A 56,404-nucleotide genomic window follows, 5' to 3' on the forward strand; every position below is an offset into this window, starting at 1 on the left:
CAGATGCCAGCCTAGGTAGGCAAGTCCTTCAGGCGGCAGTGGCCCACCTGTAGGACGGAGCCGTTACGGCTCTATTATGAGGTATTATTTACCCACCCAGGGACTGCTTTTGGACGTCCCAATTGTCTGGGTCTCCCAATGGAGCGCCAAAGAAGAAGGGAATTTTGTTTACTTACCGTAAATTCCTTTTCTTCTAGCTCCAATTGGGAGACCCAGCACCCGCCCCTGTTTTTGTATACACATGTTGTTCATGTTAAATGGTTTCAGTTCTCCGATATTCCTTCGGATTGAATTTACTTTAAACCAGTTATAATTTTTCCTCCTTCTGGCTTTTGCACCAAAACTGATGAGCCCGTAGCAGCACGGGGGGTGTATAGGCTGAAGGGGAGGGGCTTTACACTTTTAGTGTAATACTTTGTGTGGCCTCCGGAGGCATAGCTATACACCCAATTGTCTGGGTCTCCCAATTGGAGCTAGAAGAAAAGGAATTTACGGTAAGTAAACAAAATTCCCTTCTTTGCCGTTTGGAATTTTTTTGCCACTACGCCGTTTACCAATCAGATTAATTGATTTTATATTTTGATAGATCGGGCATTTCTGAACGCGGCGATACCAAATATGTGTATATTTATTTATTTTTTAACCCTTTAATTTTCAATGGGGGGAAAGGGGGGTGATTTGAACTTTTAGGTTTTTGTTTTTTTTTTAATTTTTTAAAACTTTTTTTTTACTTTTTTTTATTTTATTTTACTAGTCCCCCTAGGGGGCTATAGCGATCAGCAATCCGATTGCTGATCGCTATCTGCTGATTACAGCTATACCGCTGTAAACAGCAGAAATAGTCACTTTCTTTCTTCCTCTGCTCCGTGCCGAGGAAGAAAGTGAAACTTCGTAGCACCAGGCGTCATCACATGACCCTGTGCTACGATGGCAACCACCGAACGTCACGTGATCACTCACGTGACGTCCGGAGGGGGCGGCGGTAAGTAAAAAAGATGGCCGCGCGCATATAGATCTCGCTGCCAGACTTTGGCAGCGAGATCTAAGGGGTTAATGTTCCGGGTGGAATGCGATTCCACTCGGAACATGTAGGCACACATGTCAGCTGTTGAAAACAGCTGATGTGTGTGCCGATCCACGCCGGCTGCCCGCGGCAGGGGGCGGGGCTTACTGGGACACGATCCATGACGGATATATCCGTCCATGGTCGTGAAGGGGTTAAAAACCACACCTAAACCGCATCCGGTTTTTGACACCTTTGTTTACCACAACGTGCAGATTTGGTGCAGAAATTTTCTGCAGCGCGTGCCGTGCACATAGCCAAAAGCTGCCACCATAAATATATGTGAATAATCAGAAAAAATATCTATGTTCCATTGCTTTGATTTATATAGTGTGTCCACCCATATCCTGTCCACCGCCATTAACTTGAGAACGGCGGCAGCTATAGGCATAGAAGTGGTGTCTAGGTATAGTAAAGTAGCCATGCGCTGCGCAATGAAACCACTTATAGCGCCACCTGCTGGAAAACAACGGAGTTAGCATTTTTATCTCAAAAACGGAACGAGATAGAGAAAAAAAGTGAATTACAAAGTTGTAGGGCATCATCAATTCAATACGAATCGACACCTTGCATACAGAAATGCTATGATTAGAACGTGTAAAACTCACAAGGCTGCGGACATGAAGCGATACCTCATGGAGACCTTCCTACAAGTCATTGGGTATGGTGGCTGTGTGGAGTGGCCTCCACTCACCTGACCTGACCCCTTTGGACTTCTTTCTGTGAGGTCACATCAAACAGCAGGTGTATGTGACCCCTCCACCAACACTGCAGGACCTATGACCACGTATCACAGATGCTTGTGCAAACGTGTCCCCTACCATATTGCACAACGTGCAGCAAGATACAGTATGCTGTGCAGAGGCCAGATGTGCATTGCAGCTGACGGGGGACACTTTGAGCATCAAAGTTAGATGAGCGCCATATGCGTGACCAGCATTCAATGTTTTGGGGGGGTCATAGGCATCATATCTTAGCATTTCTATATGCAAGGTGTCGATTCGTATTGAATTGATGATACCCTACAATTTTTTAATTCAGTTTTTTTCTCTCTCGTTCCATTTTCGCGATAAAAATGCTAACTCCGTTATTTTCCACCAGGTGGCGCTATAGGTAGTTTCATTGCATAGCGCATAGCTACTTTACTATACCTAGACACCACTTCTATGCCTATAGCTGCCGCCGTTCTCAAGTTAATGGCGGTAGACAGGATATGGGTGGACATACTGTATAAGCTTTTGACTGTCTGGCTTCATTCATTTCAAGGCAGAGCAAGTTAGAACTTTTAACTATGGCCATTTTACCATGTTCCTACTGTCAGCAACTAGATGATAAAATGATTCCAATATCTAAACAAAATGATAAACTGGTTTGGGTGGCATTAGAGGAATCTTGCCAGTTAAAGTCAGGTGATTACAGCAGCCTCTGCACTGATATTATTATTTTTTTTTTTTTTTTTTTTTTTACAGCAGGTGAGCTCTGCTGTGTGATCACAAAAGGTCACTAATAGAGAAAGCAATGTGAGCCTGTAGAAACAGTGACTGAGCCATAACAACAATTTTTATGTAGCAGATTAGAGTAGTGACTTTATTGAATTAGGTCAGGGTTTTTTTAAGTAAAATAGATAACGTAGTTGCTCTAAATGTGACATTTGTATATTCTCTGACTTTTACATTTTATACAGCAAATAATTACACAAACCCGTTCAGTGGAAAAACAATAATTCATTCTTCAGCTAAAGCAATTTTGCGAGTTTTAACTTTTTGCTCATTTTACTGTACATGACACTGAACAAAATAATTCCTGAAGCGGCGGTGATGAGAAGAGCAAACTCCACGTACAAAGCGATCATCGCGTCTGACGTCGAGATCTGAAGTCCGAGGAAGGAGACGCTTTCAGATACTGGGTCGGCAGCCGGGGTTCTTGGCTTAGTCGTGGCAGCCGGGGTTCTTGGCTTAGTCGTGGCAGCCGTTGGCTTAGTCGTGGTTCCTGTATTAGTAGATATATTTGCATTTATTTTAAAGAGATAAAATTAGAAGAGCAGGCTTTACTTCTTACAGCTGGGGGTTTGTCACAGGTGTGTCCAATCTACTAGGTAAGAAGTGCTGCGCTTACAAGCTTTATTTAAGGCCTCTTTCACAAGTCAGTGAAAAACATATTTTTCACTGACGTGTTGAAGATGCTTTTGGCCCTCTGTGTGCCGTGGTTTTGGCACACGTGTGTTCTCCGTGTGCTGTCGCGGATAGCACACGGAGATCAGGCACTCCTAGACTCATCTGTCCCCGGCGCTGCTCTCTGTGGTGCTGATGTCTCCTCTCTGCTGTTACTTCTGGGTCACGGACCAGTGAATATTCATGAGCATAATGAGTGTGCCTGAAAGCCGGAGACAGCAGCGCTGGAGACAGGCGAGTATAGAAAATCATTTTTTTCAAATATACGTGTTTTCTCTGGTACGTGTGCCACACATCACTGTGTGGTCCTTGTGACATCAGTGCTGCCAGAGAAGAACAGACTCGTCTCTGTGCGGAACACATGGACACGCGTGTACGCCGCATGGAAACACTGTTAGTGAGAAATCACTAATTGTGCGCAGACCCATTGATGTTAATGGATCTGTGTATGTCTGTGATTCCGGTATGTATAAAAACAGCAACGTATGTACCAGAATCACTGACTTGTAAGGCTATGTGTCCACGCTGCGGAAAATGCGCGGATTTTGCCGCGGATTTCTCGCAGAAAAGCAGCGGATTTCACGAAAATCTGCAGCTCAGGCACTTCCCAGTCATTTCAATGGCATTTTGGAAATGCTGTGCCCATGCTGCGGATTTTTCCGCAGCGGATTTCGTGCGGATTTTGATCCGGAAAAATCTGCAACATGTCAATTATTGTTGCGGATTTTCATCCGGATTTTGGCTTTAAAATTGGAAAAAAAAAAAAATCCGCATCAAATCCGCACCTTTGAAAAGGTGCGGATTTTGCGGGAAAGCCGCGGATTTTGATGCAGAAAAATTCGCAGCTACATTCTCCCATGGACACATAGCCTAAAGGGGGCCTATGTGCCCATGGGACTCTGTATCTGCAGATTTTTCTGCATCAAAATCCGCACCTTTCCCCTGGAATCCGCACCTTTTCATAGGTGCGGATTTTGTGCGGATTTGACGCGGATTTTGTTGCGGATTTTGCAATTTTTTTTAATTCAATTGAATAGGCAAAATCCGCACGAAAATCCGCAACAATAATTGACATGCTGCAGATTTTTCCGCACAAAAATCCGCACGATTTCCGCTGCGGAAAAATCCGCAGCGTGGGCACAGCATTTCCCAAATGCCATAGAAATGGCTGGGGAGTAGCTGTGCTGCAGATTTCTGGAAAATCTGCGGCTTTTCCGCGAGAAATCCGCGGCAAAAACCGCGCATTTTCCGCAGCGTGGGTACATAGCCTTAGAGTGCAGCTCTGAACCGGCCTGGATTGCTACATCCAATGTAGCAGAGACAAAGTTACCACGGCTTACAGCAACAGAGAGCCCAGGATTCGGGGCAGTTGGGCAGCAATACTGGTATGAACTGTCAATCATTCAGTAATGTACTGCCACTGGCGAGCGCTGACCCGAGGAAGGTGTTTTCCACAAGACAAGTTAAAAAAAAATTCTTTTAACACTAGAAGTCCCAGAGAGGGGTGATTTGACATTTCTACCATTGGAACCCTATGGAGCTCGAAATTCCTGGGACTTCTAGTGTTAAGGCAGTTGTGCAGGATTCGACAAATCTGTCTTCTTTCTTTTAGAGCCAGCAGTGCTCCAGCACCAATCCTGCCAAGGGCATTGTCTGGCCCCGTGCTATGTTTTTCTAATCCTGAATAATCATTTTAAAGCGTTTTGTTTCCTGGGTGCACAGATAAAGCATTGTAAAACCTATCAGAAATGAAGTTTACTAGCTATTTTATTTTGACTGTCACATACGGTGGCCTCTTCCATTCAGAGCAGAGAATACAGGGATTTTCGGTCTGTGCTTTGACTCCGCCACTTCTGAATGGTGATGCCAGGATAACAGGCCCTCTACCCCCATAACAAGTGTACAGTGAGTGGGGATGGGTGCAGGGAGGGAGAGCACAGAAGCTGTGCAGGCTCCACGCAGAACAAGCCCTTTTATAAACCTCTCACTTTAGGCTGCTTTCACACTATGTTTTTTTAACATGCGTCATGAACGTTTTTTTGCTGTAAAAGTGAGTCCTGTTTTTACAAAGAAAAACGCATGTGTTATTTTGCAAGATCCTGCCACTTAAAGTTTATGGGCGGGCATTGAAGTCATGTGATCAGGAGTGAGGGGAACTGAACGTGATAGACTGGGAGCCGGCATCTGACAGCTGCAGACGCTGGTAACCAAGGTAAACATCGGGTAACTAAGCGAAGTGCTTTGCTTGGATACTCAATATTTACCTTGGTTACGAGCGTCCGTAGCTGCTAGGAGCCGGGCTGCCTGCACACGTAACCAAGGTAAACATCGGCTAACTAAGCGAAGCGCTTTGCTTGGTTACCTGATATTTACCTTGGTTACAAGCATCCGCCGCTCTCAGGTGGGGGAGAGAGAGACTGATCACATCTGGGCATGCTCAGTAGAGTAAGCAGGATCCTGTCTATCAGCATGCCAGCGTTCACATGTGTTTGCGTGCAGTATAGTCAGGATCCAGTGAAAAACAGTATTTGGACGCAGCTCAAAAACGCTACAAGTAGCGTTTTTGAAAAAAGTTAAAAAACTGCAAGTCGCTGGATCCTCACTATAACGCACGGAAACGCAGGTGAACGCATGTTGACACGAGTCCATTGCAAATGCATTGAAATGAAAACGCATTTGCACTGGATCCGTTTTTGCGTTAAAAAAACGTTCATGACGGATGTTAAAAAAAACGTAGTGTGAAAGCCGCCTTAGCCAGAGGGGAAGGTTTTGGGAGTCCCGGAGGGCTGCATTACAGGATAATAAATGAACATTGTTTGACTCATAGCTCCCCTGGAGTCCATTGAGCCAGTGTGGTGCCGGTGTAAGGCTCAGTTCACATGTCCTGTAAACATCAGCTAGAAAGGATATTGCAGAGATTTATTGGGAACCTGATTTCTGCTGGATCCATTTTTTTTTTTTTTTAAAACATTGGATTCTACGGAGGACGGATCTGTTAACGGAAGGCTATTTGTCTTCAAATTGTAACAGATCCATTACAAAAATTAAGAATAATAGATGGCTAAAATAGCATCCATTAACGGATCAGTCCTCCATAGACTCATGTTTAAAATCGGATCCGGCAGAAATGCATTATTTAACAATGGACAAATAAGTTGTGTTTGCCGAACTTTTTTGCCAACGGATCTCTGCAGGATCCATTCTAACGGATGTCTACAGCCAGGACGTGCGCTCAGCCTAAGCCTGGCACATTACTGACTGCAGGGGCGTCTCAGGATAGCATATACTAAGTGATGGAGGAGGAGTGTAAGGCTATATGTCCACGAGAGAATGTAGCTGCGGATTTTTCTGCATCAAAATCTGCGGCTTTCCCACAAAATCCGCACCTTTTCAAAGGTGCGGATTTGCCGCTGATTTACCGCGGATTTGATGCGGATTTTTTTTTTTTCTTCCCCAATTTTAAAGCCAAAATCCGGATGAAAATCTGCAACAATAATTGACATGTTGCAGATTTTTCCGGATCAAAATCCGCACGAAATCCGCTGCGGAAAAATCCGCAGCATGGGCACAGCATTTCCAAAATGCCATAGAAATGGCTGGGAAGTGCCTGAGCTGCAGATTTTCGGGAAATCCGCGGCTTTTCCGCGGGAAATCCGCGGCAAAATCCGCGCATTTTCCGCAGCGTGGACACATAGCCTTAAGGAGAAACTGTGGTCAGCCACTTATCCGTCATGAGACTGTATAGGAGTCTCAGGATGGTGCTTTGTAAGAATTAGGAATGCGTGGGAACAAATGTTGGGAGTGAGAAAGCTGTGGAAAAAAATATAGTTTTGCATCTAGGGGCTAAATATGAAAATAAAGGTAATAGTGTTTTGGGGTTTCCATACAGGGACAGTCACAGCGTTGTGTTTTTTTTTTTTTTCTTTCATGCCGTTCTGCAGAGTCTGCACTGGGTTTGCGAACTTTGCATATAATGGAGGGAACAGCATTATATATGCAATATAAAAGGGAGCGGTGCTACTATGAACCCACCAAAAAGAAAAACCCCATTCTGATTGATAATTATGGGACATTTAGAATTCTACTTGCAATGATCTCACCTTCGGGTTCTGGCTCCAGGCATGGGTGAGGGCCGGTTTCGGGGTCCGGGAATCCATTGCACCGCATGAGTTGCTTGTAATACTTGGTGGACTGTTTAGGGATTCGCGTCAGATTGGGATCTGTATAATTGGTGTAATACAAGCCGAACCGCTCTGCGTAACCCATCGACCATTCAAAATTATCCATTAAGCACCAAGCTGAGTAACTGCGGAGATCCACACCATCGTACTTCACGGCTGTTAAGAAGAAATAATACCGTATTAAATCTTGTGTTTTAGTTGGAATATAACATTTTGTGTTAAACGATTGGTTCCATGAACATTAATGTATCAAATCTGCAGGTTTATTTAAAACTAGCTGTACTACCCGGCTTTGCCCGGGTAAATAACTGCTGTTAACAAAATAGAATGTATTAACAAAAATGTATTCTGCACACAAAAGCCACAAAACAAATAGATAGAAATGTAATTATTAAAAGGCAAAAACTAAGCTAATAGAAGCATTTCACAACATATATTTCAACACCACAGATATTCCGCACAGATTTAACCAAATTGTCCAAGTAATGTGCTCCGTCTGTCTCTTTCCAGGTCTTTCTCTTTCCAGGTCTGTCTCTTTCCCCGTCTGCCTGTCTCTGTGTCTCTCTTTTTTTTTTTTTGTCTGTCTCTAGCTCTCTGTTTCTTTCCCCATCTGTCTCTTTCCCAGGTCTGTCTCTTTCCCCGTATGACTCTCCTTTTTGTCTGTGTCTGTTCCTGTCTGTCTGTTTCCCCATCTGTCTCTATTTCTCTGTCTCTTTCCCCATCTGTCTCTATCAAGGTCGGTGTCTTTCCCCATCTATCTTTGTCTGTCTCTCTGGCTGTCTCCTCCTTCCCTGTCTGCCTGACTCTGTCCCTGTCTGCATGTCTGTCTGTCTCTTTCACCGTCTGTCTCTCACTGTCTATCTCTTTCTATCCGTCTCCCCACCAACATCTTATTACCTCACATATAAGCTTCTTATACTATGAATGTCTTTTGTTCCTATAGCAACCAATCACAGCTCCTACTAATAACCCATAGTTCCAGGCTCCATTTACTTTAATGGAGGCAGGTTTTTTGGAGAGTAACTGTAAAGCGCGGGGTTCCATTTTCCTGTCAAAACATAGTCTACGACGTTCCCTGGCCTATGACGCTCTCGGGGTCCAGACGTGTGAGTGGGCAAAATGTTGTGGCTGTAGCTGCGACGGTGCGGATGCCAATCACGGACACACACACACACACACACACACACACACACACACACACACACACACACACACACACACACACACACACACACACACACACACACACACACACACACACACACACACACACACACACACACACACACACACACACACACACACACACACACACACACACACACACACACACACACACACACACACACACACACACACACACCTTCCTTTATATATTAGATTATGGTAATTTATTGCAATAATTAAAGTGACCGCACACAAAAACTCCAGCGCCGTTATTGTATTGTAAATTGGGAAAATCCCTACGGACCAGAATGCTCCAAATTTCATTGGTAGGTAACTTTGCACATAGTCTTGATTCAAGATATCCTGCCGTTTTGTGTATACAGCTGCTATGCTAACTGATGTTGCTCCCCTCCCTTCCATTATCTATAGGTTAGTATGAAGATGCAGCCCTCCCTTCCATTATCTATAGGTTAGTATGAAGATGCAGCCCTCCCTTCCATTATCTATAGGTTAGTATGAAGATGCAGCCCTCCCTTCCATTATCTATAGGTTAGCATGAAGATGCAGAAGAGATAGTAATAAATGACTGCAGGATCAGACTACACACAGGCTTTACATGTATTCTGTAACGCTGGAGACCTATAGGTCTGAATAGGAGCTGTGTACACAAAACGGTAGGTTGTAATCTGCTTAACATTGAAATTCAATGAAGCAAACCACAAAGCGCTGCAGAAGTATATAAAAACCCTTTCCATTTTGGTTTCTTCTTTCGGTTTTGAAACTACAACTCCCAGCCAGTGCCCGTCAAGACATGCTGGGAGTTGTAGTTTTGCAACAGCTGAAGAGTCACAGGGTGAAGACCACTGTTGCTGATCACACGCACGCACGCACGCAATACCTACTAACCCCATCATCCTACCCAACCCTGATAAAATATTTCTCAAGCAAACACCTCTTACCCTTTAGAGCCTCATTCACATATTGCTTGTAGTAATGTTCCCTCCACTCGTCGTTCAGATTTGTCCCCCGCTCAGAAATCCCATTCTCCGTCACGTATATGGGAGGATTGTTAAATTCCTCTTTTATGAAGTTCAATATCCTCCGGAAACCAAAAGGAGTCACTTTCAACCAAATAGATCCTGATCCAAGCCAGCTGCGGTCAGTCATTGATGCTACACCCCTGCATTGAGTAAATGGTTTTGTTAGTTTTAACATGCCCAGTTATTAAGAGGTGACCAACCAGGCATGCCGGTGCTAATTAGTTGGCAATTCTGGCTCCCTGTATACGAATATACACTGAACTCATTAATAAAATGGTACGCAATGAGCTCCCCCTAGTGGTGGCTGCAATAATAAAGTGTGCAGTGAGCTCCCCCTAGTGGTGGCTGCAATAATTCAACAGTATGCAATGAACTCCCTCTAGTGGTGGCTGTAATAAAATGTGTGCAGTGAGCTCCCCCTAGTGGTAGCTACAATAATACAACAGTATGCAATGAACTTCCTCTAGTGGTGGCTGTAATAAAATGTGTGCAGTGAGCTCCCCCTAGTGGTAGCTACAATAATACAACAGTATGCAATGAACTCCCTCTAGTGGTGGCTGTAATAAAATGTGTGCAGTGAGCTCCCCCTAGTGGTAGCTACAATAATACAACAGTATGCAATGAACTCCCTCTAGTGGTGGCTGTAATAAAATGTGTGCAGTGAGCTCCCCCTAGTGGTAGCTACAATAATACAACAGTATGCAATGAACTTCCTCTAGTGGTGGCTGTAATAAAATGTGTGCAATGAGCTCCCCCTAGTGGTAGCTACAATAATACAACAGTATGCAATGAGCTCCCTCTAGTGGTGGCTGTAATAAAATGTGTGCAATGAGCTCCTCCTAGTGGTGGCTACAATAATACAACAGTATGCAATGAGCGCCCCCTAGTGGTGTTTGCAATAATAAAACTGTGTGCATTGAGCTCCCCGTAGTGGTGGCTGCAGTAATACAATAGTATGCAATGAGCTCCCCCTAGTTGTGGCTGCAGTAATAAAACTGTGTGCAGTGAGCTACCCTGTTGGCGGCTAAAATAATACAACAGTATGCAATGAGCTCCCCCTAGTGGTGGCTGCAATAATAAAACTGTGCAGTGAGCTCCCCGTAGTGGTGGCTGCAATAATAAAACAGTATGTAGTGAGCTCCCCCTATTGCTGGTTGCAGTAGTAAATAATTGTGCAGTGAGCTCCCCCTAGTGATGGCTGCAGTAGTAAATAATTGTGCAGTGAGCTCCCCCTAGTGATGGCTGCAGTAGTAAATAATTGTGCAGTGAGCTCCCCCTAGTGATGGCTGCAGTAGTAAATAATTGTGCAGTGAGCTCCCCCTAGTGATGGCTGCAGTAGTAAATAATTGTTCAGTGAGCTCTCCCTAGTAGTGGCTGCAATACTAAATTGGTGTGCAGTGAGCTCCCTCTAGTGGTGGCTGTAATAGTAAATCAGTGTGTAGTGAGCTACTCCTAGTGGTGGCGAAATAATAAAACTATGGAGTCAGCATATCCTAGTGGTGGCTGCAATAATAAAAGGGTATACAATGAGCTCCCCCTAGTGGTGGCTGCAAGAAGCCATAATTCTATAATCCATCCCAATGTTTATGCAGAGGATTTGAAGTTCTGGATCAGAAAAACTAAGCACTGATTGCTATATAGATATATATTTTTAATATTTTTTTTCCCATGCAGAATATTGAATTGTTCATCAGTAATGTGATAATCTGGCAGAGGGTAGCGGTTGTGTGACGCCCTGGACAAGCCAGGGGTCACAGGTAATGACATCACCACACCCTACACCCCGGTTAGGCACATCAAAGCTAGACCCAAAAATCCTTGTTGCCTTCCTCCAGGGACTGATGTTCACACCAGGGGGTGGGCCAGGCGGTTGGTCCCGCCCACCGAGGAGTTCACAGTCCTGGAGGCGGGAAAACCAGGCAGAACAGTTTGGAGAGGAGAGAGAGCAGTTGTGTAGTGACAGTGGAAAGAGAAAAGTGACAGCTTAGGAGCCTGAGAGCGTCCGGGTGTGTGCCCCGGACGGAGACAGCAAGGTTAGCAGACGGCGGTGACCGTCTGCAGGAGTGGCCTATCGGAGGTGCCGTAAGGACCGTGGACGGGTGGTGGCCCGGCGGTACCGAACCGGTACACAAGGAGAAGCCAGCACCATTGGCAGGGGCCTTTCGGATCCCGGCAGGGCTTGGAGTCGCCGTGAATTTGCCAAATCCGTCAGTGAAGGGGACCTCCGGGTTTCCAAACAACTAAGTCCCGATTGAAGGCAACAGTCCAACCGTATGAGAGAGACACCGCCACCGCCAAGGCACCAGTTTCTCAGGGCCAGCGCCTGCGGGCAAAGAGGGGCTCCTCCGGCCCATATCCAAGTCGGGGAGCGGGTTACCGGTGGGAACCCATCGCAACCAACAGAAGTACTAGGTGCAGGGAAAGAGACAGTCACCGTTAACTACCGGGGAAAAGCAACAGCAACCGTCCGTGGGAACCGTCTTTCCAGCCGTGTGTTTTACCGAGAACTGTGTCATCGTCTCAGGCTGAGTGAGTACCACCGTGCCGTACGGCACAGCGCTGCCCCCGCGACCCTGCACCTCACCAGGCCCCGCACCCGGCCTGCCATCCACTCCTACCCCATCACCGGGCCCCGGGACAACCAACCCCCTACCCACGGAGGGGAGAAATAACAACAAAGCTGCTCCCTGTCACCGTTCCCGGGATCCCCGTCCAGAGCAGCGGTGGTGTCCACACAATCACCACAACCGTGGGTGGCGTCACGGACAATATCCCCAAAACCACCCCTTTTCACTCACGGGCGAGGAGCGCCGCTCGAGTCCCCGGGATCCGGCCCATCGCTCGAGCCACCGAGCAGCAGCGGCCGCAGCAGCGACAGCAGCCGGACCCAAGCAGTGGGAGAGCGCAGCGTCCCCTCCTCCGCCCGCGACAGTTGTTTTGCTCAGGTTCTGCAAATGGTATTTGGCCCCATTCACTGCATAAGAATGGAAAGTGCCGGTTTGTTTTGCTTTCTAGCTATTTTTGGTAAAAAAATAAAAGAGCATATGGAAATCCCAAATCTTGTGATGTTAGCAGAAACTTAATTATTATTAATGAACTAAAATTCAAGGGCCTGGATACCTTTCTGGAAAAATATAATATTACAGGTTATGTGCAGTAGATTCTCTGCTGGAACTTTGATCCAGGGAACTCGTGTGACTGCCGTTTGTGGAGTCGGGAAGGAATTTGCCCCTAATTTGGCGAATACGGTCTGCCTCATGGGGTTTTTGCCTTCCTCTGGATCGACATATTAGGCTGTGAGTTGAATTTGATGGATTTAAGTCTACCTTCTATACTAGAAAACGATGAAAAGACAGCAATACCCACCTGTGACCACCAGGTGGCACAATACACCGATGCAGTTGATTAGCACAGTCTTATGATTGATCCAGGGTTCCCTCTGAGCCTTTGTCGGCAAGGACCCGAGTACTTTACCCACTAAGGAAAAGCTTTCGATGTATTTGCTGAATATATAAGTAAAGCCTATATCCAGAATATACCATAAGTGGATCCTTTTGCTAAGTGTTGAGGACTTATATGCCTGCGTACCCTCCCCCCCCCACTGTATGATATGGCATACAAGTCTGCAGTATTCCAAACACTGGCATACGTCCAGCCTGCCATGGTATATTCTACAGACCAAACATGCACCTTTAATAGGATGTGAACGCCGCCTAAGCCGCTCTCAATAAATATATATGTAAAGGGCTGTAATACAGAGGGGGCAAGTGCATATGCCAATATATGGCAGTAAAGGAGTTAATATGAGGATCCCTGATGGTCTAGGGCAGTGAAGAGGTTAATTTTCTGGATCACTTGTGTGTCAGAATACCTGCTTGTCTAGAGCAGTGATTGGGCTACAAGTATAATCCCTGGTGGTCCAAAGTAGTGAAGGAGTTAATGGTTAGTGATCTAGGGTAGGGAAGAATTTCCTTTTAGGATCCCTGGTGGGGGTCAGAAAAGGTGACCGTTCATCTCCAGGCTCTAAAGTTGTCTAGGACTGTTGTGTGACTACTGGGAGACCCTGCTGGAGCGACACCAGTCCAGGAGGTGAGTACGAGGGGCTGCTGATAAGTTTTTGGCTTTGTGATCTTTTTTTGTTTGTATGGTAATGAATGTTACATCACACGAAAGCCTTATGTGTCTAATATATGTTTTCAAAATTTTCTGTTTGTTGCTTATGGCAACAGTGTTCTACGCACGTGGGAAAACAATATGGTAGAGTCTAATGCGATATTCACAGCAACTGAGAGCAGAGGAGGGATAAAATTCTTGTTTCTGCAAGGAAAGTCCACGGAGGATATTCATGGTGATATGTCGCAGACATTGGGGGATCAATGCCCTTCATATTCCACAGTTAAGAACTGGGTTGCCAAATGTAAAACGGGCCACTTTAGCCCCAATGATGAGGAACGTCCTGGACGCCCGAGAGTGGTTGTTGTTCCGGAGAGCGTCGATGCTGTGCACAACCTCATACTGGAGAATCCACGTATTTCAGCTGAAGCAATAGCAGACTTCATGGGGATTTCCTGTGAATGTGTTTGCTTCCTCATGTCCAAATGTTCATGGATAACGACACAATCTGCAAAGTGGATCCCCAAATGTTTGACAACAGATCAGAGAAGCATGCGAGTGAAAACTTCCCGGTCCATTTGTCAGCATTTCCGGACTGATAAGAACTTCCTGGATCGACCGGTCACTATTGAGGAGACCTGGATTTATTTGTATCACCCTGAAAACAATGAGCAGTCAAAAGAGTGGAGGCACAGTGGTTCTCCTCATCCAAAGAAGATCAGGGTGCAAAAATCAGCCACTAAGGTGATGGCATCTGTGTTCTGGGATAAGGAGGGCGTGCTGCTAGTGGACTACCTTCAAAAGGGTTCCACCATCAATGCAAGGTATTACACTGAACTTTTGGACCAATTGAAGGCGAAAAGGCGCGGCAAGCTGTCCAAAGGAATCTTGTTCCTACAAGACAACGCCTTCGCTCACACTGCACAAGCGACCACGACAAAACTGGCAGAGCTGGGCTTCCAGCTGGTGACCACCTTATTCACCAGATTTAGCTCCCTCCGACTATCATCTGTTTCCAAACCTGAAAAAACACCTCAAGGGTACCAAAATTCACAACATTTCTGATGCCATGGCTGCTACGGATGCCTGGTTTGAGGCACAACCGAAATCCTTCTTTTTGCTAGACTTACAGAACTTGGAATACCGATGTAAGAAGTGTGACATCAGTGGAGAGTATGTAGAATAAATGGAAAGTTTAATCATCATATCTCATTTCTTTCTGGCTAAAGCCAAAGACTTATCAGCAGCCCCTCGTATGTGGGTTTTTTTTTTTTTTAATTACCTGGGTTATTTTAAAAGGAACTGGTCACATTATACATACAATATAAGGATAAGGCTGCACATCAAACTTAGATAATGGTATAATGCCTCAAGCATATGGAAAAATATTGGAAAATACAATGAAAAATGCTACTTGCTAACTTGAACATGTGAATAATGATTTGCATACCTGCCATGAATATGAGGAAAAAGGAGATATTTAGCAATCGCATTGATCAATGTAACTGAGCCCCAAAACCTCGTCAAGGTATATCTCTATATTGGGGTCCCTAGCTCTGTGACCCTGTGTGTCATCTCATTGCAATTAAAAACTGCTGTGGGTGGAGAGGGGTAACCAAGGGCTGTCTTATATAGGAGATGGAAAAAACATGGCCGAAAGGGGAGGAGCTGTGTTCACATTCAGAAAAAAAACTACATATAACTGAATAGGATAACTGAAGTGAGCACTAATATATATATTCTGAGTGCAACTCAGAATATATATATTAGTGCTCACTTCAGTTATCCTATTCAGTTACATTATACATACAGTCTGATCTGGGGTCAATATGATATAGAGAAGGAGATGCTGAGCAGAATGGTATATAGGTTTGCTGGAAAAGATTCAGTGTAACCTGTACTGTATTCATTGAATTCCCTGCTGGTTGTATACGGAGGAGTCCAGTGGGCGGTCCTAATAGTGACTGACAGCTATTCCTGCATACAGTCATACAGGGAATGCTCCAGTCACTGATAAGGACCACCCACCGGACTCATACATCCAAACACCAGGGAATTCAATGAATAAAAAAACACAAGCTTTACTGAAACGTTTCCCACAAAAATATCACTCTGATCAGCTCCTCCGGCTCTATACCATTCTGCTACACCTTGACAGGTTTAACAATTAAGAAGGGGTTGTCTCGTAATGGACCACTCCCATAACAGCAAATGATGCCTTTATGAAAGTTAGATTTTTTTTTTTTAAGGGATCCGAATTCTGTGATTTCTCTTTACGCATAAATGACAAAAATTCAGTCTACCTGCAGCCACCACTAGGGGGAGCAAACTACAGATAGCTGTATACAGCTCCCATTAAAAGCAAACCCCCGTCGGCAGTATTATAAAGAAATGCAAACTGATGCCAAGGTGTCGCTCAACATCTACCTCACTTTACACTGTCATCATTACTATCAACATTACAATGATTTACCCCCGAATTATGCCGCGTACTTCCCCTTTAAGATCATGCATTTGATTTGTTAGCTCCTACCTGTCTGAATCGTAGGACACTATCGATGGCCCGATTTGTAGGGGAGAGGCCAAGATTGTGGTGTAGTGATTGAAGCCAAAATAGTCGTACGTGCCTTTGATTCTTTTTTTCTCCTCTTCTGTGAATTCCGGAAGTCTGTAAAGGGTTAAATATGGTTGTAAATTCCCCCAAACCATAAATACCGTGGTGGGCGTGTGTGCGGTTTCCTCATTCTAATTTCAGTGAAGGCCGTGGCTCTATCCCACCAGTATCCCACCAGGGTGCATGGAAATATGGGGGCCAGTTGTGAATTTACCGGACCTATGTAAATACAGGAAAATGTATCAACCTGCCCCATTCAGTGGTCCTGTTTATTCCTCTTACCGCGATTTTGCTAGCCCTTGTGCCAGGCTCTTCTCCAGGATTCTTGACTTCATGATCTCGTTGTAATCTCCGTTGTTAAAAATTGGATTTGCAAACCATCCTCCATAGAACTATATAGGAAAGTAAGACTATGAAATGGAGCATTGCATTCAGCAGACTTACAATATATAAGAAGCCGTATATATATTTATACCATGACATATCTCCGTGCTGCTTCGATATCTTCTTGTTTGTATGGGTTCCTCGGTTCGGCCCAGTCAGAGTTAATGGTGATGGAAATGATCCCTCCTTGTGTTGCTCTGTAGGTGCTGTTGTACAGGTGCCAGGTCTCCGCATGTGCCTTAATGAGGTTATGCCCAACTTCATAGGGGGCACGCCCGGGCCTGCTGAGAATTCCTTAAAGGGATGATACAGAAAATGAAATGATACTTGATAAATGTATGTCATATACAGTATGAAACTAAGAAACTATGATCATCTCTGTCCCATTGCAAGGTATGCCGTTAAAGCCTTGCTGCATATGCAGTACATATACGGCGCTACTGTATGGAGCGGGCTCAGGAGCTGAGCCTGCAATGTACATGGCAGATGCTGCCTGTTTAACCACTTTCATGTGGCACTTAAATGGCGCGATCCATATGGGGTATTGAGTCCGGTGCCCATCAGCCGTTCTCTACCGCAACAGGTTCATGGATTGCCCACGGGTTGCAAAGGTAGTCAGGTTGGCTAAGTCCCACTGTCGCCGCCATCTTTGTACTGCTATGAAGCCTTAGCTTAATAGGAGATTAGAAACATATTCGATATTGCTAATCTGCTGAAGTCCAATCTATCAAGATAACATTACTTAACCCATATAGTAAATACTATAAAGCAAAAAATATTACATTGAAACTCCAGAATTGCCATTTCTGGGTAGCCAGTAGAGATCAGAGAGCAACAATGCTCGATACTCGAAACGAGCGGTTCCGATGCTCGGATGGGTTCGACCCAAATGCTGAGTATAATAGAAGATAATGGGGTAGTCGAGTATTTTTCCAGAAGAGCTACTGCATTGACTTCCATTATACTCGGTACATGAGTCATGCTGTCCAAGCGTCAGAACTGCTCGTTACGAGTACCAAGCACCCGAGCATGGTAGTGCTCACTCATTACTAGTTACCAGTACTGAGCACCCGAGCATGGTAGTGCCCGCTCATCACTAGTTACGAGTACCGAGCACCCGAGCATGGTAGTGCTCACTCATTACTAGTTACCAGTACTGAGCACCCGAGCATGGTAGTGCCCGCTCATCACTAGTTACCAGTACTGAGCACCCGAGCATAGTAGTGCTCACTCATTAATAGTTACGAGTATCAAGCACCTGAGCATGGCAGTGCCCACTCATCACTAGTTACGAGTACAGAGCACCCGATCATGATAGTGCTCACTCATCACTAGTTACGAGCACCCAAGCATGGTAGTGCTCGCTCATCACTAGTTACAAGTACTGAGCACCCGATCATGGTAGTGCCCGCTCATCACTAGTTACGAGTACTGAGCACCCGAGCATGGTAGTGCCCGCTCATCACTAGTTACGAGTACTAAGCACTGGAGCATGGTAGTGCCCGCTCATCACTAGTTACCAGTACTGAGCACCCGAGCATGGTAGTGCTCGCTCATCACTAGTTACGAGTACTAAGCACCCGAGCATGGTAGTGCCCGCTCATCACTAGTTACGAGACTGAGCACCTGAGCATGGTAGTGCCCGCTCATCACTAGTTACGAGACTGAGCACCTGAGCATGGTAGTGCCCGCTCATCACTAGTTACAAGTACTGAGCACCCGAGCATGGTAGTGCTCGCTCATCACTTGTTACGAGTACTGAGCACCTGAGCATGATAGTGCCCGCTCATCACTAGTTACGAGTACTGAGCACCCGAGCATGGTAGTGCTCACTCATCACTAGTTACCAGTACTGAGCACCCGAGCATGGTAGTGCCCGCTCATCACTAGTTACGAGTACTGAGCACCCGATCATGATAGTGCTCACTCATCACTAGTTACCAGTACTGAGCACCCGAGCATGGTAGTGCCCGCTCATCACTAGTTACGAGTACCGAGCACCCAAGCATAGTAGTGCTCACTCATTAATAGTTACGAGTACCAAGCACCCGAGCATGGCAGTGCCCACTCATCACTAGTTATGAGTACAGAGCACCCGATCATGATAGTGCTCACTCATCACTAGTTACGAGCACCCAAGCATGGTAGTGCTCGCTCATCACTAGTTACAAGTACTGAGCACCCGATCATGGTAGTGCTCACTCATCACTAGTTACCAGTACTGAGCACCCGAGCATGGTAGTGCCCACTCATCACTAGTTATGAGTACTGAGCACCCGAGCATGGTAGTGCCCGCTCATCACTAGTTACGAGTACTGAGCACCCGAGCATGGTAGTGCTCACTCATCACGAATGGCCCCAATTACCAACCTAACATTCAATTAAAAAATTATTAAAATAGTATATGTACCCAAAAACGTTACAGATGAAAATGATACGGCACCGCACAAAAAAATAAGCCCTAACCCACGACAGAAAATGATGACAAACTAAATTTTTCAAAATTCTGAATTAATTTTTTGTAACCACTAAAATGTCTGTGCATATAATATATAATGTGTGTGTGTTTGTATATGCATAAACTATACAAATTTGGTAGCACCATAATTGTACTTTCCTGCAGAATCTTGTTACCAGATCATTTTTATTACCCACTGAGTGCCATATACACAAAATTCAAAAATCAATGGCAAAATTGCAACTTTTTCCCCTTCCTAGGAATTATATGGTAAAATGAATGATGTTACTAAAATCTTCAGCTCGTCCTGCAAAAAAAAAAAGCCCTCATATGAATATGTAAACGGAATAATAAAAAATGTTATGGATTTTGGAACGGGAGGAATAATCGAAAAATGAAAATTGGCTGCATTTGGAAAGGCTTAATAATGAAGCAATCATGATCTGAGGGACTTTCTACTAGTGATGAGCGAGTATGCTTGTTACTACTCGGTACTCGCACGAGTATCAATGTACTCGGGCTACTCGGCGGGGACCGAGTAATCTCGCGATACTCGTGCTGTACTCGTGGTCTTCATGTTGGCGCTCTTTTTAGAGCCAGCCCTTATGCAGGGATTGGCTGGCAGACCAATGCAATGCCACAGCCCTGTTGTGGAATTGCAGTGATTGGCCGGCCCTCACAGCATGACCGTGCCTTTAGCCCGACACTTCCCCGCTCGGCTACGGCCCCTCCCGCACTCCACTCCGCGTGTATATATATATGCACGCTTACACACACACGTACGTTTTTTTATTTAATTTACAGTTTTATGGTTTCTACATGCTGCCGGTGGTCATTTCACAAAAATACTCGGGTCTCCCATAGGATAACATTGGGCTCGGTGCTCGGGCCGAGTACACGAGTATCTTGGGAGGCTCGGCCCGAGCTTCGAGCACCCGAGCTTTTTAGTACTCGCTCATCACTACTTTCTACATCTCGGCAGCAAGGAATCATTTCCCCTGCGGCGCCACCACAGGTGAGATGAAGCATTACATACACATCATAAATTCCATGTCCATTGAAATCAGTGGGAGGTCTGTATAGAGAATGGAAGCCAAGTGGTTGACTACCGTAGGGTTCCCATGTTCACACGTACCTGGAGCTGCCGAACCATAACCGTGCCCCAAATTAGCTACGATGTACGGCTCATTGATTGTGATCCAGAACTTCACCCTGTCCCCCAGTCTTTCGAAGAGAAGGTTGGCGTAATCTGTAAACCTTGCCACGATCGTCTCATTTTCCCATCCTCCTACGTCCTGTAGAGCTTGAGGAAGATCCCAGTGATAGATCGTCACCTACGGAAAAGAAAACAGTAGGCCTCAATTACCAAAACAGACCAAACGATAAGCCATTTGTGTTACCCATAGCAACCAATCACAGCATTGCTTTCATTTTACCAGAGAGATTTCACAAATGAAAGCTGCACTGTGATTGGTTGCTATGGACGGTTTTGATAAATGAGGCCTATTGTGTATGATAAAGCCTGAGGGCCTCGGTCCATACTGCCTTATTCGTACTTCTTTTCTCTTAGGTGCTAATTCAGATTAAAGAAAAGACTGCTGAACATGTTATTCAATGTGTGGGTTCATTTATTGTTTCTAGTGAGAGGGAAGGGGAAGACAAAATTGAAACCTACAGAAAATGTCTAAAACAAATATATAATTTAGCCGTCCGGATCAGCACCATCAGGGGTCCGGGGAACTAAGTAAATGGCTATCGGACCATCAGCTTGCAAAAAAAAACAAAAACAAAATGTAAAAAGGGACTATAATGTGCCTGTGTGCCATTTGTAAAAGAAAAAAAAAAGGCACACATACCTGAAACTCCGATGTGTGAACAGGCTCTTACAGCAGCATATTTTGGGTCCGTGTGCAAAACAGACCTCTCACACGGAAGGCAGACAGAGCAATAAAAGTCAATGAGAGAGTTCACATGAATGTAATCCGGATGTATGTAAAAATATTAGGGAGGAAAAATTACACAGTATTTTTTTGGGATGAAAAATTGCCAATTCGACATGTGATCCTCTGAACCTAGCCTTAGAGAACAGCAGCGATATGCGCTCCCCTCACAGTGATCGGCAGCTATCGCTGGATAGCACCTAGAATGGGGGTCCATTGAGGACCATAGTAAGGGCTACAAATTATTTTTTTAACTTAGAGGTATTCAAATCTCCAAGATCCTATGATATCCCAATATGTACCATGTTTTTCCAAAAATAAGACACTGTCTTATACTTTTTTCACTCCCCAAAAAAGCACTAGGGCTTATTTTAGGGGAGGGCTTATATTTAAGCCCTGCTCCGAAAATGCTGAAAATCCCTGCTAAGGCTTATTTTTTTAAAAACACGGTAGTAGGTATAATAATAATAGCAAATATCTCCAGTTAGAAATGTAGTATAGTTCTCCTGATATAGCCATGTCTCTTACCTCATGTGCAGGGCATTGCAGCTTAGGTATCCATGGATATATCCACAAGCAACTATCTAAGACGCCGTTCACATCAGCGGTATTTTGCCGCAGGGCCGGATCCGTTTCGGTTCATTTCCAATGGAGTCGTGGCGGGATGCGGTCACATGCGGTTGCGTGCATCACACATGGCCGCATCTTGCCGCAATTCCATTGGAGGTGAATTGAGCTGGAGCGCATCTGCAATAGATCTGTCCCTGCAGAAAATACTGCTAATGTGAGCAGCGCCTAACTCACTATGAGTGGCTATAACCATGGATACCTAAGCTGCAATGCCCTGCACATGAGGTGAGAGACATGGCTATATCAGGAGGGCTATACTACATTTCTAATTAGAGGTATTTGCTAATATTATTGTTATTATTATTATTTATATATTATTATTATACCTACTACATATTGGAAATGGCTCTTGGAGATTGGTATAACCCTTAAGTTAAAAATAATACCCCTTCAAGTTTCATTACAAACTTGCACCATTTGCTGTGTTACCCTGTTTATCACTGGCTGCAGCATGAGCTAACTGAGATCCATCAGTTGAACCTTTATGACAGTCTGATGGGGGAGTTGGTAACTCATTTATCCCTATCTTTCTGAGCTCCTCTAAGTGGATTTATGACCATAGACCACATCAAAGTTGAATGTGCAGGGAAACAAAGAGCCTGTAAGAGCCAAATGGTGCAAACATTTTTACTGAAACCCAATTGCAAAAATGATTTTTAGCTGCAAATGCATATATTTAGGTTAAAAAAACACACACACACACACACACAATCCCTTTAAAGCCACCATGTTTTTCTATCACACATTGATTGCAGCATGCATGGGGTTAAATGGTGGCGATCAAAGGCTGGTCTTCTGGCTGCAGAGTGAGATGGAAACTACATTTGGCAGATCTATTCCTTTTCCCGAGTATATGGGCACGGTATTTGTGGTCAGTGCGTTAATAAAATGTGCCTATGCAGTGGCATTGGGGACTTGCCACTTATTTATTTAAAGAGGGACTGGCCCTTAAGGCTATGTGTCCACGGGAAAATGTTGCTGCGGATTTTTCTGCATCAAAATCCGCACCTTTTCAAAGGTGCGGATTTGCCGCGGATTTACCGCGGAATTGCCGCGGATTTTGGTGCGGATTTTTTTTCCCCCCCCCAATTTTAAAGCCAAAATCCGGATCAAAATCCACAACAATAATTGACATGTTGCAGATTTTTCTGGATCAAAATCCGCACCAAATCCGCCGCGGAAAAATCCGCAGCATGGGCACAGCATTTCCAAAATGCCATAGAAATGGCTGGGAAGTGCCGCTGCTGCAGATTTTCGGAAAATCCGCGGCTTTTCTGCGAGAAATCCGTGGCAAAATCCGCGCATTTTCCGCAGCGTGGACACATAGCCTAAGATGTATTAGAAATGCCTTAAAGGTGGGTACTCCCATCTTTAGAACCTCTGCTGTCACTTCTTATGTGCATGAAGAATATGACGTCTGGGTTCTCCTTGTAAGAGATGGGACATCTATCTGGCATTTAGGGCGTATTCTGCGGCCATTATATACCACCTAACATTGTGATACCCCTTTGAGACCACCCTTATTACCTGAGGCTTAATATTGGCTGCCAACAGCATGTCAATCAGCTTGCTGTAGTAGGTGATGCCGGCTTCATTCACATTGCCCAGTGTTCCGTCAGGGAGGATCCGTGGCCAGGAGATAGAAAATCGGTAATGTGCGACTTTTAGATTTTTGAGAAGCTCCACATCCTTGTCCACTTTGTTGTAGCTGTCACAGGCCACATCACCATTTTCATCATTGGCGATTCTGCCCAGAGAATGTGCAAACTTGTCCCAGATACTCAGGCCTTTTCCATCGGCTCTCCATCCTCCTTCACTCTGAGGACCAAAAACAACATCACAGCCATTATCACTGCAAAAAGTTTTACAACTTTCTTATACACTTCATGTTTCTGTTCCTCAAATCCCTCAATGAATAGAAAATGTTGGGTTTATGGAAAAGGACTCGTCAGGCAAAAATCTGAGGTTTTGCTCTGGTTTCCTATTAAAGTCAATGGGCTCTGGGTAATATTCCATATTATTATAAAAAACTGTAGGAACTGGGACAATAATAGCTGGACTGCAAGAAGACTCCTACACACAAAATGGAATTTTGATATCTAAATTCTGCAATACAATGTCCACACAATACCGCCACTCAGTGCCGTTATAATACTACCACATACTGCATTAAGGGTGAATGTTTTTCTGGTCATTCTCAGGGATCATTTTGTTACCCCTGCAATCACCCCTGGTGCTGGCAATCACGCCACTATCATGTTAAGCACCAAATGCAAAGGGAATTCTTCTGCTGAAAAACAAACAAACCTGTGCCCACAGGACTTTTTTCCTGCTTTTTTCCTTGCTTTTTTAAAAAGGAAGGAAAATTCATCCCAGCAAAGTCTATGAGAATTGTGACGTGCTGTGCCCACAGTGCTTCTTTTTTTCCTTGCTTTTTTTGTTGCTAAAAAAAGAAGCGACATGTCAATTGTTTCTGCTTTTTTCCTGCTTTTTTTTCCCTATCTCAATATATAAGAAGCATGAAAAGAAGCATGAACGTATGAAAAAAGCAGCTTCTTTGTGCTGAAAAAAAGCACTGTGGGCACATAGCTGAAAGCATGAAAAAAGCATGAAAGTAAGTATGAAAAGAAGCAAGAAAAAAAAGCATGAAAAAAAGCATGAAAAAAACATGAAAAAAAACATGAAAAGAAGCAAATAAATCCCCCATCTTTTTTGTGCTGAAAAAAAGCACTGTGGGCACATTTGCTGCTATAATAAATAAATAAATAAATCCTGCTACAAAGAATATTATTTTTTAATTAAAAGAAAACAAAACATTTTTCTACACAAGAACTGTTGGTTTAGCATTTTTTCGCAGAAGATTAAACAGTTAATTCTCCAGGTTCTTTTCAATAAGGAGACAAAAGATTATGTATTTGCTTTTTTTTGAGGTCATCATCTAATAAATAGGCATTATCCAAAGTGGAGAGCCCCTTTAAGTATGTCAGTTATGTCTAACCTGATAAGCTGCGGATGCCACGCTCCAAGCAAAGTCCGGTCGAAACTCTCCGTATAGAAACTCTTCCTCTTTCTGTAACGGGATACCATTGTTGCGTACAACCTCAGAGTAATACATGGCAGATCGTTTCGCAGTCCTTGGACGGTTGGGATTTGTGAAATCCACATGGTGCAGCCCAAAACGCACAGTGTAACCCGAAGTCCATTCAAAGTTGTCCATAAGGCCCCAGGCTGTGTAACCATTAAGGTTTACCCCGTCTAGACTGTGAGCTGAAAGAAGGAAAGATATACACGTCACTACTCTCTCCTGAAATGCTCTGTGCTGTCATTAACAAAACACTTTTACTCATACCGCAAGTTTCATACCTTTCAATGCCTCGTCAATGTAAGTTTTATAGTAAAATATTCGTGCCGTATCATCAAAGTCATCTTTATCTGTTGAAACACCATTTTCGGTGATGTATATAGGGACATCTCCGTACTCTTCTTTCACCCAGTTGAGCAGTCTCCTAAGTCCCCAGGCTACTGGTCTGTGCTGGTCAATGGCTGACGTTGGCCAGTTGAAAGCATATTCTTCTGCAATGTCAATATCGGTTTGAAAATTTGGTGGATTGAGCACCTCCGTTCTATGACTAACTATTTTTGTGGCGTAGATGTTTATGGAAAAAGCATCGACTGTCCCTTGGATGTAGGTCTTCTCCACATCTGTAAAAGATGGAAGCCGAGACAATTGGAGACCTTGTAGCTCACTCTTAGTGGCTACTTGCCGTTTCATTATCTCAGGGTAGTCACCATTTTTTAATATAGGGTGGGCAAACCATCCTAAAGTAAATTGTAAGTAGCGATCAGCCGCTTCTACGTCCCTTGCATCGGTGTGGTCTTTCGGTTCCACCCATTCTGTGTTGAGACTTATTGATATGAGACCTCCTTGACTTGCTCTGTACTTCTCATCATAGGTATGGTAAACTCTAGCGTGGACTTTGATCAGATTATGTGCTACTCTGTATGGAGCTGAGCCAGGATCGTTCTTCATGCTAGGTGGAATAACACCAAGCCCATACCCAGCAGTTACTATTGAATGGGGTTGGTTAAAAGTCATCCAAAATTTGACTCTGTCTCCAAAAGTTGTAAAACAAAAGTCTGCATAGTTGTGAAAAGCCTCTAGAACTCTATCATCCTCCCAACCACCCAAGTCTTGGAGAGCCTGAGGAAGGTCAAAGTGGTAAAGGGTCACCATGGGTGAGATGTTGCTTGCCAGTAGGCCATCAATAAGCCTATTATAATACTCCACACCATTAGTATTGACCGTGCCCTGTCCAGTAGGGAAGATTCGAGACCATGAGATGGAGAAGCGGTAGCTGTTCACCCCCAGACTTCTCAACATGTACAAGTCTGCATCAAGCTGGTGGTAACTATCACAGGCAACATTCCCACTTGTACCGTCAGCAATATTGCTTCCAGTCTGTGTGAATACGTCCCAGGTACTTGGTCCTTTTCCATCAGCGTCCCATCCTCCTTCAATCTGATATGCTGAGGTGGACACTCCCCATTTAAAATCTTTGGGAAATGTTGAGTAATGGTACATGTCCCTTTCAAAGGCTGTTTGCCCTGAAAATTTTTCCCATACAACTTTCGAAGTGGAAGGCACTTCTGACGCTGGTAGAGGGGGCAACTTTCTTGAATGTAACCAACTCAAACTTGAAGAACCTAATTTCATTTGCTTTGTTTTTAGAAAACCATTATTTTCAATGATATTCGAGAATTGATAGGCTGATTCTTTGGGGGTCCTATGTCTGTTACCATCGTCAAAATTCACATAATGCAAACCATATCTTTGGTGGTATCCTTGAGGTCCTTCAAAGCTATCGAGCAAGGATCGGACAATATATGAATTTACTGCCACTTTGTCAGTCTGGACAGCTGCAAAGGTATAAAGCGACCAAGGTTAGGACTTAATGTCATTAATTACAAGTAAACAGAATATCTAGTGTCGATAACTAGTTAGCATGCATATTATATACAGGAACTCTATCTTATTACCTTTCAAGGCTTCATTGATGTAGGCCGTCAAATACTCCACTCGAGCTGTGTCATTGAACACCTCTCCGGTGTATGGTGTAGGGATACCATTTCCAGTTATATATATGGGAAGCCCTCCATTTCCATATTCTTCTTTGACAAAGTTCAAAAGCCTCCTGAGACCCCATGGTACCACGTAGATCCATGGAGATTCGGTGGTCGGCCATGAAGGATCCACATGGGAGGCAAATCCTCCAATATTATCATAATTAGCCTCACAACTCGGGCTTTCGGAGGCATTCACCAACCGGGAAGTATAGTGGGAGATGCCAAGGAAGTCTGCAGTGCCATTGACGTAGGCCTTCTCCTCCTCAGTAAATGTGGGCAGTTCTGCCACTGTGGCGACACATTGGGTATTTATGTCAAGGACCTGGGTCTTAAGAACTTCTGGGTAATCCCCATTGATAAGAATTGGATGGGCAAACCACCCGATCATAAACTGGAGGTATCGCTCAGCCGCGATCACGTCATCTGGATTATTAGGGTCTTTTGGTTCTGCCCAGTCTGAATTTAGAGAGATTCCCACCTGACCTTTCTGTACGGCCCGGTACTTGTCGTTGTAGACATGCCAGGCCTTAGCGTGAGCTTTCACAATATTATGTGACACCTACAAGATACAACGTACAAGACTTAATTAGAGAAATACCGATCTATTCCCCTACCCTCTATGTTGTGATAAGTCTGTAAGGATCTAATCATTTCTGCTGTTATATTATTCTGCATATCTCAGTAACCTACAGAAATAGCGAGACAGTACATCGACCGATAAGCATTTCCATGGTGACATTTCTACTCATAAAAAGTTAATGTTTTATACAATATTTATGCAACCAAATGACCTTCCATATATTTTTAAGGAAGTAAATATTTTCTATATTTTATAATTCCCTCTTTGTACCTTAAAAGAGGCAATTCCTGGGTCTTTGATCCCCGGTGCATGTTGTCCGGTGCCGTAACCAGCGTAACTGACCACCCAAGGTTCATGGAACGTTATCCATTGTTGAACTCTATCTCCAAAACTGTTGAAGCAGAAATCTGCATATTCCATGAATGCCTCGATGGTGGATTCATCCTGCCAGCCCCCGGACTCCTGCAGAGCCTGGGGCAGATCCCAGTGATATAAAGTTACTATCGGTTTGATATTTTCTTTGATTAACCTGTCGATTAATTTGTTATAATATTTCACGCCGGCGGAGTTGACTTTGGATTTCAGTCCTGTTGGGCATATTCTGGACCAGGAGATGGAGAAGTGATAGACCTTAGACTGTAGACCCTTCAGAAGATACACGTCATAGTCAATCTTATTGTAGCTGTCACAGGCCACATTGGCGGTTGCATTGTTATTGGCTTGGCCCTGTTGTCCAAAAACATCCCATATAGATTGTCCTTTACCCCCCTCGGACCAGCCCCCTTCTACTTTGAAGGCTGAAGATGAAGAGCCCATAAGGAAACCTTCAGGGAATGTATCATGTAAGAAGACGTCTCTCTCTGCTGGTGTCTGGACCCCAAATTTAGCCCATACAGTGGTGAACGCTGAGCGTGATGTTCCCATCGAATATTCCACACTAAAGTACAAAGATAACACAAAGAAAAAGTTACGAGAGTTCCCATCCAAAAGTGTAAATCACAACATATTCCACTAAGTCAAAGTTTGGCCATTACAATATGTTCTTGGAATCGCTTTCTTTAGCATGACCACAAGAAGAGCAGCCATATTACGGTAGCAGCCACCTATATTTTTGTTTCTCAGTAACCGATAGACCTTTATGGTTTCACCATTTATCAAGAAGAGACATATGAGTCAATGCTTTGTAAGGGTATTTAAGGTTACGTTACCAGAAAATGTACATGTTGTTTCGACGCCACAATACGTGGCGGAAACAGTTTTTACACTGACCTTTTGTCATTGGCATTTGACTCCGGCATAAATGGACTGACATCGTAACCTAAAAATCCTTCACCGGAGCCGCTCAATGCTGTAAAAAAAAACAAATAAATATGACACGATTTATTGTTTAGCTCTTCCTTTACACCGACGTTCCCATTGACCTCCATAGCCACATACCAGCATTGGCTGCTTTACAATGACGTATACAGTATTAGCCCATCGCCTCTAGAACCTATATTAACACTTAGAATAGTAACTCTATTGTTCTTTCTTCCTATATCGCCCGACCTCTTCTTCATAGTATGTAGCTTTAATAGCAGTGGGGATATCACTTAGTCACAGAGTCACCCGGCTTTTTACAAATGCATCGTCCCTTCCCTCCTCTCTACTTTTCATTCCTTTACTGTCGATATGGAATTTCAAGATTAAGGCTATGGGCGCACGCTACAGTTTTGTGCCTTCAGCGAAAAACGCACCCTCTGGTAGAAAAACGTAACTTTGGCCGAAAAACGCATCCAAAAAATACATGCATTTTTGCTTCGTTTTGGTGCGTTTTTAGTGCTTTTTGGCCCATGCGCTTTTTTTTTTTTTTTTTAACTGTTTTCAAAGGCAAAACACAGGTCAAAAATGCCCAAAGAAGTGACATGCTGCCTAATTTTCTGTACCCAAAACTGCAAGGGAAAAAAGAAGCACAGCCTTTCTAAAAAAAACGCAGCTGGCGCATATGGCCTTCCTGTAATTTTACAGAATGACAGATATTGGAAATCAGGGAGTTATACTTATAATCTATGAAAAAAAGCGCACCCTCTGGCAGAAAAACGCACCTCTGGTCGAAAGAAAAGCGCAAGTGTTTTTCACGTGTTTTTGGTGCGTTTTTACTTGTTTTGGTGCATTTTTTCCCATGCGTTTTTTCACTATATTCAATGGAAAAATGCAAAAAGAAGTGACACACTGCTTCTTTTTTTCTGCACCCAAAACAGCAGGCAAAAAAGAAGCAACGGGCGCACAGCCTTTCTGAATTCTCATAGACTTTGCTGGGGAAGGAAATGCAGCAGTTTAGGGCAACAAACTACCCAAAACTGCACTGTGCGCATGTGACGCCCTGGACTAGCCAGGTAGTCACAGACTTTGCAACATACACACCCCCTACCCTAGACAGTTACACCAGTCAGACAAAAACCCTTGTTGCCTCCCTCCAGGGTCTGATGTCCACACCAGGTGGGGCGGAGCCAGGCGGTTGGCCCCACCCACCAAGGAGTTCACAGGCCTGGAGGCGGGAAAAGGAGCAGATTAGTTCTGGAGGTGAAAGTGAGAGGACACAAACTGTGTGTGCCTGGGTAGGAGCCCAGGCACTGACAGCAAGGTTGGCAGATGGTGGTGGCCGTCTGCAGGAGTTAGCGGAACTCTGCAGAGCCGTAGGACCGGGGTCGGGCGTTGGCCCGCCGGTACCGAACCGGGGAGCGGAGTGAGGCTAAGCACACAGGCAGGGCCATCGGACCCCGACCAGGCTTGGAGCCGCCGACAATAGTCAAATCCGAGTGTGACAGGAACCCCAGGGCTTTCCCAACAACCAAGACCCGACAGAAGGCAACAGTCCACACCGAGAGGATATACAGCCACCGCCTCAGGCTAGAGATCCAAGGGCCCGCGCCTGCGGGCAAAACGGGCTCCTACAGCACCTACACACCAGGGAGCGGACTACCGGTGGGCAACCACAGGAGTCAGAACATTCTAAAAGGTGCAGGGAAAGACAGCCACCATCAGCCGTCCGGGGAGAGCACAACAACAACACTGCAGCCGGCTGCGGGACCCGTCCATCCGGCCGTTTGGTTTACCAGAGACTCTGTCATTGATTGTCTGAGTGAGTACACCAGTGCTGTCCGGCACCGCGCCGTGCTGTCCCTGCAACCCTGCTCCCCAGCCATCCAGCCTCTCCGTTACACCACCGGGCCCCGGGATCACCAACCCCTACCCACGGAGGGGCCAACATCTTCGCTGCTCCCTACCATCTCTCTCGGGATCCCCGTCACCAGCAGCGGTGGTGCCATCATCACCACGTCCTGTGGGTGGCGTCACGAACTCTCTCCCCAAACAAACTATCCCTTTTCACTCACGGGTGAGGAGCGCTGCTCGAGTCCCCGGGTCCGGCCCACCGCTCGAGCCACTGAGCATCAGAAGCCCCGGACCCGAGCGTGGCGAGCGCGTCCCCTCTGCCCGTGACACGCACAGGACCCAAGGCCGTATTCACACCTCATATTTTTTTTTTGCCTTTTACGTGAAAAATACTGTGTCCTGGACCCATTTTGGTCCATGTGTCAGTTTTTACAATTCTATTTGCATCTGTTTTTCTCATATGGAAAAAAAAAAAATCTTACATTCTCCCTCCATTAAACATTAAAATACGGACATCACTTGGATAACATCTGTGTGACATCAGCTTCTTTCATGAGGTTACTGACAAAATTTGATCTACAACATGGATCAAATGGCGGCATTCCCATTTTTTGTAAATAATCGATTCCAAAATGTACATGTGAGAAAGAAAATTCATTGTAATGAATGTAGCATCCTGTAGAATGTAGAATCCTGATGTAGCCTCAAAAATAGTGGAAAGCACACATACCCCCCAAAATACTGATGTGTGAAACAGGCCTGACTTAAAATGAATGTGAGGAAAAGATGGGAAACAGAAAAAAAGTGAATACGATTTGTGTCAGCCTACTCGGGGTTTGTTTGTAGTCTGTTACCATGGAGACAGATGTAAGCATTCTATACAGAGCACAAAAGAAAAGGCAGAATTATAGTTTATTACTTTAGATGCATTACATAAATGTGGGTGTAAAGTTGGACATATACTTTAACCCTTGTATCTAACATCACTACTTTACCTTTAAGCATTGCAAAGGCAGAGAGATATTTATTTTCATCATTTACAGAGCTGCAGTCATTTAGGTCTAGGCTGAAAACCAACACGTCCAGATCCTGCTTGATGTTCTGAAATAATAGTAATAATGGCGGCAGTTATATATTATAACACTACAGAAAAAATATATAACACTGGTAAGGGACACATGAAAAGTGTGATTGAAAAGTAGTAATCTAATATATAAAGCTGTGTGTGTGTGTGTGTGTGTGTGTTTGTGTCCGCTAAAGGAATCTGCACTGTTGCATTTACAATCACAAAATTTTGCACAGACGCCTCATGTGACTCAGGGAACGTTGTAGACTATGTTTTGACAGGAAAATTTAATCCCGCGCTTTACAGTTACTCTCCAAAAAACCTGCCTCCATTAAAGTGAATGGAGCCTGGAACTACAGGTTATTAATAGCAGCTGTGATTGGTTGCTATAGAAACAAAGGACATTGTTAGTATACGAAGCTTATGTGTGAGGTAATATGATGTCAGTGGGGAGACGGATAGAGAGACAGAAAGAGACAGACAGGGAAAGAGACAGAGAGATACAGACAGAGACAGACGGTGAAAGAGACAGACGGTGAAAGAGACAGACGGTGAAAGAGACAGACCTGGAAAGAGACAGATGGGGAAAGAGACAGATGGGGAAAGAGGCAGACAGGGACAGAGACAGACAGAGAGACAGACAAAGACAGATGGGGAAAGAGACAGACCTTGATTGAGACAGACGGGGAAAGAGACAGAGAAATAGAGACAAACAACGAAAGAGACAGACAGACAGGCAGACAGGGAAAGAGACAGACAGGAAAAGACACAGACAAAGAGATGGACAAAGACAGAAAGGGAAAGCGACAAGGGAAGAGACGGAAAGACAGACGGGGTAAGAGACAGAGCTGCAAAGAGACAGATGGGGAAATAAACAGAGATTTAGAGACAGACAAAGAAAGAGACAGACAGAGATGGGCAGACAGGGAAAGAGACAGACTTGGAAAGAGACAGACTTGGAAAGAGACAGACTTGGAAAGAGACAGACTTGGAAAGAGACAGACCTGGGAAGAACAGACAAGGAAAGAGACAGACAGAGAGACAGAGAAAAACAGACCTGGAAAGAGACAGACCTGGAAAGAGACAGACCTGGAAAGAGACAGACATGGAAAGAGTCAGACCAGGAATGAGACAGATGGGGAAATAGACAGACAGAGAGACAAAGACAGATGCGAAAAGAGACAGATGGGGGAAAGACACAGATGGGGAAAGAGGAGACAGACCTGGAAAGAGACAGACCTGGAAAGAGATAGACCTGGAAAGAGACAGACCTGGAAAGAGACAAACGGGGCAAGAGACAGACGAGGCAAGAGAGAGACAGACAAACACAGACATAGAGACAGACACAGAGATAGAGACAGATAGATTGATACAAAGACAGACAGAGATAGAAAGACAGACAGAGACATAGACACAGACAGACAAGGAAAGAGACAGACAGAGAGACAGACAGACAGAGACTGGGAGAGAGACAATTACTATCCTGGGCAATGCCGGTACTACAGCTAGTAATAATAATAATCTTTATTTTTATAGAGCACCAACATATTCCGCAGTGCTTTACATACATCATAATCACTGTCCACATTGGGGCTCACAATCTAAAAGAGTATACATACATTACAGCATGGGATCATAGATAATTTTAATTGTGAGGTAAAACATGCATGTTTTTTAAAAAATGTTTTACCTCAAAAGAATAATTTGAGATCCTGTGCTGTAATGTCTGTATACTCTTTTACTTCCTCCTCTGCGCAGGACCTGTGATATGATCAGACCATGTCCTGTACGGTCAGACACGGCCATTACACAGTACACAGCAGGGACACATATAGAAGATTATCTCAGCACAGGAACATTCTATTTAAACACATCCAATTGTGGAAATTATTATTATTCCGAGATCTATTAATTAAAATTAATATTGTTGGTGGGAAAAACTTCTTTAAGAGGAACCTGTCAACAAGAGTTCATTTCTGCAGCAGTGACACCACACAAGTGATCAAGGACTGGAATAATATTTTTGGTTTTCCTAAGTGTATTTTATGCTTTTCATCACAGCTATTATGCAGATCAATGTATTTCCACGAATACATTCTACAAACAACCTCTGATCCTGCAGGCATACTTGCTAAGTTGTAAATGTATGTTAACAAGAAACTCAGAGATAGAGAATGACTGCTGGATCTGACTACGCCAGAATTGTTTGTAGTCTGTTACCATGGAGACACGTGGACCTTTATAACCGTCATATGCACAAAAATGCAAATTACTTTTTCTTTAATTGAATCTTACCCTGATTTTCTTTACAGGGGCAGCTGACGCATTTTGGCCCCAATGCAAAATTGGTATTAGGGCTCTCAAATTGTCATAAATCATTTAAGGGACTAGATTCCCTAGAGGTTTTGGAACCCTTCAACCCTTGAGTCCGTCACTTCCGCACCCTATATTATACACACCCTGCTTTCCACTGACTTTCCCATTAATCTAGAGAAAAAGACTTCTGAAAAGTAAAGTTTGTACAAGGAACAAAGTCACTTGTGCTCTTATTACCTGAATTGCCGTCCACTCTTGCAGCTGATCCGCGTTGCCGCAGTCGTATTTTATGTTCAGAGCAAGAAAATCAACCGTTTCCTAAAACATGCAGAATTGGTTAAGTGGTTGGCATCGTTGTCATATATGATTTGGTTATTTTTCATGTGCAAGGCCATATATACCATAGAGCGTGCCCTTTCAGCTGATTTGGGTCTCCAGTCCAACATTCCACTTTGATTTTTTCCCCCTATTTTTTTGGGATGGCGAGAACCTGCACAAGGATGTCACCATGTACAGCAATGTTTTTAAAGCTGGACCCAGGATCTCTCATTAAAGGTGATATTGTGAAGACCCCATACACTTTAGAGTAAATTCAGGTCAGCCAAACCTGATAATTTACGGGGGGGTTGATCCAGTATTTAAATTGAATGGGGGCTTCCTGATTAAAGGCCCCGTCACACACAACGACATCGCTAACGAGATCGTTGCTGAGTCACGGTTTCTGTGACACAACGATCTTGCCAGCGATGTCGTTATGTGTGACATCTACCAACCCAACGATCAGACCCCTGCTGTGAGATCGCTGCTCGTTCCTGAATATTCTAGTTCATTTTTTGATCGTTGGTGTCCTGCTGCGCTACATGCATCGCTGTGTTTGATGCTGTAGCAACGACTAGCGACCTCGCTAACGACGCTGAACCCAGCGACGTGGGCGTGTTTTTGCTGTGTATTTTAACAACGCCCCCTCAACTCCAATTGGTGCTCTCAACAGCGTTGCGATTGGGTGGCTTACGTAGTAGTGATTCCATTCTTTGCTCCATTCTTTATTCCTAAGCATTTCAACACACGGTTTGCGGTAGCGTCTCTTTCTGCGTCAATGAATGAAAGCGCTACTGCGTCCGCCTTTGTTTGGCACGGTCGCCCAATCCAGCGCAGCTGTAGTGATCACCAATCGGAGCAGAGGGGCGTGATAAAGACAACGCATAGGCACGCCTAGGTGTAAACACCACGCCTCTATCAAGGTCTGAGTCATTGCTGTGTGACAAGTCCCAACGACCACCGAGGTCGTTATACGGTTCGCTGATCGTTGCTGCGTCGTTGCTTAAAACTTGTTTTACAGCTTACTAGCGATCATGTAGCGACTTAGCAACGATCCTGATAAGATCATATCGTTGTCGAAATCGTTGGAACGTCGCTACGTGGGACGGGACCTTTACTGTTAACAGGGAATGAGAAGGATTGGACATGTTGAAATTCACAGCCTAATCTTTTTATTCTCAGGGCAGATAAGCCGCTGCCAGAGATTTGTGGCAGAGACTTTCTCCACTCTCCACATTAATATCACAAGCCACTTTAGCCTTGCAGCCATAACATTGCTTAGTTTACCATCCTGAAACACCTGCTCCGGCCTCATGCACAGAGAATACCTGGAAGATGCACATCCAAAAGGAAAACCGTATTTACCAGAACTCGAGGGTGTATTGATAGAGAGGTTCTCAGTGCTCCTGGCCCCAGAGCAATGGATATCTGTCCACCTGATGATAAAAGCACAACATCATGTCTGACGGGATCAAGACTTTCCCTACATATTGATCATCATTGAATTAGCATAGTCACAGCTGTCAGCGCCTGTAGATAGATCAACAATCATAAATATCAGATGGATGGAGGTCTGTCCCCCGGCAAGCCACTATTTAGCTGGATAGTTGACTCCTATTGAAATGAATGTACCACATTAGTATGGAGCTGTGCTGACTCCGTTCACTGTTTACCTCCTATAACAACTGATTGATGGGGATGTCGTGTGTCGGACTTCCACCTATATGAGATAAACAGATATACCCAAAGGTATATAGTTATATAGTTCTTCAAAATGTTTGACAATCCCTTTTAAGTTCAGTATATAAACAGAACTTTTGACTTTTAGGCTCCATATCTCACCATCCCCGACTACAGCCTCAAACATGAGACGATCTTCATTTTATAGACAATCATCTTAGTTATTTCATACATAAATGTGACTTGGCATATGATTAATTATACAGATTCTCGTCATGGCACTGTATTGTTACTGTTTTGCTCTTGGTGGTGGAAAAGAATCTTTTTCTTCCTGTATACTACAAATTACAACCTGTTCTCACATTCCCTAATAGCTCAGTGTGATTAGGTTGATTACCAAGTGAAAAGTCACTGGTTCGAATTGAGGCGCAGCCATGAAGATTTCCCAAGAAAAGAGAATTTGCATCATCCGGGTCATCGATAGCGGTCTCTCGGTCAAGAAAATTGCCAAACTGCATCATGTGAGGCCATAACAAGTGGAAAAATGCAGAAATGAAGTCCGTCCATCCATTGAAAAGCCAAGAGGTGACGTCCAGGAAAAATATCGAAGTCTACAAGTCGCTCATCACAAAGTCTATAAATTCTGGAGACCCCCGGCAGTGGAGGCGGCTCATCTGCTTCATAATAGTGAGATCACAGACGTCCATGGAAGCACCGAGCGACGCATGTTACTCGTCTGGAATGGTGGCCCGAAAAAGGTGGAGGAAGAAGCCTCAACTTTAGTATTATCATAAGAAGAGTCGGCTCGAGTTTACAAAAAAATATGAAAAGTGGAAGATTGGAAACAGGTGATCTGGAGCGATGAGACGAAAGTCAATAGATGGCTCTGTTGGGGGAAAATGGGGATCCTACAAGATAAGTTACCTATTACACTCAAGCACTATGGGTATGAAAAGGACGACATAGTGTTCCAGCAGGACAACGACCCGAAGCATACGGCGAGATTGGAGAAGAAATGGTTCAATGACAATGAAGTATCGGATCTGGATTGTCCCCACAGTCCCCAGACCTCAACCCAATCCAACACTTGTGTGTAGAGGTGAAGAAAAAGCTGTACACATCCCCAAGAGAGCGACCAGTATACACCAACACTAGGAACATGGAGAAGAGACCTGACCAGTATACACCAACACTGGGAACGTGAAGAAGAGACCTGACCAGTATACACCAACACTGGGAACATGGAGAAGAGACCTGACCAGTATACACCAACACTGGGAACGAGGAGAAGAGACCTGACCATATACACCAACACTGGGAACGTGGAGAAGAGACCTGACCAGTATACACCAACACTGGGAACGTGGAGAAGAGACCTGACCAGTATATACCAACACTGGGAACGTGGAGAAGAGACCTGACCAGTATACACCAACACTAGGAACGTGGAGAAGAGACCTGACCAGTATACACCAACACTGGGAATGTGGAGAAGAGACCTGACCATATACACCAACACTGGGAACGTGGAGAAGAGACCTGACCAGTATACACCAACACTGGGAACGTGGAGAAGAGACCTGACCAGTATACACCAACACTGGGAACGTGGAGAAGAGACCTGACCAGTATACACCAACACTAGGAACGTGGAGAAGAGACCTGACCAGTATACACCAACACTGGGAATGTGGAGAAGAGACCTGACCATATACACCAACACTAGGAACGTGGAGAAGAGACCTGACCAGTATACACCAACACTGGGAACGTGGAGAAGAGACCTGACCAGTATACACCAACACTGGGAACGTGGAGAAGAGACCTGACCAGTATACACCAACACTGGGAACGTGGAGAAGAGACCTGACCAGTATACACCAACACTAGGAACGTGGAGAAGAGACCTGACCAGTATACACCAACAATAGGAACGTGGAGAAGAGACCTGACCAGTATACACCAACACTGGGAACGTGGAGAAGAGACCTGACCAGTATACACCAACACTGGGAACGTGGAGAAGAGTGCCGACCAGTATACACCAACACTGGGAACGTGGAGAAGAGACCTGTCCAGTATACACCAACACTGGGAACGTGGAGAGGAGACCTGACCAGTATACACCAACACTGGGAACGTGGAGAAGAGACCTGACCAGTATACACCAACACTGGGAACGTGGAGAAGAGACCTGACCAGTATACACCAACACTGGGAATGTGGAGAAGAGACTTGACCAAGTATACACCAACACTGGGAACATGGAGAAGAGACCTGACCAGTATACACCAACACTGGGAACATGTAGAAGAGACCTGACCAGTATACACCAACACTGGGAACGTGGAGAAGAGACCTGACCAGTATACACCAACACTGGGAACGTGGAGAAGAGACCTGACCAGTATACACCAACACTGGGAACGTGGAGAAGAGACCTGACCAGTATACACCAACACTGGGAACGTGGAGAAGAGACCTGACCAGTATACACCAACACTGGGAACATGGAGAAGAGACCTGACCAGTATACACCAACACTGGGAACATGGAGAAGAGACCTGACCAGTATACACCAACACTGGGAACATGGAGACGAGACCTGACCAGTATACACCAACACTGGGAACGTGGAGAAGACACCTGACCAGTATACACCAACACTGGGAACGTGGAGAAGAGACCTGACCAGTATACACCAACACTGGGAACGTGGAGAAGAGACCTGACCAGTATACACCAACACTGGGAACGTGGAGAAGAGACCTGACCAGTATATACCAACACTGGGAACGTGGAGAAGAGACCTGACCAGTATACACCAACACTAGGAACGTGGAGAAGAGACCTGACCAGTATACACCAACACTGGGAACGTGGAGAAGAGAGCCGACCAGTATACACCAACACTGGGAACGTGGAGAAGAGACCTGTCCAGTATACACCAACACTGGGAATGTGGAGAGGAGACCTGACCAGTATACACCAACACTGGGAACGTGGAGAAGAGACCTGACCAGTATACACCAACACTGGGAACATGGAGAAGAGACCTGACCAGTATACACCAACACTGGGAATGTGGAGAAGAGACTTGACCAAGTATACACCAACACTGGGAACATGGAGAAGAGACCTGACCAGTATACACCAACACTGGGAACATGTAGAAGAGACCTGACCAGTATACACCAACACTGGGAACGTGGAGAAGAGACCTGACCAGTATACACCAACACTGGGAACGTGGAGAAGAGACCTGACCAGTATACACCAACACTGGGAACATGGAGAAGAGACCTGACCAGTATACACCAACACTGGGAACATGGAGAAGAGACCTGACCAGTATACACCAACACTGGGAACATGGAGACGAGACCTGACCAGTATACACCAACACTGGGAACGTGGAGAAGACACCTGACCAGTATACACCAACACTGGGAACGTGGAGAAGAGACCTGACCAGTATACACCAACACTGGGAACGTGGAGAAGAGACCTGACCAGTATACACCAACACTGGGAACGTGGAGAAGAGACCTGACCAGTATATACCAACACTGGGAACGTGGAGAAGAGACCTGACCAGTATACACCAACACTGGGAATGTGGAGAAGAGACCGGACCAGTATACACCAACACTGGGAACGTGGAGAAGAGACCTGACCAGTATACACCAACACTGGGAACGTGGAGAAGAGACCTGACCAGTATACACCAACACTGGGAATGTGGAGAAGAGACTTGACCAAGTATACACCAACACTGGGAACATGGAGAAGAGACCTGACCAGTATACACCAACACTGGGAACATGTAGAAGAGACCTGACCAGTATACACCAACACTGGGAACGTGGAGAAGAGACCTGACCAGTATACACCAACACTGGGAACGTGGAGAAGAGACCTGACCAGTATACACCAACACTGGGAACGTGGAGAAGAGACCTGACCAGTATACACCAACACTGGGAACGTGGAGAAGAGACCTGACCAGTATATACCAACACTGGGAACGTGGAGAAGAGACCTGACCAGTATATACCAACACTGGGAACGTGGAGAAGAGACCTGACCAGTATACACCAACACTGGGAATGTGGAGAAGAGACCGGACCAGTATACACCAACACTGGGAACGTGGAGAAGAGACCTGACCAGTATACACCAACACTGGGAACGTGGAGAAGAGACCTGACCAGTATACACCAACACTGGGAATGTGGAGAAGAGACTTGACCAAGTATACACCAACACTGGGAACATGGAGAAGAGACCTGACCAGTATACACCAACACTGGGAACATGGAGAAGAGACCTGACCAGTATACACCAACACTGGGAACATGGAGACGAGACCTGACCAGTATACACCAACACTGGGAACGTGGAGAAGACACCTGACCAGTATACACCAACACTGGGAACGTGGAGAAGAGACCTGACCAGTATACACCAACACTGGGAACGTGGAGAAGAGACCTGAGCAGTATACACCAACACTGGGAACGTGGAGAAGAGACCTGACCAGTATATACCAACACTGGGAACGTGGAGAAGAGACCTGACCAGTATACACCAACACTGGGGACGGGGAGAAGAGACCTGACCAGTATACACCAACACTGGGAACATGGAGACGAGACCTGACCAGTATACACTAACACTGGGAACGTGGAGAAGAGACCTGACCAGTATACACCAACACTGAGAACGTGTAGAAGAGACCTGACCAGTATACACCAACACTGGGAATGTGGAGAAGAGACCTGACCAGTATACACCAACACTGGGAACGTGGAGAAGAGACCTGACCAGTATACACCAACACTGGGAACGTGGAGAAGAGACCTGACCAGTATACACCAACACTGGGAACATGGAGAAGAGACCTGACCAGTATACACCAACACTGGGAACATGGAGAAGAGACCTGACCAGTATACACCAACACTGGGAACGTGGAGACGAGACCTGACCAGTATACACCAACACTGGGAACGTGGAGACGAGACCTGACCAGTATACACCAACACTGGGAACGTGGAGAAGAGACCTGACCAGTATACACCAACACTGGGAACGTGGAGAAGAGACCTGACCAGTATACACCAACACTGGGAACGTGGAGAAGAGAGACCTGACCAGTATACACCAACACTGGGAACGTGGAGACGAGACCTGACCAGTATACACCAACACTGGGAACGTGGAGAAGAGACCTGACCAGTATACACCAACACTGAGAACGTGGAGACGAGACCTGACCAGTATACACCAACACTGGGAACGTGGAGACGAGACCTGACCAGTATACACCAACACTGGGAACGTGGAGAAGAGACCTGACCAGTATACACCAACACTGGGAACGTGGAGAAGAGACCTGACCAGTATACACCAACACTGGGAACGTGGAGACGAGACCTGACCAGTATACACCATCACTGGGAACGTGGAGAAGAGACCTGACCAGTATACACCAACACTGGGAACGTGGAGAAGAGACCTGACCAGTATACACCAACACTGGGAACGTGGAGAAGAGACCTGGGGTCAGATTTCAGTAGAGACATGCTTGAATCTGATGGAGAGCCCAGAAGGATTCAGGAGGGGTGAAAGCTAAAGGAGATTTACAAAATAATAAAAATTAAAATTTAGATTTTGTAGGAGCAAAACAGTAACAATGCAGTGACATGGCAAGAATCTGTATAACTAATCATATGCTAAATAGGTTCAAGTCACGTTTATGTATGATATAGCCGAGATTATTATCTATAAAATGAAGGTCGCCTCACGCTCAAAGCTGCAGAGGATGGTGAGATATGGAGACTGAAAGTCAAAAGGTCAAAATATTGTTACCCTTTTGCTCGTCAATTCATGAGTAAATTCTGACTCTACAGCCACCACTTTGGGGAGCTAACAATATACGACTATTTACAGCTAGTATTGCTTCTCTCCTAGTGGTAGACATTTTGACATTTTGGAGGATTGTAGCAGTGATATTGTCTTACCTGTATGGTAGGAATTTGTTTACAACAAGGTGGTGAAAGGGGCACATATTGAAAACTACTATTTTCCTTGCAATATTTTGTCTTTCTTCCATTCTCAACACTTTAAATTGTGCTAATTAAGCTCTGTGTAGAGAGAATTATCTATCAGATGTGTTCATCAATCTTATCACATTGAAATTAATGCCCTTATCTATATATGATATTGATTTGCACAAACAAGACTTATCTGGGGGCAGAGTCCACAATGTGATTCATTATTACATGATAAAAACATGTCACCCTGAAGATTTGACACGGTGCTGCATGTAATAAGACAAGGAGATTTATATAGGAATTGTCATGTGCCCGTGGAGAAAGTGCAAAAATGAGAGATTCCTATATATAGTACCTAGGGGCATTGCCTAAAGGGGTTGTCGAGGCATACGTATTGATGACCAGCCTACAGGATATGCTGTCTTATATTATATTCTTGTGCATAGGGGCAGTATTATAGTAGTTATATTCTTGTATATAGGGGCAGTATTATAGTAGTTATATTCTTGTACATAGGGGGCAGTATTATAGTAGTTATATTCTTGTATATAGGGGCAGTATTATAGTAGTTATATTCTTGTACATAGGGGGCAGTATTATAGTAGTTATATTCTTGTACATAGGGAGCAGTATTATAGTAGTTATATTCTTGTACATAGGGGTAGTATTATAGTAGTTATATTCTTGTACATAGGGGGCAGTATTATAGTAGTTATATTCTTGTACATAGGGGTAGTATTATAGTAGTTATATTCTTGTACATAGGGGCAGTATTATAGTAGTTATATTCTTGTACATAGGGGCAGTATTATAGTAGTTATATTCTTGTGCATAGGGGCAGTATTATAGTAGTTATATTCTTGTACATAGGAGCAGTATTATAGTAGTTATAGTCTTGTACATAGGGGGCAGTATTATAGTAGTTATATTCTTATACATAGGACAGTATTATAGTAGTTATAGTCTTGTACATAGGAGCAGTATTATAGTAGTTATAGTCTTATACATAGGAGCAGTATTATAGTAGTTATAGTCTTGTACATAGGGGCAGTATTATAGTAGTTATATTCTTATACATAGGGCAGTATTATAGTAGTTATAGTCTTGTGGATAGGGGCCGTATTATAGTAGTTATATTCTTGTACATAGGAGCAGTATTATAGTAGTTATAGTCTTGTATATAGGGGGCAGTATTATAGTAGTTATATTCTTGTACACAGGAGCAGTATTATAGTAGTTATAGTCTTGTACATAGGAGCAGTATTATAGTAGTTATAGTCTTGTACATAGGGGGTAGTATTATAGTAGTTATATTCTTGTACATAGGGGCAGTATTATAGTACTTATAGTCTTGTACATAGGAGCAGTATTATAGTAGTTATAGTCTTGTACATAGGGGGTAGTATTATAGTAGTTATATTCTTGTACATGGGGGCAGTATTATAGTAGTTATATTCTTGTACATGGGGGCAGTATTATAGTAGTTATATTCTTATACATAGGGCAATATTATAGTAGTTATAGTCTTGTGGATAGGGGCCGTATTATAGTAGTTATATTCTTGTACATAGGGGCAGTATTATAGTAGTTATATTCTTGTACATAGGGGCAGTATTATAGTAGTTATATTCTTGTACATAGGAGCAGTATTATAGTAGTTATATTCTTGTACATAAGAGCAGTATTATAGTAGTTATATTCTTGTACATAGGGGCAGTATTATAGTAGTTATATTCTTGTACATAGGAGCAGTATTATAGTAGTTATATTCTTGTACATACGGGGCAGTATTATAGTAGTTATATTCTTGTACATACGGGGCAGTATTATTGTAGTTATATTCTTGTACATAGGAGCAGTATTATAGTAGTTATATTCTTGTACATACGGGGCAGTATTATAGTAGTTATATTCTTGTACATACGGGGCAGTATTATAGTAGTTATATTCTTGTACATACGGGGCAGTATTATAGTAGTTATATTCTTGTACATAGGGGGCAGTATTATAGTAGTTATATTCTTGTACATAGGAGCAGTATTATAGTAGTTATATTCTTGTACATACAGGGCAGTATTATAGTAGTTATATTCTTGTATATAGGAGGTAGTATTATAGTAGTTATATTCTTGTACATAGGAGCAGTATTATAGTAGTTATAGTCTTGTGGATAGGGGCCGTATTATAGTAGTTATATTCTTGTACATAGGGGCAGTATTATAGTAGTTATATTCTTGTACATAGGGGCAGTATTATAGTAGTTATATTCTTGTACATAGGAGCAGTATTATAGTAGTTATATTCTTGTACATACAGGGCAGTATTATAGTAGTTATATTCTTGTATATAGGAGGTAGTATTATAGTAGTTATATTCTTATACATAGGGCAATATTATAGTAGTTATAGTCTTGTGGATAGGGGCCGTATTATAGTAGTTATATTCTTGTACATAGGGGCAGTATTATAGTAGTTATATTCTTGTACATAGGGGCAGTATTATAGTAGTTATATTCTTGTACATAGGAGCAGTATTATAGTAGTTATATTCTTGTACATAAGAGCAGTATTATAGTAGTTATATTCTTGTACATAGGGGCAGTATTATAGTAGTTATATTCTTGTACATAGGAGCAGTATTATAGTAGTTATATTCTTGTACATACGGGGCAGTATTATAGTAGTTATATTCTTGTACATACGGGGCAGTATTATTGTAGTTATATTCTTGTACATAGGAGCAGTATTATAGTAGTTATATTCTTGTACATACGGGGCAGTATTATAGTAGTTATATTCTTGTACATACGGGGCAGTATTATAGTAGTTATATTCTTGTACATACGGGGCAGTATTATAGTAGTTATATTCTTGTACATAGGGGGCAGTATTATAGTAGTTATATTCTTGTACATAGGAGCAGTATTATAGTAGTTATATTCTTGTACATACAGGGCAGTATTATAGTAGTTATATTCTTGTATATAGGAGGTAGTATTATAGTAGTTATATTCTTGTACATAGGAGCAGTATTATAGTAGTTATATTCTTGTACATGGGGGCAGTATTATAGTAGTTATATTCTTGTACATACGGGGCAGTATTATTGTAGTTATAATCTTGTACATAGGGGCAGTATTATAGTAGTTATATTCTTGTACATAGGAGCAGTATTATTGTAGTTATATTCTTGTACATAGGGGCAGTATTATAGTAGTTATATTCTTGTACATAGGAGCAGTATTATTGTAGTTATATTCTTGTACATAGGGGCAGTATTATAGTAGTTATATTCTTGTACATAGGAGCAGTATTATAGTAGTTATATTCTTGTACATAGGAGCAGTATTATAGTAGTTATATTCTTGTACATAGGGAGCAGTATTATAGTAGTTATATTCTTGTACATAGGGGCAGTATTATAGTAGTTATATTCTTGTACATACGGGGCAGTATTATAGTAGTTATATTTTTGTACATACGGGGCAGTATTATTGTAGTTATATTCTTGTACATAGGAGCAGTATTATTGTAGTAGGCTGCTAAATTATAAAATGTATAGATTTCCTGATTATATTACATTAGTTACATCAGTTTTCAATCGTGGCTTTTCATTTGATAATTTACCTCCTGCAGAATGCTCCTGGTGATATGCCGTGTGCACTTTCTCATGGGCGTCCAGCAATATCTGCAGGGAGATCACATCTGTTACATCTGCAGGAACATCAAATGTTATCCAGGTGTGGACCATATCCCTGAATGAGCGGAAAGCAAAGTCAGCATATTCTGTATAGACATGTATAGGGCTCTCGTCAGTCCGGGCGCCATCTGCAGAAAGGCTGCTGCCATCATGTAAGATCACAATGGGTTTGATGTTGGCTCCATTCAGTTCCCGGAGAAGAGTCGTGTAACACCGCAGCTGCCCCGCATTGTCCTTCATAGAGGCCAGGTTTGCGGGTAGCGGGAGCTTGTAGTGGGTGATGCCAAACTTCTGTAGGGTGGGAATTTGGTCCTTTAAGGTATTAAACACCTTATTATCACATCTAAATTGTCCCTCTGGGTTCACTTCATTAAGTAGCCCATTCCTCTGCAGAGGGCCAGCAAGGGCCATGAAGTCTCCAGGCAGTCCAGTGCCGAGCCCATAACCCATGGATGAGAGGAGGACCAGGAGGACCCCTCGCCAGGCCGGCGCCATTCTGGTCTCTGTATCCCCAAATGTACCTGTCAAGTCATTTATACAGAGCTAAAGGCCATAAAATGGGCACTTTACTTCTTATCTTCCATGCTGATAAAGACATTGCAGAAGAGCTATTTGCATAGAGATTATTAGCAGCAGGAGCACAGGGCGCCATTGCCATTGCTAATTGTCATAGAGACAGAGGCAGAAATGGAAATTCCAAGCAAACAGTACAAACTTATTATACAGAAATGGTGAAATTCATACCAGAATTACTTGTTTGTATGTCACATTATATTTACAGTGCCTTGTGAAAGTATTCGACCCCCTTGAATTTTTCAACTTTTTCCCACATTTCAGGCTTCAAATATACAGATAAAAATGTTAATGTTCTGGTGAAGAATCAACAACAAGTGGACACAATTGTGAAGTTGAACGAAATTTATTGCTTATTTTAAACTTTTGTAAAAAACAATAAACTGAAAATTGGGGCGTGCAATATTATTCATCCCCTTTACTTTCAGTGCAGCAAACTCACTCCAGAAGTTCATTGAGGATCTCTGAATGGTCCAATGTTGTCCTAAATGACTGATGATGATAAATATAAGCCCCTGTGTGTAATGAAGTCTCCGTATAAATGCACCTGCTCTGTGATAGGCTCAGTGTTCTGTTTAATGCGCAGAGAGCATCATGAAGACCAAGGAACACAACAGGCAGGTCCGTGATACTGTTGTGGAGGTTTAAAGCCAGATTTGGTTACAAAAAGATTTCCACAACTTTAAACATTCCAAGGAGCACTGTGCAAGCGATCATATTGAGATGGAAGGAGCATCATACCCCTGCAAATCTACTAAGACCCGGCCGTCCATCCAAACTTTCATCTCAAACAAGGACAAGACTGATCAGAGATGCAGCCAAGAGGCCCGTGATCCCTCTGGATGATCTGCAGAGATCTACAGCTGAGGTGGGAGAGTCTGTCCATAGGACAACAATCAGTCGTACACTGCACAAATCTGGCCTTTATGGAAGAGTGGCAAGAAGAAAGCCATTTCTCAAAGATATCCATAAAAAGTGTTGTTTAAAGTTTGCCACAAGACACCTGGAGACACCAAACATGTGGAAGAAGGTGCTCTGCTCAGATGAAACCAAAATTGAACTTTTTGGGCACAATGCCAAATGATATGTTTGGCGTAAAAGCAACACAGCTCATCACCCTGAACACACCATCCCCACTGTCAAACATGGTGGTGGCAGCGTCATAGTTTGGGCCTGCTTTCCTTCAGCAGGGACAGGGAAGATGGTTAAAATTGATGGGAAGATGGATGGAGCCAAATACAGGACCATTCTTGAAGAAAACCTGTTGGAGTCTGCAAAAGACCTGAGACTGGGACGGAGATTTGTCCTCCAACAAGACAATGATCCCAAACATAAAGCAAAATCTACAATGGAATGGTTCACAAATAAACGTATCCAGGTGTTAGAATGGCAAAGTCACAGTCCAGACCTGAACCCAATCGAGAATCTGTGGAAAGAGCTGAAAACTGCTGTTCACAAATGCCTCCATCCAACCTTTTTTCAGCTCCAGCTGTTTACAAAGGAAGAATGGGCGAGAATTTCAGCCTCTCCATGTGCAAAACTGCTAGACACATACCCCAAGAGACTGCAGCTGTAATCGCAGCAAAAGGGGGCGCTACAAAGGATTAACTTAAAGGGGATGAATAATTTTGAATGCCCCAATTTTCTGTTTATTATTTTTTATAAAAGTTTTAAAAAAAGCAATAAATATCGTTCAACTTCACAATTGTGTCCCACTTGTTGTTGATTCTTCACAGTAAAATTTAATTTTTTTATGTTTATGTTTGAAGCCTGAAATGTGGGAAAAGGTTGAAAAATTCAAGGGGCCGAATACTTCCGCAAGGCACGGTACATGGTATCAGTGTTGGACTCTGGTGGGCCCTCCTCCTTGATTCTGTTTGTTTGGAGAAGAAACATCTAAGCTAAAGTAAAAGCCCTATGAGTGCTTGGTCTGTAGAAAGCTACTTTTCAACTCTCCTTGTCCATTTTCTTCTATTGTATAAGTGAAAATCCTGTCTTGAACCAAAGACGAGGATGATAGGCGATAGGATGGTTGTTATGATTTTTCTGAGGGAGCCACTGCCAGACTCCTTTGGCAGAGGCTTTTCCAACTGAGAAAAAAGGATCAGCCATCAGAACATAGACATCATATTCTACCCCCTGAATCCTATTCTATTCTACCCTCTGACACTACCTTCAGGGGAGAGTTGGTCGTCCCTCATACTGATTAGACTAGATTCAGCTTCATAAGCCCTCCATACACAATAGATAGCTGTTGGGCAAACAATGGATTGGATGATCATTTGGCCTGCAGTTATCTTGCCCGACTCCCATACACAGGAGCGCTCGCTCTGCCGTATGCTCCTGTGCTCTCTATAAGAATGTTGCTACCAGATATTTCTAGTGGTGGTTTATCTCACCAAGAAAAAAAAGGTTTGACGATCCAAAATCAGATGTCAGATTTTTAACTCCTATGATGTCATCTTTCAAGAGGGAGTCTGGAAGCCTACATACACGATAGACTGACGGCCAAGCCAACCAATATTGGCGGATGCATACAAGATTAGTCTAATGTATATGGGGGCTTAAACCCCTTTCATACACATGAAAGTTGTCTCTTGCGATGTATTTTTGTTCTCTGGGGAGATAAGTCGGTGCCATAGGTATCAGTGAGGTCGCCTTGCCGTTGGCTGTTGGGCTCACATAAAACTGGCCATTTTTGTGTGCTAAGTATCTCAATTTTTACATGTTTTTCATAGCAGTAATGCAAGTCTATATACCCATATTTATTGTTCCACATATCTTAGCGCTACAGAGTGCACCTGTCTCTTTTTTTGTTACTATGTTTCATGTTCAGTTTGCACCTGTTCACATTAGAAAGTTAGGAAGTGCCATCAGTCTTTTTGTTAGATTACAGGGATATTTATATCTGCTCTTCAGCCTTAAGGGGGCTTTACACGCAGCGACATCGTTAGCGATGTCGCTGGTGAAAGCACCTGCCCCCGTCGGTTGTGCGTTACGAGCAAATCGCTGCCCGTGGCGCATAACATCGTTAGGACCCGTCACACGGACTTACCTGCCTAGCGACGTCGCTGTTGCCGGCGAACTGCCTCCTTTCTAAGGGGGTGGGTCGTTTGGCGTCACAGCGACGTCACTAAGCGGCCGCCCAATAGAAGCGGAGGGGTGGAGATGAGTGGGCGGAATATCCCACCCACCTCCTTCCTTCCTCATTGTGGGCGGCCGTGGGTACGGTGATGTTCCTCGTTCCTGCGGTGTCACACATAGCGATGTGTGCTGCCTCAGGAACGACGAACAACCTGCGTCCTCAACATCCAACGATTTTTTGAAAATGAACGACGTGTCAACGTTGGGCGATTTGGTGAGTATTTTCCATCGTTAACAGCTGCTCGTTGGTGTCACACGCAACGACGTCGCTAACGATGCCGGATGTGCGTCACGGAATCAGTTACCCCGGCAAAATATCGTTAGATACGTCGTTGCGTGTAACGGGGCCTTTAGATGATTTTAATTCTTCATTTGCATGTTCCTGTGTACCCATAAATTGAAGGGTTTTTAACCCAAAGAGAGGCAATTAGAGTTGGCAGGAACTGAACAAAAAGAGGTCGCCTTGCCGTTGGCTGTTCGGCCAATGTGAAAGACTGGCCATTTTTGTGTGCTAAGTATCTCAATTTTTGCATGTTTTTTTCAGAGCAGTAATGCATGTCTATATTCCCCTATTCATTGTTACACATATCTTAGCACTACAGAGTGCAGCTGTCGATTTTTTCTTACTATGTTTCATGTTTAGTATGCACTTGGTCACATTAGAAAGGTAGGATGTGCCATCAGTCTTTTTCTTAGATTATAGGTATCAGGGATAGCATCGAATTTTGACATTGAGAAGGCATGCATGCTCAGAAGAAGCAGAAGTGCATGTACATAGGGGAAAAGGAAGGTATAGTTAAGACAAAACCTTCACCTACGTGGTTGTCTGCACAAACAGATGTAGCAGAATTACTTAAATTCATTTCTACATAGCCTTACAGGTGTGAATTACATATTTTTATTTTCTGACATTTCATGATTTTGACTATGTTTCTATTTAGCTGTAATAAATCTGTCTTCTCTGTCTGGGGACCTGTTCAAAATCAATGGATATTAATTTCCTTCCATTTATGTCATGTGTTTTGTATAATTTTTCACCAATTTCATGATACAATTTAAAAAAAAAAAATGGTGCAACATCCTTGTATATGAAAGAAAAGAACTTTGCAAAAAAAAGTGACTTAAAAAATTCCCCTAATAATAACTTACTTTTTTGACATTTTTTGCAGATTTTGATGAATGTGGACAGTGCTTAGAAGGAAAAAGTGTGACCAGCGACTGATTTAGACTGATTTACTGCAGAAATTTGCAATTATTATGGCAGAAATCTGTTCCAAACACATGGCACAAGGGCATCAAAGATGAGCCAAATTTATTCATGGGTGTTTACAATCTAAGTCACTACGTTGCTACAAGACGTCACACTCCTTTCCTGCTAAGCTGCACTCAATAAGCGAGGTGTAAAATGTGACAAAATAATACTAAATGTGGAGCTAGGCAAATAAGATAGTTTTGTGCAAAATGAATGTACATCTCAATTTATTTTGCTTAGTAAATCTCCCCTTGTTTGATTTTTGTGTTTTTTTTTCATACTTTTCGTACATTTTTTCTCTCCTTAGATTTTTTCCCCCATATCTTGCTCGCTTGGGGTCAGACATTGGTTTCATGCATTATATAAATTACTATAGGTTTCACTGTAGTAAAAAAAAAATGCATTAAAACTGTACAAAAAAGAAAGGTTTTAATTATTTTCTAAAAAAAGCAGGAAAAAAAAAGTCACAAAACAATAAAAAAAGTCTAAAGGGAATCACAACCCATGTAGAGACATTTGTATTCAGCAGAAAACATTTAATCTGGAAGAGATTATGATTAAGATGTAAGTTGTAACCATTGCTTTTTTTATGTTTTGCTTTAATAAATCAATATTACACGTGAAAATATTAGGCTTGGTCACATATCTTATCAGGGAAATCCGCTTCTTTTGATCCTTCACTCTCAGTTCAGGGCTAAAACTCTGTATTCAGTGAAGACAGATTTCCTCATTACTGAATAAGAGACGACAGTTTGTGCTTATAAAATTCTATGAAGGAAGAGGAGATATTCTGCTGCAAGTTCTCCTGAGACAGCACAGTTCTCCATAGAACCTGCCTGCATGCAACCTCAGATCCTCACAAGATCTCCTTCTGTTCCTCTCTTATCTCCTCTTCCCACAATCACATACAAGATTTCTCCCGTGCCTCCCCCATAGTCTGGAACGCTCTACCCCAGCACATCAGACTCTGCCCTACCGTGGAAAGCTTCAAGAGGAACCTGAAGACCCACCTCTTCCAACAAGCCTACAACCTACAATAACCCTCAGTCCAGTAGACCACTGCGCAACCAGCTCTGTCCTCACCTATTGTACCCTCACCCATTCCCTGTAGACTGTGAGCCCTCGCGGGCAGGGTCCTCTCTCCTCCTGTAGACTGTGAGCCCTCGCGGGCAGGATCCTCTCTCCTCCTGTAGACTGTGAGCCCTCGCGGGTAGGATCCTCTCTCCTCCTGTAGAGTGTGAGCCCTCGCGGGCAGGATCCTCTCTCCTACTGTAGACTGTGAGCCCTCGCGGGCAGGATCCTCTCTCCTCCTGTAGACTGTGAGCCCTCGCGGGTAGGATCCTCTCTCCTCCTGTAGAGTGTGAGCCCTCGCGGGCAGGATCCTCTCTCCTCCTGTAGACTGTGAGCCCTCGCGGGCAGGATCCTCTTTCCTCTTGTAGACTGTGAGCCCTCGTGGGCAGGGTCTTCTCTCCTCCTGTAGACTGTGAGCCCTCGCGGGCAGGATCCTCTTTCCTCTTGTAGACTGTGAGCCCTCGTGGGCAGGGTCTTCTCTCCTCCTGTAGACTGGGAGCCCTCGCGGGCAGGATCCTCTTTCCTCCTGTAGACTGTGAGCCCTTGCGGGCAGGGTCCTCTCTCCTCCTGTAGACTGTGAGCCCTCGCGGGCAGGGTCCTCTCTCCTCCTGTAGACTGTGAGCCCTCGCGGGCAGGATCCTCTCTCCTCTTGTAGACTGTGAGCCCTCGCGGGCAGGGTCTTCTCTCCTCCTGTAGACTGTGAGCCCTCGCGGGCAGGATCCTCTCTCCTCCTGTACCAGTCTGTTTTATATTGTTAATGATTGTTGTACGTAAACCCTCTTTCACTCGTAAAGTGCCATGGAATAAATGGCGCTATAATAATAAATAATAATAATAGAACTTCATAAGCACCAACTGTCATTTCCTATCTCTGTAATGGGATAGTCTATATTCACTGAAGACTAGAGATGAGCGGTTTCGTCGAGGCTCGGTTCACTGGCAGCAAACGAGCCGAGCCTCCACTGGTTTGAGCTTGACCCAAACCCCGGATCCAGTCACTGATTGACAGTTTAAGTCTCCTCCCACATACAGCCAGCCATACGCAGATCACTTCCAGGGGACGGTGGACAGGCTTTTTCAAACTTTTTTTTTTTTTTTGGAGGGGTGCACACTACATCCAATTCCGCTGTTGTTACCCCCAGTGTGAGCCGTTCATACACACTGTGCAGAGCACCGAGTGTACACGAGCACAGCGTTGCTCGCATCCGAACCCAAACCTTGATCTTTAAATTTGGGGTTAGATTCAAAAACCGAATCTTAGGTTCCCTCATCTCTACTGAAGACACATTTTACCTGGGAATTGAGACTTTTGAGAATGAAAGATCAGTGCAGAGCTAGAAAGAAGCAGATTTCTCTGATATATGACGCTTCTTTTCAGCTGTGCTATTGATTTATGAAGAATAAAAAAAAAAGTAAAACTACGGTTACTTTTCAAGAGCAGCTGGAACCGGAGGAGCGGAGATCTCAAGGCCAAGTGGAATTTCGATTCCTGATTCCTTTGCCTGAGGCTTTTCATTGATGACATATCTTATCAGAATCGTTCTGCTCTTTGGTCCCAGATAAAAAGTCCAGAATAGTATTTATTGTTCTCCGTTAATCGTTTGATCATCTGCACTATACGAGACGCCATAAACCCAGCATGAAGCTTCAAATCACAGGATGAATATGACCTATGATGACCTTTGTGAAAATAGAAATGACGCATCATGACCGTTACACGATCTTAGTCATGTGACTAAAATGAGCGAAACGCGTCGTTTGCTTCCCTGACGCGCATATGGAGTTTTAATAAATATTAAATAATGGATTGGTATTTTTTATATTTATACATATAAATCCAGGGGCACTATTTCTATAATTTGGCCATTTGGTTTCAATTAAGATCATGCGAAAAATGCATCTTGCAACAAAAGTAATGGTGGTTCTGGCGCCATATTCCTGCTTAACGCCAGCCACCAACAAATTAATATACAGTGTGTCCACCCATATCCTGTCCACCGCCATTAACTTGAGATCGGCAGCAGCTATAGGCATAGAAGTGGTGTCTAGGTATAGTAAAGTAGCCATGCGCTACGCAATGAAACCACCTATAGCGCCACCTGGTGGAAAACAACGGAGTTAGCATTTTTATCTCGAAAACGGAACGAGAGAGAAAAAAAGTGAATTACAAAGTTGTAGGGCATCATCAATTCAATACGAATCAACACCTTGCATACAGAAATGCTATGATTAGAATGTGTAAAACTCACAAGGCTGCGGACGTGAAGCGATACCTCATGGAGACCTTCCTACAAGTCATTGGGTATGGTGGCTGTGTGGAGTGACCTGCACGCTCACCTGACCTGACCACATTGGACTTCTTTCTGTGAGGTCACATCAAACAGCAGGTGTATGCGACCCCTCCACCAACATTGCAGGATCTACGACCACGTATCACAGATGCTTGTGCAAACGTGTCACCTGCCATATTACACAGCGTGCAGCAAGATACAGTATGCTGTGCAGAGCCCAGATGTGCATTGCAGCTGACGGGGGACACTTTGAGCATCAAAAGTTAAATGAGCGCCATATGTGTGACCAGCATTCAATGTTTTGGGGGTGTCATGGGTCTCATACCATAGCATTTCTGTATGCAAGGTGTTGATTCGTATTGAATCGATGATGCCCTACAACATTGTAATTCACTTTTTTTCTCTATCTTGTTCCGTTTTCGAGATAAAAATGCTAACTCCGTTGTTTTCCACCAGGTGGTGCTATAAGTGGTTTCATTGCGTAGCGAATGGATACTTTACTATACCTAGACACCACTTCTATGTCTATAGCTGCAGCCGTTCTCAAGTTAATGGCGGTGGACAGGATATGGGTGGACACTGTATATAGTAGTAATGATAATATTGAACAGAATTAAGTAGGTTAGTTCTGCCCTCCACATCAATCACGGGAAAAATGAATTGCCCATCCCTGCTTTAATGCATTAGTTGCATGTCTGCAGCGCGACCTTCTGGTAAATTGAGATAATTATTTTTCTGTTGATTGAATATCTCTAGCGCCACCTTAAGGTAGGATAAGACGGCATTTTTTCCGTTGATAAGATCTGCTGAAATAAATGAACAAGATTTCTCTTTCTGATGGATTTTTGGCAGAGCTTCTCCTCTATCTAAGGCCTCTTGCACACGTCCGTGCATTTAACGCACGTGTGTGACGGTCCATGGGGCAGGTTAGTGTATTTGTCCTTGTGTATGTTTTCCATGTGCTATCTGTGTGACATCCAGATAGCACACGGACAGCATGACCTGGTATACTTACCTGTCTCCGGCGCTGCTGTTACTTCTGGGTCTGCAATTAGCGCAGTGAATATGCATGAGCATAATGAGCGGGACCCGGAAGCAACAGCAGAGGCTGAGACTGCAGCGGCGGAGACAGGTAAGTATAATTTTTTTTTTTTAAGTGACGTGTTTTCTCTGGTACGTGTTACACTGATGTCACACGGATCACACATTTGGTGTGAAAACACTGATGTGTGCTCAGATCCATTGAACTTAATGGGTGTAGATGTGGCTGTGTCTCCGGTACGTGTGGAAATGGACGTCACACATACCGGAAACACGGACGTGTGAAGGAGCCTAAATGAGTATGTACCTATGATTAGAGATGGGGAACATTTTTAAAATATTTTAGGACTGTCGTCAAAATTGGGGTGCACATTGGCATTACGTATGTAACGTTTGGTATCAAATTTTTTATTTTTTTAGGCTGTGTGGCAAGAATACATCTGATTGATAAACAGCTGGCAGCTGAGCTGGAGATGAGACATGGATCTTTTCCTGACATTTCTCACATTATATAGATCTGTGCACAGTATGTAAAGCTCTATGGAATTAATGGGGTTATATAAGTGAATAAATATTATATTATTATTACTATTATTATCTGAGGCACAGCAGACAATTCTCCTGCAAAATCTGCAGAAAATCACCACTAGGTGGAGCTTTTCTTTTACATTTTTACTTATATTCAATTAATATATTAGTAAGATATTAATATCTATATATAGTAAATATCTATATAATAGTAATATATTATATTCTTCAATTAATTTTAGTAAGAGCTCTATGCAGGCAAGAGGGAACCATTTCTATGGCTGTGTGTAAGTATCATCAACAGTCCTTCTCCTAGCACTGATTATTGGGCGCCCACTGGCAGGGCACAGTAAGCAGCGCATGTGTGGGCACTCCTGGCACTGATTATGGGGCGCCCACTGGAAGGGCACAATAAGCAGCTCATGTGTGGGCACTCCTGACACTGATTATGGGGCGCCCACTGGAAGGGCACAATAAGCAGCGCATGTGTGGGCACTCCTGGCACTGATTATGGGGCGCCCACTGGAAGGGCACAATAAGCAGCGCATGTGTGGGCACTCCTGACACTGATTATGGGGCGCCCACTGGCAGGGCACAATAAGCAGCGCATGTGTGGGCACTCCTGGCACTGATTATGGGGCGCCCACTGGAAGGGCACAATAAGCAGCGCATGTGTGGGCACTCTTGGCACTGATTATGGGGCGCCCACTGGCAGGGCACAAAAAGCAGCGCATGTGTGGGCACTCCT

The 56,404-nt window shown here is 43.9% G+C and overlaps 1 protein-coding gene across 1 annotated transcript; it reads right to left on the reverse strand.

Annotated features, from left to right (window-relative positions):
- Positions 1-2,626: 2,626 nt before the first annotated feature.
- LOC142244987 (lactase/phlorizin hydrolase-like) lies at positions 2,627-46,251 on the reverse strand. Its single transcript, XM_075317154.1, has 17 exons — positions 45,684-46,251; positions 35,684-35,754; positions 34,238-34,318; positions 31,614-31,719; positions 28,735-28,813; positions 27,736-28,402; positions 26,799-27,444; positions 25,125-26,678; positions 24,760-25,028; positions 23,289-23,579; positions 20,327-20,525; positions 16,825-17,027; positions 16,632-16,741; positions 16,269-16,403; positions 9,542-9,762; positions 7,335-7,571; positions 2,627-3,052 (listed from the first exon to the last, which is right to left on the reverse strand). The coding sequence occupies exons 1-17, from the start codon at positions 46,249-46,251 to the stop codon at positions 2,799-2,801; spliced, it is 5,691 nt and encodes a 1,896-aa protein (XP_075173269.1). The 3' UTR covers positions 2,627-2,798.
- Positions 46,252-56,404: the final 10,153 nt, after the last annotated feature.

This window comes from Anomaloglossus baeobatrachus, chromosome 7 (genome assembly GCF_048569485.1).
Source record: "Anomaloglossus baeobatrachus isolate aAnoBae1 chromosome 7, aAnoBae1.hap1, whole genome shotgun sequence".
Classification (NCBI taxonomy): domain Eukaryota; kingdom Metazoa; phylum Chordata; class Amphibia; order Anura; family Aromobatidae; genus Anomaloglossus; species Anomaloglossus baeobatrachus.

Bases quoted from the DNA above. Each gene is read 5' to 3' on its own strand.
- LOC142244987 (XM_075317154.1), bottom strand. From the start codon at position 46,251: ATGGCGCCGGCCTGGCGAGGGGTCCTCCTGGTCCTCCTCTCATCCATG. The intron at 34,319-35,683 runs GTAAATACGGTT...TGCATGTTTTAG, and splicing joins CAATACACCCTCGAGTTCTG to GAAACGGTTGATTTTCTTGC. The intron at 7,572-9,541 runs GTAAGAGGTGTT...TCTTCTTAACAG, and splicing joins TGTGAATGAGGCTCTAAAGG to CCGTGAAGTACGATGGTGTG.